The following is a 72089-nucleotide window of genomic DNA, read 5'->3' on the forward strand; positions in this document are numbered from 1 at the left end:
GAGCAAATGTTCTGCATTAAAGTCCCCAAATCCGGGAAAAGCCCCAATTTTTCAGGAGCAAATGTGCACAGATTTGTATTCTGTGCTTGTACGCTCGAACGTTCGGTAGGGAAAGGAAAGGAAAATTTTTTTTTTTAAACGTTGACTGGCGGATGGGTCCGTGACCCGCCTGGTCTAACGGGTGACCTGTCAAACAAGTCACCGCTTGTCCCATCGGATTAGCCCGTCTACTGGTCATCACGTCCTGCCTGTCACGTCCGCACTGAGCCTGGTTGCGTGTCGCCTGGGCTTGGTCACCTGCAGCAAGGTCGCCTGCAACATGTCACCTAGGCCTAGTCGCCTACAGCGTGTCACCTAGGCCTGCTACCCATCGAGCCTGTGTGCAGTTCCTGCAACACCTGCAACACTGCCTGCTAGTCCAACTGCCTCTCCAGCACCTGCCAAATACTGACGACTGGTGCTTGAAGCTCCTCGTCTCTGTCACTCAGCCTAACAGCTGTTGCTGACTTCGAAAAGCGTGCACAACCTATGAGCTCTGATACCAGTTTGATGAAGCCTGACGGAGCTGAGAGTGAACACGACAGATGACACACACATAGAGTAGAGCAGTAGAAAGGAGAGTCAGCACGACACCTTTGATGTTCGGTACAAAAGACTAGTGTACCTCTTTAGGTTTTAGATAGATATATATGAAAATACAAATGTGCTAAGGGTGTGTTCACACCCGTGCACATATGAAAGGCACAATGGCCCTTTATTCCCAACGTTGAACAGAATGAGATGAGCAAAAGCACATAGGAACAAGCATTGGTCTCTGTTTGAGTGTTGCTATGCTGATACTACCTTCAGCTTCTGAGCTTGCAAATCAGACGTAATCAAGTAAAATAACTTGTTGATTGTAATGCAGTGTACAAGAACATAATAAGAAGGGAAAGAAAATGGTCAAAAACTGTTATTATTTCAACATAAAAGGTCAAGAGTAAATTTTCCCACAAAGGAATATAGTCTTACATGTCACTGTCCATGGCACGAAGATGGCTTCTGATTGGATGTGTGGTTGCTTTAGATAGTTCAACTGGGCAGTAAGAACACCATTCCCTTTTAGAGATACAAGGTCAAACCACAAAATGTCCCTCTCTCAAAGGAACACCATAACATGAAGTAAAATCCCATCATGTAGAACCAAAGGGCACAAATATGCAGCTTATGTGCCTTTGCACATGAAAAACAGTGTGCCATTTGCTAGTATCGCAAGGTGCTGCAATTCTCAAAGGATTTGGAATCCATATGTACTCCTGCATGGCTTCAAAGTCCCACATCATGACAGACCAAGCAGAATCCCATGTCCCAAGTGAGCATGTGTCTGTATGTGAAGGAGGCCAAAGATGATATATCAGGGGCTTGAACTCAAGCTCTCTTGCGCATCCTTATGGGGAAATGTAAAGCATCACTGGAAAAGACAGGACAGAGAAACATTGGAGCTTGCATCCAAAGAGTACCCTTATGTTGTGCACCAAGGGAAAAAAATGGGTTAATACCAGTTGATGCTTCATTGTTCCGCCACCCGAGGAGTTGCCAAAAGCAGCAGCATCATCTTGCCGCTGCTGATAGTTTGTCCCTTGTGCACCTGTCCATGATGATGAGGCCCCTTGATTACCAATGAGGCCACCCATAGCAAAAGCTCCAGTTGCTGCCTGAGATACACAATTGTGTGCATACTTCTTGTGTATTAGAAAGGAGCTCTCGCCCAGTGATTTGGAAAAAAAAAACCTAGTGCATACACCAACCTGTTCTTGTAACAAGAGCAGTTGAATGCTAGGATCTAATTGCTGTGACATGTTTGATCCTGGCAATCCACCAAGTGCTACCAACATTGCACTGCAGGACTCACAAAATAATATTCAAGTGACACATTGAGTGAACAATGATACCAAAAAGAAACCCTCACCCACTGATCGACATAGTTATGTGTGTTGACATGGATGCATGGGCATTCATACATGTGTTTTATAGATTGAAAGGCATATACCTCTTTGTGACCCTGAATAAGTCAATGTAGCGGGGGCCCATCATGTGGCCATGCCGCTCCATTGCTCTTTGTGCTTCGTCTGCCGACACAAACTCCGCAAATGCCTCCCCAAGTGGCCTATCACCCGATCCACTTAAGATATGAACCCCATTTGGAACAATCCTATATCCTTCAAAAAACATCACAACATCTTTTGGCTGTGCACTGAATGGAAGCCCTCTCATCTTGATACATGTGGCAGCTGAAAGGTCCCCCACACCTGGCAAAGCTGATATACCAAGTCCAGCACCTTGTATGGCTGCTAGATTCATTCCTGCAAAGGCTTTCTGCCTGCATACCGAGCTAAAGCCGCCTAGACCCGCAAACAAGGCATACATACGTTGCTGTATAGCCGTCAACATTTCACCCTTTGTACTTCGATATATATCTACATAACGCTAGAGATGATACTACACAATCAATGATAAAGTACAGCACTTAATATTCTCAAGCAATTAACAATAGCCAATACTTGCATGATTACATTCATTTAACCCTAAGCCTGTGTGCAAGCACATGCACACTTGTATGTGCTATGCATTGCGCATGTGCAGGTTCATGCATTGAAGAGTGTGTATAAGGTGTGCACACGCAGGTTGCAATCAAGAAATACTAACCATCCCCATTGGTTCTTTGTGCAACCAAAGTGCACGTGCAGTTGTTTCTTCATCAGCAAACTCCACAAAGGCCTGAAGCATACACTAAGCAGCATGTTAGTCCTTAAAAGTGGATCTCACCAAGGGACAAATAAGGAGCTGTATTTCCATCCACAATACCTCCCCATTTGGCCTCCCATCATCATGCGTGCACAAAAATATCCCATCCGGTACAATCTTCAAGCCAGTAAAAAAGGCCATGATATCTGCTGAGGTGGACCTATAAGGAAGCCCTCGCATGCGAATGACACCTTTATATCTCAAATCCGGATTTCCAGCCATCCCTGGTATTCCAGTATTCGTGACACTAGCACAACTGGCTTCATTCACACTTACCCGTCCAACCATCCGCAAGGCACCCTGAGATGGTCTGAATTTAAGAAATAAGAGTTTCAGAGGATTTACGCATAACACACTTAAGCATATACCTGCATGTCAGCTGGATGAGCTTTCGACACCATTATAGGCCGGCCTCCCATGTAATGCCTGGTCAAAGCAAATAGAATTATCAGTGAAACAATCATAGCTCTTTAAGATGTTGATGTTTGAAAGCAAAATAAACCCATAAAAGAAAGAAAACCATTATAAAGTAACAGACTGTTTAAAGATATTCACAGCCTACTCCGAGAAAAATGAACCTTGAGTGACCAAAGAGGTATATCAAGTCTATGTGTTTGACGATGGTGATTGCAATTTCTGTTGATGGAATGTTTTGGGGGTATTGTATGTTATGCAGCCAAAGGATTTTCTGAGGTCTGCTTAAACGAGAGACCAGAAAAAATTGTTCATTAAATGTTGGTCTACAATGCTCATGTCTTGCCTTCCTCTTCAACCAATGATTATCAAGGTCCCATGGGACACACAACACAAAGGTGGAAAGCAGCCAATGAAATCAGATATCAAGATGGTTTTGATAGAATTTTATTTTCTTAGTATCATAAAAACTCAGCCCTTTGTATGCACGATGAGAAAGCCAATCGGATGCGGAAGCAGCCCACTTGGCTTCCCTGGTGAGCTGACACACCCCTATGAAGCATGAACCTATGAGAGTAATAGGGCTGAAACCAGAATCCGAATACTACATGTTGTTCATAGCACAATTATCAAGATCTTGCAACCCTGTTAGCAGCTGTATCATTCCATGTCTCTCTTCATGTCCATCTCTAGGTTGTGAGCCTCACTCTAAAACTGAACAAGGACATTGGGAGCTCTAGCACTACTTAAGTCCATTGCTCTTTTCATCTTCGCCATGTTAGATGGAGGCAGCCCTTTGAGCTCTTTGCTCTGATCCATCCAAGCATGAACCTATGAGAAAGAAAGAAAGAAAGAAAGAAAGTTATATTAACGTCTTCAAAAGGCCAAATTGGCCTATGAGACCAAAATGTTACATCTAAAATTCAGGGAAATTTTCCATGTCCCAAGATAGCTGACATCTAATAGTATGACTATCTAAATGGAAAATAAACAGTGAACAATACATAGTTGATGAGTACAAAATGATGTCTAAGTCAGTTTCAATGTGCCATGTGGAACTACTCAAGAAGCACTCTCATCTCAAGCTATCTCTCATGGGTCTATCTAGCATAGAGAGGCTTAATAGGCAAGGTAGGGTCTCCCTGTGATGGTGGAGTATCCTCTATATCTGCAGATGGTGCCTCCTACGAGCGCATGGACTAGATGGACATGGGCAGCGGGCTCTGCATCTCTTCGTGGCTGTGTTTAAGGTGGTCCCCATGGTGGGGTCATCGGTTAGCAGACCAAGGAGAGATCCGTGGTGAAGGGAGTAGTTGATGCTCTATAGAACTCCATGAGTGCACGTTGGGGTGTGGCTCCGTGTCTCTACTGCTGAACCATAACAGATGTTCTCTATGGCAGCGTAGCTCCAGCAAAAAGAGCCTGAGAGACCTCTGATCTGGGAAATCTGTAACCTTGGATAGTGGCCCAAATCCCTCTCTGAACAAGCAATGGAAGCGCCCTCAAATCTCGCAGTACACCGGACATATGCATAAGTAGTGCCCTTCTCTTTGGCTCAAGCTCACAAAGCTGGCAAATCCTGCCCTCCCGAGGGGGGGAGTCTGTGCCACATCTACCTATCTCAATCGGAAGCTAGTGTGAGGATGTACCAAGCTGCCCAAAGGCACATCGTACACCATGAGATAGGTGCGCATCCATGAAACTCAACCGGACAACAAAGGCATCAAGGGATATGTGTAGAAGATGATTTCGGTAGAAAGCCATCTTCACACCCAGATCCTCAACAGATGTGACACATGTCCTGGCTATGTGTATCTGAATAATGTCCATCCTGATGATGTGGTTCAACTTCTCTTGGCTAAGCTCCAAGTGGAGGCAATCCAAGCTATACTATAGTGGTGGGAGGTGATCCATGTGTAATCCATGTAACTATAGCCATGCCTCTATCCGGGCATACCAACACTCGGTATCCCCCCCTGTAATGCTACTATCTAGATAACTCTAGTATGAACCAGGAGTATCTCTATACCCGCAAGGTCCAAAGCCTATGCAAGAAAGTCACGGTCTAGAGGAGGGCCTCTCTCACTAGAGGTGGTGCTCCCATCTCTGCCTTTGATAATCTCCCACCCCTTATATATCTCCTCCCCCCTAGGTAGTGGCTGATTCTATGTGGTTCTCGTGTGGTAGACGCTCAATCCCCATATCAGGACCCCATACAAAAGTGTTGGAGTGACCAAAGTGTCGAAGAGCCAAAGCTTTGTCCGAGGTTTGGAATAGACTAAGTGTCATCAAAGAAGACGAGCACGAAGTCATCAAGATATGGCCTAAAGATATCCTGCATCAATCTATCCTATACTACTCTCCTCAAAGTGAATCTCAATCCCGAAAATGTAAGCCCCCAAGTAGACTGTTAGATTACGGGAGATAGATTTCTTCAGACTGATGGAAGCACGAGTGTTCTTCACCTCCCAGCCACGCCTAGATAAGTGCTGGCCTTCAAGCTTATCTCTTTGCCAGCCGTCAACTTGCTGGAGTCCTACTATTTTTGGACTCCCTTACTCTCTAGGCTCCCCTTGACCCCGTTCGGGTGCCCAAGATCCCGAACGGTCATTCTCGTGCATGTTCCCCTAAATTTACCTTAATGTAACATTAAATATCCCTTTTAATGTCACATTCCCCACTTATGACCTTAATGTGACATTAAATATCCCTTTTAATGTCACATTAATGTCACATTTCCTTCCCCTTAAGAATCGGTTTTGTCCTCGAAAACGATATTTGGAAGGTCTAACTGTAAATCGGGAAACCTTTTCTTTAAAGTACTTACTCGCTCCCATGTTGAGCTTTCCTCTGAACAATCTTTCCACTTAACCAAACATTCTTGATAAATAGTATTCCTCGTTCGTCTATTACGAACATTTAATATTTTTTCTGGTTCATGTGGATTAGATTGGTCATAGAATAACTCCTCAATATCATCATTTAGGATTAGATTATCTAAATCTCCCAGCTTCTTCCTTAGTTTGCTTACATGAAAAACTGGATGTATTTTACTACCAGCAGGTAGTTGGAGCTTGTAAGCCAATTCTCCCACCCTTTTAAGTATTATGAAAGGACCACAATACCTTGGTGAAAGCTTTGGACAATGTCCTTTTTTCATAGTTTTAGTTTGTTCAGGCACCTTAAGGTAGACCAATTCTCCTTCTTCAAAGGAGATGTCTCTTCGATGAGGATCTGCATATGCTCTAGCTCGACTTTGAGCCTTTTTAATATTTTCTTGAGCAAATTTTAACATACTATTCATATCCTCCAAAAAGTCTTTAGTTGCCTGAACCTTTTCCTTATGCAGTCCTACTGCAAAAGGAGCTCTGGGCTGAAACCCATACATCAACATAAACGGACTATATCCAGTGGAAGAGTGTTTGGCACTGTTATATGCAAACTCTGCTATCGGTAAATACTCTTCCCAATTAGTTTGCCTTTTGCTTACATATGCCCTAAGCATATCTTCAAGAATTTGGTTAACCCTTTCAGTTTGCCCATCTGTTTGCGGATGATCCGCCGTACTCATGCTAAGTTTAGTATCCAATTTCCTAAATACCGCACACCAAAAATGGCTATCAAATTTTCTATCCCGATCAGAAACTATATTTGCCGGAAGGCCATACAATCGGTATATGTTCTCTACGAACAATCTAGCCAATTCTGGTGTTTTAACATCAATTGAAGTTGGAATAAACCTAGCCATTTTGGTTAACCTATCCACAATTACCCACACAGAGTCGTGCCCCCTCTGTATTCTAGGTAAAGCAACAATAAAATCCATGGAGATACTCTCCCATTTTCCTGAAGGAATTTCTAACGGATGGAGAAGTCCTCCCATTTTTAATTTTTCAACTTTATTAACCTGGCATTTATTACATTTGACCACATAGTCAAGGACGTCCTTATTCATTCCAGGGCAATAGAACTGCATTTTAATAAGACTATAAGTCTTATTAACTCCTGGATGTCCCGCACTAGGGGTATCATGACACTCAAAGAGTATCTGGCGCCTCATTTCTATATCTTTCGGGACACATACCCTACCCTTGTAGAGTAAATAACCATTATCAATGGTAAAATTCTTCCACTTGAATCCAGTTTGAGCAACCCCTGATGCTCCATTTCCTAGTTGAACATCTTCAAATATTCCTTCCTCAGTAGAAGCACTTTCATTTGGATCCCCATTTTTTATTGTTTCCCATATGTTGGAATATGCCGGATCAACCTGGCATTTTCCTTTTAAAGATTCAAGCAAGCTGGAAGTGAACTGAGTAAAACTCAATTCATTAATGATGGGCATTCTGCTGAGTGCATCAGCTACTATATTATACTTTCCTTTTCTATATCTTATTTCATAGTCGAACTCTTGGAGGAGTTCGGCCCATCTGGCTTTACGCCCATGTAAATCTGGTTGATCATTAAGCCACTTAATGCTTTCATGATCCGATAAGATCAAAAGTTTGGCACCATACAAATAATGCCTCCATTTCTTCATTGCATGTACTATTGCATACAGCTCCCTCTCATAAACAGAATAATTCTGTTTTGCACGATCTAATTTCTTGCTTTCAAAAGCAACTGGTCGACCTTCTTGTAATAAGACCGCGCCTATTGCCTTGTCACTGGCATCAGCTTCAACCACAAATGGTTTATTGGGATCCACTATTAATAATACTGGAGCTGTAGCAATAGCTACCTTAAGTTTTTGAAAACTTTCATTTTGGTCTGTTCCCCAATTAAAACTTTTCCCTTTCCCTTTAAGTTGGTCTGTCATTGGAACAGCTATTTTGGCATAATCTCGAATGAATCTACGATAAAATCCAGATAAACCTAGGAAGATCTGCAGCTCTTTCAGGTTCCGTGGAGGTGGCCATTCAATAATTGCCCTTACTTTTTCTGGATCCATGTTGATTCCCTCTTTCGAGATTATATGCCCTAAATATTTGACCTCTTGTGCAAAGAATTCACATTTAGTTTTCTTCGCATAAAGGGAATGTGTTCTTAACAGTTGGAATACTAATAATATGTGTTCCAAATGTTCTTCTCTTGATTTACTAAAGATCAAGATATCATCCAAAAAGACTACTACAAAATGTCCTAGATAGGGCCGTAAAACACTATTCATCAGCTTCATAAAGGTAGCTGGCGCATTAGTGAGACCAAAAGGCATCACCAAAAAATCATAATGCCCGTATCTGGTACGAAATGCCGTTTTGGAAATATCTTGTGCCTTAATTCTTATTTGGTGATATCCTGATCTTAAGTCTATCTTTGTGAAGAATTTTGCCCCTTGCAATTGATCAAAAAGATCTTCCATTCTGGGCATAGGAAATTTATTCTTCACCGTTATTTTATTAAGTGCTCTATAGTCAACACAAAGTCGCATAGAACCATCTTTTTTCTTTACCAATAAAATTGGTGAAGCCCAAGGTGAATTACTGGGTTGAATAAACCCTTTATCCAGGTAATCCTTAATTTGTTTCTCAACTTCTTGATGTTGTGTTTCACTTAACCTATATGGTGGTTTTGAAATTGGGTGTGTATCCTTATTTATATCAATTGGGTGATTTATTTCACCCCTGTCTGGTGGAAGGCCACTAGGCAAATCAGAAGAAAACACATCTTTAAAATCATCTAACAAACTGTTCAATTCATTATTTACATTCAATTCGCAGACATAAGAAAATTGTTGCTTTATATTACAGGAAATAAAAGTATTTTGTACAGGAAAAGACCATAGCATATATACCTCACAAACTTCCTTCTTTATCAGCTTCTGAACTTCAGTAGAACACAGCAAAGGATTATCAGATACTTCATGTTCACCTTGAATGACAAAAGTCTTACCATCCCTTTCAAATTCCAGTGTATTATGGTGATAGCTACGTTTCAAGGATGGTTCCAATCCCCATAGCCACTCCCTCCCTAGAGCAATGTCAACTCTTTCCATATTCATTATTTGGAAATCAAGCTTATCTTTATATCCTTGAATCTCGATTTCCAAATTGGATACCATTGTATCCCATATTTTATTGTCTTGGCCTTGCATCATACGCACAACGTATTGATGCTCACTGTTTTGTTGGGGAAGTTTCAATTTTTTGGCAAGTGCATAATTTATAAAATTATGTGTGGCAGAGTCATCAATCATGACTCTAACCCGTTTTCCAGCTATCAATCCATGTACTCTAAGTAAATCATGTGGCCCAAAGGTAGGCTGCCACAACGAAGTTGACATACAACACTTATGTTGTACATCCATGTGCAAGACCTTTAAAGATTTATACTTTTCATGACCCTTTAATTCTAAGGTCTGCACTACATGGATTTGTTTTTCTTTTCCCTTGCCCTTGTCCTTTTCTTTGTCTTCCCCCTTTTTCTTTTGAGGGCAATTCCAAGCAGCATGGTTAGGGGATAGGCAATTAAAACACAATTTTTGTTTTTTGGCCTTATCAAAGTCATCAGGACTTAGCTTTGGCCTCATATATGGTTTCTTTTCAAAGGGTTGTTTTTTACCCTTGAAAAATGGCATTTTTCTTTTAAATTTGCCCACAAATTTTGAGGTTTCTAATTCCTTAGACTTGGGCTCCATATCAGTGAGACTGGTGAGTGTACCTGAACGCATACTATCTTCATAAATTAATGCAAATTTAATTGCCTCTTCAAGCGTCTTAGGTAAACTCCGTTTTACTTCCTTTTTACAGGCTTTATCCAGTCCCCTAATGAATCCTCTTGTTTTTTGGAATTCATCAATTCCTTCTAGTTTGAGGATTATCTCACGATATTCCTCCAAATATGTCAGTAGGGGTCGTCCCTTTTGTCTGACATAATCCCAATCTTCCCAATTTCTTTCCATTTCATTTTCAGGAAGAAATTCTTTTAAAAATACGGATTCAATTTGAGCCCAAGTTTCAGGTATTTTATTCGCCTCCTTTAAAGTTCGCCACCACTTATATGCTTTCGGGCCCAAAGTTAAACTGGCCTCCAGTGCTTGGAGATGTGGTGGTGTATTTTTCAATTTATGTAAATCTTCCCATTTTTGGAGGAAATTAAAGATTGTATCTTTATTCCTATCTTTTTCCTCCCCGTAAAATTGAGGTGGTTTCATATCTTTTAAAACCAGATTATCCCTCAATTTATGATGGGTTTGGGGTTCTCTAGAATCTCGAATAGTCGCATCTAAATTTTTCGATGAAGATGGGACATCCGAGATTTCTATTTTATTTTTATCTTTTTCCAACAATAAAGTTAGCTGAGATTTTATTTCAGTAAGTGTTTGAGTTAAAAACTCCATTTGAACCCCTTGAGTTTGCACACGAGCAGAAAGATCATCAAATTGCTCTCTCGTGGCAAAAAATTCTTCCCATTGTTGTTCTTGTATGTCTGGTTCATGGGGATCTGCCATAGGTTGATCCCCAGAACTAGGACTTTCCATTACCCTTTCTTTCCCTTTTTCTGCCATTAATACACTGGAATTGGAAAGCAAAAATAAGAAATTTGCATACAGGATAAAATACTTCCCTGATTTTTATGGCAGATTGTGGCTTCAGTTATGTATGAAGTTTTTCTGCCTATCTCACAGCAGTCGCAGTCCAATCCGACTCAGCAATCTGATACTAACAGCTCCACTTCTGATCTGTTTCTCGCGGCTGCTGGCAGCTTCATCTGAGCTGATTGGTCCTCGCGAATGCTGGCGACTCTACTCCTGGTCCTCGTGGATGCTGGCGGCTGCACGTCTAGTCTGGTTGGTCTTCGCGCTGGTCTTTACGTTTTTTTTTTTTTTCTCTGCCCGTTTCGTTCCTGCCGCAGGTCCCCGTGACGTTAGACCAGTATTCAATGTCACTTATGTGACGTGGCGCTGCAATCTTTAAAATTTTGACGGCCCGTTTTCTAACGCGACGGAACGGGGCATTTTTGACTGGCGGCCTATTTTCTGACTAACGACCCGTCGAGTATTAACGCGACGTCTTGATGACCAGTGACCCCAACGATTATTTCCGTGACGAATCACGTCACGTCTTCACAGCTCCTGATTCCGGCTGCTCACACGATATGACCAAACTGACGACCTGACAGATTCTTGTTTGACGAATGATCAGAAACATAGGCTCTGATACCAATGTTAGATTACGGGAGATAGATTTCTTCAGACTGATGGAAGCATGAGTGTTCTTCACCTCCCAGCCACGCCTAGATAAGTGCTGGCCTTCAAGCTTATCTCTTTGCCAGCCGTCAACTTGTTGGAGTCCTACTATTTCTGGACTCCCTTACTCTCTAGGCTCCCCTTGACCCCGTTCGGGCGCCCAAGAGCCCGGACGGTCATTCTCGTGCATGTTCCCCTAAATTTACCTTAATGTAACATTAAATATCCCTTTTAATGTCACATTCCCCACTTATGACCTTAATGTGACATTAAATATCCCTTTTAATGTCACATTAATGTCACATAGACATATCTCTAGACCACCTCCACTATCTCCTCTCCATATGTAAAATGGGATTCTAATCGTTGAATCCACTAGGTGGAAGTGTTAAACACCATAACCTTGGTTTTCCCAAGGTTCACTGTGAGATCCCTATCCTGACAAAAGGCCTATAGTGCATCTATGTGGCGCCGCAATCCCTCTAGTGTGCTAGAGATGAGGACTATGTCATCGGCTTGCAATAGTATGGGTATCAATGCCCTCCCTAGGCCAGCTCTCTCCCCAAGTCCATCAATGTAATCTGATATCTCATCAATATAGAGACCAAATTGTGTAGGTGAGAGTGGGCATCCCTATTTCATCCCAATGGTGCTAATGATCTCCTCCAACTACCCTCTTAGTGCTCATACTTGCCTTGTAACAAAGGCGTACAGTGCTAATATCCCCCATCTCATCTCCATCAAAACCTCCAACTCTTGTAGTCTCTACATGAGCCTAGCACGTGGTACTATGTCAAAGGCCTTACAAAAACCCACAAAGCAACAGTATACCCGCCTCCCCTATGCCCTACTCTCCTCAATTATGACTTGTAGTGCCTCCTAAACCCTACCTGTCCACATGCCTGATGTTGGTACTTCTTTGTCCATTTGCTCAACTCATGCTCTAGGGAAGGGGTCAATTGTGAAACGTGGGCCAATATAATACACATTCTTGGTGCTAGCAAGGCCAGATGATGGAACAGTTTGTCAGAGTGCAGCGGTGCGGAAGCGTAAGACTGAAAGAGAGAGAACGCAGAGAGAGGAGAGAGAAAGAGACAGTGGAAGACAAAGATCTGTTGTATAAAGTGTGCTATATACAAAGATATGCAGATATATACACGGGCGCAGTGCGCTGGACTGCATGTCTCCACCTCGACGATGCAACCTGCTGTTCACCTCGAAGTCCGCCGCAGTCTGCACGATCTCCTATCTGAAATCTGCGAACAGAGACAGAATCTGCGCCAGCCTCCAGCCTGTTATTTGCGAGCAGAAGAGTGTGAGCAAACTGCTGAAAACTCGGCTATAAATAGCCAGAATCAGGGCGCAAAATAACTGCAGGTCAACTGCATTAAATGCAGCCGACTGTATTGTACCAGATCAGACTGCCACGTGGCAGTCCGACTGGACTACCTGGCTCTGATCGCTAAAACCCCCTCTCAGAGCCTGGGCGGGGCAGAAGCCTAAGGGATCGGGCATGTCTCCGAAGTAGAGCCTGGGGAAGCGCCTTCGTAAACAAATCTACAAGATGATTCTCCGTCTTGCAGTACTCCACAGTGATGGTCTCATCCAGAAGCTTCTCTTTGATAAAGTGGTACTGGATAACACGGGTCATCAAACAATAGTTAGAGCAAACAAGCTCCGTAACGCGAGTCATCAAACAATAGTTAAAGCAAACAAGCTCCGTAGAATGTGCCTGGTGGCTCCGTGACCGCCGCGGACCATCCTGCGGTCCCCACTCCTCAGGGACCCCTTCGATCCCTGAATCACGGAGTGTGTCACGGGCCCAACGAGGAGGAGGGCGGACCTCTCCTCGTCTCTCTCCATCAGCTTAAGACTCTAGGATATCCACCGGTGTTAACTCCTCGGGGGCGACCGGTGGAACAGTAGACTCTGTATCAGTAACAGAATCAGAATCAAAAGGCACGGGCTCCAAAGGAACTGTCGCGGAAGCCCAACTCTCCCCTAGATCTCCAAGAACGGGATGCTCCTCACCCGCTGCTATGGCCGGAACCTCCACGAACCGCACATCTCGACTGGTGTACACATCCCGCTTGACGGGATCATACAAACGGTAGCCTTGGGACTGAGAGCTGTAGCCAACAAACACATGTCTCCGGGAAGCTGCTTCAAATTTATCACGATGAGCCTTGGGAATGTGAACATAGGCATCACACCCAAAGACCCTAAAATAAGAAACATCGGGCTTAGTCCCAAAGTAAGCCTCAAAAGGTATCATCCCATCAACGGCCGAAGTGGGGAATCGGTTAAGGACGTGGACTGCAGTAGCCACAGCCTCCGCCCACAGAAATTGAGGTGTCTGTTGGTGCTCCATCATGGTGCGCGCCATCTCGATCACACTTCGGTTCTTCCGTTCAAGAATGCCATTTTCTTGAGGAGTGTTGGTGTTAGCAAACTCCTGGTGAAAACCTTTATCTGCACAAAAACGAGCAAACTCATTAGAAACAAATTCACCACCCTTGTCGGATCGCAAGGTCTTCAATCTCCTACCTGATCGGTTCTCCTCAAAGAGAAGCCAATCCTTGAAGTGGGAGAAAGCTTCTGACTTCAATGCCAAGAAATAGGCCCATATCATCCTACTGTAGTCATCTACGATCAACATGAAGTACGAGCTCCCTCTCAGGGACTCGTTCCTCATAGAGCCACAAAGATCTGTAGATACAAGCTCCATCGGTGAAGTAGACCGCCGCGAAGCTGTGTTGGGAATCGCATCCCTATGCTGTTTCCCACGAATGCAGGAGACGCATGGCTGCTGGCTCACCACTATGTCCGGCAACCCTCGAACAAGCTGTCCACGTGACGCCCTCCGAAGATAATCATAGTTGAGGTGACCAAACCGAGCGTGACATAGCTCTGATTGTGTCTGAGAGGTAAGAAGAAGAGTAGAGAGGGCAGTAGGAGACTTCAATTTGTAGACGTTGTTCTCCTCATATCCTGATGAGAGAACCTTCCTTGACCCACGATCAAGGACTCGCACCGAATCACTGTCAAACTCCACCAAAAGTCCAAGGGAACAAATCTTATGAACTGACAGTAGATGATACCCTAAGCCTGGTACATGCAAGACCTCTGAGGTATGGGTACCACCACGTCCATCTGGAATTAGCTGCATCTCACCCCGGCCTACAATAGACACCGAAGAGCTATCTCCAATGAGAATCTGCCCACGCGAAGGTCGCAACTGGGCAACACCATCTGATGAAGGAGTCATGTGCCGGGAGACACCACTGTCAACGATCCACTCTGGAGCCTGGGGAGCTGTCATCGCAGCATCAGAAGCATTCGGTGTAGAGTCCTCAATGATAGCTAGATGAAGAAACGCAGCTGATAAGGGTGCAGCCACCGCTCCAGAATCCTTCGTGTCCTTCTTGTTGGTGTCCTTCTTGTCTTTGTGGGGGCAATCCTTCTTCCAGTGGCCGGTCTTTCCACAAATATGGCATGTGGATTCTTTGTCCTTGTCCTTGTCCTTCTTTGACTTGTTATCCCCCTTCTTCTTCTTTTGGTCCTTCCCCTTCTTCTGAGAGGCTTGACCTGTCAGTGGCTCTGACTTGAAAGCATTCTGTCCCTTCAGTTGTTCCTCTTGGTCCAAGACCATAGGAACCAATTCTTCCCACCAGAATGGACTCTCGCCCCGAAGCAATAAGGGCGGAGTAGAAAGCACCGAATCGTGGCGGCAACTGGGACAAGAGTGTGATCGCCATGTCTTCGGAGGAAATCGGCTTCCCCGCTTTCTGAACCTGCATCTGAAGCTGTCTAAGCTTGTTGATGTGCTCCCGCAACGAAGAAGACTAGTTCACGGACAAGGTCCGCATCTGCACCTCCAAAGAAACGCACTTCATAAGGGTCATCCGGTTATACATCTGATCAAGCTCCAGCCATATCTCCCGAGCCACCGTCAAGTGCTCGATGTGAGCTATCACGACTGTAGTACAAGATAGAAAAAGAAAGGAACGAATCCGGGCATTCAGTTTGTCCCAGTGAGACTGTGCCTTGGCCAACTCCGCACGAGCATCGGAAGAGAGTTTGGACTCATCTCTCACCGAGGGCCGGTCGATCTCCTCCTGTACAAGCTCCGCCAAATCGTAGGACTCAAGGATGGCCAACATCATCACGCGCCAAATGCGGTAATTGTCGCCATCGAGCTTCTGATCTGCGAGAAGAGCCGGTAAGACAGGTACCTTCCGGTCCATGATCGTCTGGAACTCCAAGTCAATCTCTGTAGACATCTTCACCTGTAATGCCTTCACAAACGCAAAAGCAGCCCCCTCTGACTGTGAAAACGCAGCCTGCTAGGGCTCTTCTACGTCCCGAAACTTCTTCACCTGCTGGAGGCGATGAAAAAGCAAAACCTGCACTTGAAAGCTGAAAACTCAAACTTCCTCCTCGTCAAACAGCAATAAACAGCAGCAAATCCACCACCTGGACTCCTTTCCCGCGCGCCCACGCTCGCTTCAGCCTTGTTTCGAGGCGCAGCCCTCCTGCTTGCCCTCAAACGCTGAAAACGCAGCCTTGTGTCGCGATGGAAACTCCTCTTCAAGTTGGTTCTTCACTTAGTCAGCCCTTCTACACTGCTCTGATACCATGTCAGAGTGCAGCCGTGCAGAAGCGTAAGACTGAAAGAGAGAGAGAACGCAGAGAGAGGAGAGAGAAAGAGACAGTGGAAGACGAAGATCTGCTGTATAAAGTGTGCTGTATACAAAGATATACAGATATATACACGGGCGCAGTGCGCTGGACTGCATGTCTCCACCTCGACGATGCAACCTGCTGTTCACCTCGAAGTCCACTGCAGTCTGCGCGATCTTCTGTCTGAAATCTGCGAACAGAGACGGAATCTGCACGAGCCTCCAGCCTGTAATCTGCGAGCAGAAGAGTGTGAGCAGACTGCTGAAAACTCGGCTATAAATAGCCAGAATCAGGGCGCAAAATAACTGCAGGTCGGCTGCATTAAACGCAGCCAACTGTACTGTACCAGGTCGGACTGCCACGTGGCAGTCCGACTGTACAGTCCGACTGGACTGCCTGGCTCTGATCGCTAACACAGTTTGCCCTCAAGTAGATCACAAAAGCGTTTGAGGGAAAAGTGGTGTATGTTATGTGGATAGGCTAAAAGCTCCGGAATGATGGTTCAAATCCTTGTTTATTATTAGTCTTGCCTTGTTATTAGTTTGGCTAACGTGCGTTGACAATTGGAGGTTTTTTTATTCAACACAATTTCACTTTTCGTCTATGGCACAACATCGTTGTTCATCGCCCGACCAGATTCATGTTTCATTGCTTGCCCTTCAAGTTCAAGCAAAAAGGCAACAAAGTTTTAAGTGTTCGATGTGAGCACCATGCCTAAAGTTACATGTTCTACCATTGGCCCCTCTACCCTAGTATCGATCCATAAAGTTTGGCTAGCACGTGGCCAACCATGACCATTCTATAGTCCATAGGAACCATGGGATCTTCAGCATTCAGGATCGGTCCTATAGTATTAGCTAACCAACTAGCAAGGAAGCCTTCAGATAGGACCCTACTGAATAGGTGGGCTGAAAGGGGTGCTAGGATGACTCTGGCATATGATAGGTGCTTTCCTACTAGTCCATCATGGTCTTGGCATGTTGTTCATTGCACAATCATCGATATCTTGCAACCCTGTTAGCAACTATATCATTCCATGTCTCTCTTCATGTTCATCTCTAGGTTGTAAGCCTCATTCTAGAGCTGAACAAGGACATTGGGAGCTCTAGCACTACTTAAGTCCGTGGCTCTTTTCATCTTTGCCATGTCAAATGGAGACAGTCCTTTGAGCTCTTTGCTCTGATCCATCCATGTTGAGCCACTAACTTTAGGGTTTTCATTAAGTCTCTTTAAACCAAACCCAAAAGAACATTAATGCTTTTTTATTATTATTAAATGGCTTATTTTTGGTAGTAGGTCAAGTGCACCTAAATCCTCTATGAATTGGAGCCTATGTGAGTGCATCCAAATCCACATTGCATCATTCCAACCTGTTATCATCAGCCCTGTCCACACCCACCGCTGTCCCAGCAAAATACCTCAGTTTGTGGTGTTTCCCAGACTGCTGCCTCAGCTGTCCACCCAGTCCTGCATTCTAGACTCGTCTCCCAGCCGCCTATAGTTTGCCCCTCGCCAGGACCCTGTTTCCTAGCCTTCCACTGCTGTGTTTTTGGATTAGACAGGCCATTCAGCATCTAGCAACCTATTGCCCATCCAGACAGCTGTATTTGCTGCCGTTTGTTGCTGTCCAGCTGCCACTGACACTCATCCAACTGTCACCTACTGCTCCAGCCCTTGCATTTGCTGCCGGATGTCATATTCAGGCTGTTGCCATCTGTGTTTTCTAGCCCAGCAGACCGCCTACTGCTCCGGCCCTTGCATTTGCTGACAGATGTAATATTCAGACTGCTGCCATCTGTGCTTTCCAGCCCGGCAGGCCACCTCACTGCTACCCAACCTTCCTCTACTGCTCCAGTTGCCTGATGCCATCTTCAACTCAGCGAGACCGCTGTTTTCAACAGTTAGGGCTGACACAGATGCATAGTGAGAGAGGGGGTGAGTGCAGAGTTCAGAGTAGAGAGTGAGAAAGAGAACGAGAGCACGACACTCAATGTGTGGGTACAATGACGAAGTGTACCACTTTAGGTTTTTGATAATATATATTAAGTACAAGTGTAAGGGTGCATACACACCCAAGCACTATAAAAGGCATGGTGAGCCTTTATTCCCAACAAAACGCAGGAATCTGATTTAGGGCTAATAAAGAGGGTGTAACTTGCTGTAAACAGCCTCAATATGCTGCAAACAAATCCTTCATAAAGTGGCTGATGGCTGGAAACTATCACATGGGTGCTGGGGTGGAAACAGGAGCTGAAAACACACAATACTAATGAAGATAATCAATGTACCAGTTCACAAAGGAGGAAACCAGCAAACGCAGTAGCAGAGATGATGAAGAACAAGCTTCTAGGCTGAAAATGCGGCAATCCAGAGTGTCTGATGGTGATGTGAAGAAGACCTCCAAAATGAAGTCACCTGCTGCTGGTATAGCATCACAGTCTGTTCAACACGACCACAAACTGAGATATCCACCAAGATAGGGGTGTGGACAGCAATGGTAGACGACTGAGGTGAAGGTGTGATGAGGGAATGATGAAGAATGAATGAGAGAGTAAGTGTGGAGTGGAGCAGAGTCAAGAGTTGATGAATGCCCGTGCCCTATTTATAGGCACATGAGCCATTGAACCCTCTTGGGTCACGGGTGGCAGGGTGCCCCACTGAAGTCTCTTGGGTGGCGCCCCAGCTCTCTCGTGTGGCGCCCAAACACTATCTAGTGATACAAATAAATCCTTTTTGGGACTGAAAATGGAAACCAAAATAGGAATTAAGATAATTAAATGAACTTAATGAATGGGTTTCTCAACGTCCCCTCTTAGGCCCAAAAAGGTACCCTAAGAGGGGTGAAAGAGAGAATATTTATCCTATAATCCAAGTATTCCACCTAAAAGGAGACCTATAGTGAATCAATAGACACAATGAGTCAGAAACTCAATTGTGGGAGAGAATCCACAAGCTTCCTATAAAGTATCTCCATGCAGGAAGGAATACGAAGGCCTAGCCACCAAGTCACAGCTGATTCCTCGAACTCAGTAGAACCTATAGAGCCTAGATATCAAGAGGTGAGAGGCAACCACCCCATCCAAGGGAAGAGGAAGAAGGTAAAGGGTTTTTGCCCAAAGTGTGTAAAGGACCGCACCATGAGTAGGGACCCCCTTTGAAGTAGGAAGAATGGGAGCCCCCTCTGTCATGAAGACATGTATTTTTGAAACCTCACTTAACATGTGGATTAATATTTAATCACATGGTTAAGTAAATAGAGGTGCAACTGGAGTGAAAGTAAATTTACGAGCCCGAGACCCAAAGAAATCACGGGATGTCAAAGACAAAAGTTGCTATAAGTTATGCCGCACAGGTACTTGGTGGTATCTGGTGCCAGTTGTTGGCCTAAGTCATCCATTTGGTCATAAGTGTCAGCTGGTGACACTAGAGAAGTGGTGTTTAATGGTACCTAACGCCAATCTGATGGTCAAAGATGGCGCAGAGACACTCGGGAATGGAAGTTGCCTAGCCAATTTAATTATTGGCCAGTCGAATTATTTTTCAAGGCACCAAAATAGTTATTAGATTAATTTTCAGTATTTAAAGGCTAAAAATTAATATTTAATTATAAAAATTGTTGAAAAAACCATTTGGAAAGGCTGCCACTTGTCAAAAATGCCATGCAAGACTGAAAAACGTCTTTACAGGCTAGAGAGAGGCATTTTTATAAATTCAGCCTGCAAGAGAGAGAGAGAGGAGGCTACTGGTCTGATTTGCAGCCATTGGAGGACCTCCTGAGGCTACCAAGGGCAGGAGAAGACCAATCAACAGTAGGACACAACATCCATAGGCTGTTGACACAAGGTAGTGTTAGCGATTATCAGAGTCTAGTCTGGTCGGACTGACATGTAGCAGTCCAGTTAGACTGATCAGTCAACTGCATTTAATGCAACCGGCTTGCTTTTTTGGGCGCATTATTTATGGGTATTTATAGCCGATATTCTACGCAGTCTTCCACAGTTCTGTTTGCAGATTATAGGCTGGAGATTCGTGCAGACTGCAGCGTACTTCGAGGTGGACAGCAGGTTGCATCGTCGAGGTGGAGACACGCAGTCCCGTGCACTGCGCCCGTGTACATATCTGCATATCTTTGTATACAGCACACTTTCTACAACAGATCTTTATCTTCCACAGTCTCTCTCTCTCTCTCTCTCTCTCTCTCTCTCTCCTCTCTGCGTTCACTCTCTCTCTCAGTCTTGGTCCCACGCTTCCGCATCGCTGCACTCTAACATGGTATCAGAGCAGTGAAGAAGGGCTGACTGAGTGAAAAACCTACCTGAAGAGGAGATTCCATCGCGACACAAGGCTGTGTTTCCAACGTTCGAGGGCAAGCGGGAGGGCTGCGCATCGGAACAAGGCTGAAGCGAGCATGGGCACGCGGGAAAGGAGTCCAGTTGGTGGATTTACTGCTGTTTACTGCTGTTTGAAGAGGAGAAAGGCTGAGTTTTCAGCTTTCAAGTGCAGGTTTTACTTTTTCATCGCCTCCGACGGGTGAAGAAGGTTCGGGACGCGAAAGAAAGAGCCCTAGCAGGCTGTGTTTTCACAGTCAGAGGGGGCTGCTTTTGCGTTTGTGAAGGCATTACAGGTGAAGATGTCTACAGAGATTGACTTGGAGTTCCTGACGATCATGGATCGGAAGGTGCCTGTCTTACCGGCTCTTCCCGCTGATCAAAAGCTCGATGGCGATAATTACCGCATCTGGCGCGTGATGAAGTTGGCCATCCTTGAGTCTTACGATTTGGCGGAGCTTGTACAGGAGGAGATCGACTGGCCCTCAGTGAGAGATGAGTCCAAACTCTCTTCCGATGCTCGTGCGGAGTTGGCCAAGGCACAGTCTCACTGGGACAAACTGAATGCCCAAATTCGTTCTTTTCTTTTTCTGTCTTGTACTACAGCCGTGATAGCCCACATCGAGCACTTGACGGTGGCTCGAGAGATATGGTTGGAGCTTGATCAAATGTATAACCGAATGACCCTTATGAAGCGGGTTTCTTTGGAGGTGCAGATGCGGACCTTGTCCGTGAACAAGTCTTCTTCGTTGCGGAAGCACATCAACAAGCTTAGACAACTTCAAATTGCAGGTTCAGAATGCGGGGAAGCAGATTTCCTCCAAGGAATCACACTCTTGTCCTAGTTGCCGCCACGATTCGGTGCTTTTTACTCCGCCCTTATTGCTTCGGGGCGTGAGTCTACTCTTCGATGGGAAGAGTTGGTTCCTATGGTCTTGGACCAAGAGGAACAACTGAAGGGACAGCATGCTTCCAAGTCGGAAGCCTTGACAGGTCAAGCCTCTCAGAAGAAGGGGAAGTACCAAAAGAAGAAGGAGGACAACAAGTCAAAGAAGGACAAGGACAAAGAATCCACATGCCATATTTGTGGAAAGACCGGCCATTGAAAGAAGGATTGCCCCCACAAAGACAAGAAGGACACCAACAAGAAGGACACGAAGGATTCTGGAGCGGTGCCTGCACCCTCATCAGCTGCGTTTCTTCATCTAGCAGTCATTGAGGACTCTACACCGAAGGCTTCTGAAGCTGCGATGACAGCTCCCCAGGCTCGAGAGTGGATCGTTGACAGTGGTGCCTCCACGCACATGACTCCATCAATTGGTGCTGCCCAGTTGCGACCTTCGCGTGGGCAGATTCTCATTGGAGATAGCTCTTCGGTGTCTATTGCAGGACGGAGTGAGATGCAGCTTATTCCAAATGGACGTGGTGGTACCCATACCTCAGAGATCTTGCATGTGCCAGGTTTAGGGTATCATCTACTTTCGGTTCATAAGATTTGTTCACTTGGACTTTTGGTGGAGTTTGACAATGATTCGGTGTGAGTCCTTGATCATGCGTCAAGGAAGATTCTCTCATCAGGATATGAGGAGAACGGCATCTACAAATTGACGTCTTCTACCGCTCTCCCTACTCTTCTTCTTACCTCTCAGACACAGTCAGAGCTATGTCATGCTCGGTTTGGTCACCTCAACTATGATTATCTTCGGAGGGCGTCACGTGGACAGCTTGTTCGAGGGTTGCCGAACATAGTGGTGAGCCAACAGCCATGCGTCTCCCGCATTCGTGGGAAGCAGCATAGGGATGCGATTCCCAACAAAGCTTCGCGGCGGTCTACTTTCCCGATGGAGCTTGTATCTACAGATCTTTGTGGCCCTATAAGGAACGAGTCCTTGAGAGGGAGCTCGTACTTCATGTTGATCGTAGATGACTACAGCAGGATGACTTGGGCCTATTTCTTGGCGTTGAAGTCGGAGGCTTTCTCCCACTTCAAGGATTGGCTTCTCTTTGAGGAGAACCGATCGGGCCGGCGCTTGAAGACCTTGCGATCCGGCAAGGGTGGTGAATTTGTTTCTAATGAGTTTGCTCGTTTTTGTGCAGATAAAGGTATTCACCAGGAGTTTGCTAACACCAACACTCCTCAAGAAAATGGCATTCTTGAACGGAAGAACCGAAGTGTGATCGAGATAGACGCACCATGATGGAGCACCGACAAACACCTCAGTTTCTGTGGACCGAGACTGTGGCTACTACAGTCCATATCCTAAACCGATTCCCCACTTCGGCCGTTGATGGAATGACACCTTTTGAGGCTTACTTTGGGACTAAGCCCGATGTTTCTTATTTCAGGGTTTTTGGGTGTGATGCTTATGTTCACATTCCCAAGACTCATCGTGATAAATTTGAAGCGACTTCCCGAAGAGAGGTGTTTGTTGGCTATAGCTCTCAGTCCCAAGGCTATCGTTTGTATGATCCCGTCAAGCGGGAGTGTACACCAGTCGAGATGTGCAGTTCGTGGAGGTTCCGGCCATAGCAGCGGGTGAGGAGCATCCCGTTCTTGGAGATCCAAGGGAGAGTTGGGCTCCCGAGACAGTTCCTTTGGAGCCAGCGCCTTTTGATTCCGATTCTGTTTCCGATACAATGTCTATTGTTCCACCGGTCACCCCCGAGGAGTTACCACCGGTGGATATCCCAGAGTCTTTAGCTGATGGAGAGCGACGAGGAGAGGTTCGGCCTCCTCCTCGTTGGGCCCGTGACACACTCCGTGATTCAGGGATCGAGAGGGTCCCTGAGGAGTGGGGACCGCAGGATGGTCCGCGGCGGTCACGAAGGCACCAGGCACATTCTACGGAGCTTGTTTGCTCTAACTATTGTTTGATGACCCGTGTTATGTAGGATCGAGAGCCCACCTCCGTAAAGGAGGCTTTACAATCCGCACCATGGAAGAAAGCTATGGAAGCCGAGTTGGAGGCTATTGAGCGGAATGGCACTTGGTATCTCATGCCTCGCCCCTCGAATAAAAAGGTGATTGGCATCAAATGGGTCTTCAAGACCAAGTACCTTAGCGATGGTTCTTTGGACAAGCACAAGGCTCGCCTTGTTGCTAAAGATTTTGCACAGCGCCCAGGGATTGATTGTCATGATACTTTTGCCCCCACTGCTCGTATGGCGACTATTCGAGCTGTTCTTGCCTTGGCTGGCCATAGGAGATGGCCTATCTACCAGTTGGATGTGAAGTCGGCCTTCCTCAATGGTGATTTAAAGAAGGAGATCTATGTAGAGCAGCCTCCTGGCTTTGGATCTTCAGATGGGCAAGTCTACAGGTTAAAGAAGGCCTTGTATGGCCTCAAGCAGACTCCCCGTGCATGGAACGAGAAGATTGACTCGTTCCTTCAGTCACAGTTGGGATATCGGCGCTCCAAGGCCGATCCGCAGCTTTATGTACACACTTCCGAGGCTGATTGTGTGCTTTTTGTGTTGTATGTTGACGATTTGATTGTCACCGGTGATCATGCACAGAAGGTCAAAGAGATGAAGGCAGCTTTACATCAGGCGTTCGAGATGACGGACTTGGGTCTACTCCACTTCTTCTTGGGCCATGAGATTTATCAGTCTCAGTGGGGGATTTTCATCTCTCAGCAGAGATATGTACAAGAGCTCTTGGTTTCTTTTGCGATGGAGGATTGTCAGACCATTTCTACTCCTATGGATCCGAACTGGAAGGCCACTTCACATTCAGATTCTCCCTTTGCGGATGCTTCCCGCTACCGTTAGTTAATTGGATCATTGATTTGGCTCCTCAACACTCGTGTTGATCTTTGTTTTGCTGTTGGTCTCTTGGCGGGGTTCATGAGTGAACCTCAGACGGTGCATTGGTAGGCTGCCCAGAGGATACTTCGGTATTTGAGGGGGACATCTGACTTAGGGATTCATTATCCAGCAAGCACAGGTGGTTCAAATCTTGTACTTGCAGGTTGGAGCAACTCGGATTGGGCTGGCGATGTGAACCACAAGCAATCTACTACAGGCTACTGTTTTACCTTGGGTGCAGGTGTTATCTCTTGGAGTAGCAAGAAGCAGCCCACAGTAGCCCTTTCGTCTACTGAGGCGGAGTATCGGTCCGCGTCTTCCACCACATGTGAGGCTGTGTGGCTTCAGAGATTGTTGGAGGAGCTTGGCTGCCCCCAAACTCGTCCTACTTTGCTGCAATGTGACAATGAGAGTTGCATTGCCTTGGCACGGAATCCTGTTTTCCGTGCCCGGACGAAGCACATCAAGATCCAGTACGACTTCATCAGGGAGAAGCTTTTGGATGAGACCATAGGTGTGGAGTACTGCAAGACAGAGGACAATCTTACAGATTTGTTTACGAAGGCGCTTCCCCAGGCTCTACTTCGGAGACATGCCAGATCCCTCAGGCTTCTGCCCCGCCCAGGCTCTGAGAGGGGGTGTTAGCAATTATCAGAGTCTGGTTTGGTCGGACTGACACGTGGCAGTCCAATCAGACTGATCAGTCGGCTGCATTTAATGCAGCCGACCTGCTTTTTTGGGCGCATTATTTGTGGCTATTTATAGCCGATATTCTGCACAGTCTTCCACAGTTCTGTTTGCAGATTACAGGCTGGAGATTCGTGCAAACTATAGCGTACTTCGAGGTGGACAGCAGGTTGCATCGTCGAGGTGGAGACACACAGTCCCGCGCATTGCGCCCGTGTACATATCTGCATATCTTTGTATACAGCACACTTTATACAGCAGATCTTCATCTTCCACTGTCTCTTTCTCTCTCTCTCTCTTCTCTCTGCATTCACTCTTTCTCTCAGTCTTGGTCCCACGCTTCCGCATCGCTGCACTTTGACAGGTAGTAGCAGTAAATGACTGATTTTATTCAGTTCTTTGCATCTACGAGCTGTTATGGTAGGGCAGCAGCTACATTTGACTGATTTTCAATCATTCTTCGCAACAAAACTCTGAATTTTCTCTCTCTACAACTTTCCCTCTCATCTCCCAACCATTTCACAACCTTGCTTCAAAGATCTCAGCATTTGGCCCCCTGGAGGCTGAGAAATTTCAGATTTCTCTATTGTAAACCCTAATCTGCAGTAGAAATTAGGGTTTAGCAACAGCCTCGAAAAGCGTGCTAGAAATTGGAAGCTCCAAGACTTGAATTCAATAGGACTGCAGCTGTTTTTAGCCTATTCAAGTGGAGGGACCAACAGATAATTAAATTTGGGGTATTTTCCATCTCCATCAAGCAAGTGCAGGCCAATTGATTGCCCGAATCAAGGGGCAAATCAGATTAAAGACTTATTGGTGATTTTGAACAGCAAGGGGAGTTGGAATACCGAAAGGGATTGGGAGAATCCCATTGTAAATCAACTTCTTCTTCAATAAAGTTAAAGAAATACCAAAAGGGGCACCAATTTTGGGGCCAATCAAGTATGCATTGTCCAAGATCAATAGGTAAATTTGTATTTTCAGATTTGCATTAACTGTTTGCTGCTGTAATTAAGTTGTAATCAGGGATTTACCACCCGTCCACAGAAGAAAGGCTGGTTTCACCCTTAGAAGGAGAAGAAAGATGGACCCCCTCTAAATCTCCCTCTAAAACAAATAGGGAATCTAAAAACTCATGGATCACAGCCTCCAAAACATTTGAAGACGAAGGAAATGCCACCGGTGGTGCCAAAGAAGGTATCTACGGCTCTAATAAAATAGAAACTAGATAGAACCTGAAGGTAACTTCTCAAACCTGAGTAAAGCAAGGAGTGGAGGGAGGCGTATCACACAGAATCTCCTTGATGCCCACATCGGAGTCGATGTCTATAGAGCAATACAAGGGAGATGAGAAAATAAGTAGCTCCTAGGGAGCCATTGGTTGGCAACAAACTTTGGCTCTCAGTGGAGCATATTGCAGAGCCAAAGGAGTGGAATCATAAAGGAGTTATGTTTTAAGAGGGATTGTAACGACTTCCCACGTGATCTCTCAATTGATCTTGAAAGCTATACCCACGTATTAACCTCTCGTCATGCGGCCAGTGCCTCTAAGCCATGGTGGCTTTTAATCAGCCTCTGAGCCATACACACGCACCTATGAACCATGCCTTATCTTGGGTCCCTGACATTCTCGATTGATTAAGTCATGACCTACTGTGGGAGCTTTCGCTCAACTGCCAAGACCCACGGACCGCTTATTGTTTCAAGCGTTCCAAGCGAGCTCTAATGGCTATCTCTCACTTAGCCGATGCGCTGTCGATCCTACAAGTGTAGTGAGCTTACCTTGATGCCCGATCGAGTACCTTTTTCTCTCTCTTGCACTCCGGTAGCTCCACGATTCTTGATGCTAGCTCAAGCATCCTCAAGCCTCCTCCATCTCCAAGCTCCATCCTCCATAGCCGCGCGCGCAAGAGAAGAGAAGAGAAGAGAAGAGAAGACGAGAAGAGGAGATGGTGAAGAGCTTCACCCTCTTGATCCCTCACTCTCACACACACTCACTCCCTTACACTCTCACACTCCCTCTCTCAAGAGCACACACAAGCAAGAAGGAGAGAAGAAGAGAGGAAGAAGAAGACTCTTTTTGCCACACACCAAAGAATGAGCTTCTCATTCACTTTTTAACTTTATATACAAAACCCTAAATCCCTTTTGGGCGGTCATCCCCTTTTCCCCTTTTTTACATGGCCGGCCGTAGCCTAGGCCCTTTTTCCCATTTCCCACCATTCTAATTTATCCTATTCCCAACTAATGCGTATACTTTGCACAAGAGCGAGCCTGGCACTCTTTTACAAAGATTCGGGGGGCGCTTCCGCATTTTAATTCTTTTGTTGCCTCGGGCCGACACCGAAGCTTCCTGGGGGTCGTGCCCGAACATTTGAATTTTTCAAGGACTGGCTCTCGGCCAAGGCTTCTTTTTCTGCTTTTATCCTGCGCCTTTTTACTATTTCCATTTTTCCATTTTCCACTCCTCTGTGCTGCGGAACCACGGTAACATTACCCCCCTCCTAGCCAAGTGCCAGTCCCATGGCACTGCCGTGGGACGGAGTGGCTAGTTAGATCGGCTGGCTGGCGGAATAGATAGGTGGGTGGTTGGGGGAATGATAGGTAATGGAGATTGGGGACGACGACCAGGAAAGATTCCGGTGTGCTTTAGGCTCCATGAAGATACTCGGTATCTTTCACACTCTTGGGGCGCCCCTTGTGTAGCTGGTCGTCTTTTGAGTATCCGAAACACTTGAAGTAATAAGCAATCTCTTAGGAGGATGGTATTGGAGGGATTTATTCTGGAGAAACCCCCCGAATGCTGTTTGCCTTGAAAACCCGTGGCCTTGATTGAAGATCCTTGTCTTTGAGTAGAAGGTCTTCAGTTTTTAGTTGAAAGTCTTCAGGCTGGTGGAGTCAATAAGCGATCCGTAGATCTTGAGGCGTTGGGCATGGATCTTCGGAAGATGAGGTTCCAAGATCTATGCCAATGGCAGTTCTACCTTGACCTGGTTTGATCGTGGTGGCCATCAACAGGCGGATGGCTGGATGCCGGCACGTTTAGGTCATTAAAGGGTGCCGTGGGTGATCGTCTTCCGCGGGTAGCCATTTCTTGAGAGTCGAACATAACCTGCAAGAAAAGTTATGCACTCCCTAAGGGGTGTGTCTGCTTGCCGTGTAGTGTGTGGTGCTCGTGGTAGTGGAACTGGGAGATGGGTCTAACCTTGGGCAAGCCCTTGGTAACGTCCCACACTTGAGGACCCAGCTTGTGCTTCGTTGGAGGTGCGGTGCGAGCCTTAGGGTGACAGGTCTGAAAGTCCTGCCCTTGATGTGCCCTAAGCGTGAAGTGGGGGAGGGGGCTAGGGAGAACCCTAGGTGCAGTGACTGTGCTTCTTCTTCTTCTTATTTTTCTTCTTCTTGAAATGATACATAGGCCTAATTATCTTGGTCGGAATGAGGAGGAGAAGGGGGGCGGAGAGACTTGCTCAAAAATTGGCGGCTTTGCATGTAATCTTTTCGATTCATGCGGACATGAAGGGAGGTGGTGGAGAGGAAGGGATGGTTGCATCTAGTGAACTGGCTGTCGTTCATGTCCTCTAGGAGGGCTAGGCAAAAAGAGGGAAGGAGACTAGCCCTCATCATGAGACGAGCCATGGCGCAATTATCTATAGCGTTAGGGTCAAAGAATAGGGGAGGCAGGCCGCGCTCTTGTGGAGTTGGGTCCTGCTTAAGAAGTAGCCTAAGTAACCTAAGATAATTACAAGTGGTTATAAAAGCGGAGTCAGGACATGAGGAAAAGTCCGCAAGGAAGCGCATCATAGACTCGTCTAGGCTTTCTGCGGTAAAAAGAAGGGTGTTGTCAAAGGATGCTAAAGTGGAGTTATAAATAACGGGAAAGTCATACCGCCTGTGGAGGGTGGCATCAAAATCTACCCCTACCCTTCGAGGGTACGCCATGTAAGCAGGGTCGTTCCGCTCAAACGGCAGGGTATTACAAAAAGCCATCCAGGCGAGCATGCTTATGTGGCATACTCGCCTCCTCCACAGGGGTTGGCTCTTATAGTTTTGTACAGTGTGGGGGATTTCAAAAATTTTATCTTGCCAGTAGTCGGCCGCTTCAATGCCCCAAGAGGTTGGGGTCTTTTCCCGCTCCTCCAGCCATTTTTTCCCCAACTGGCCACCGACCGCGATCACCTCGTCCATCACTTTGAGAAGCATGACCCTCCGCAGACTATTGGGTAGGAGGAAATTGAAGGAGAATGGATCCTTTCCTAGTTCCTGTACCTCCCACACCACCAGTTCTGCATGGAATCTTGCGAGAAGATCATCTGGGCACAAAGGGAGAGGCGCGGACGGTAGCACGGCTGGTTTGGCTCTCAGTTTCTGTCTGGCCTCCTCCACCAGCTTTTTGCATCTTTCTTTAGAGATGGCTTTTCTTTCTGCAGCTGGGTCTTCTTGTGGCGGGTCTTGGACCTGTAGCGAGGGGGGTTGTGGGACTACGTCTTCCTTGAATCGATTCACATCGATTTCCAGCTCTGCTTCTTCCCCCTGCCGTTTTGCGTGTGCTCCTTCTTCCTCAAACCCGAGGGCGTCTATCTCCTGGGGGGTTAGGCCGGCCCGCATTAGGTATTTTCGCTGTTCCTCCAAACTCAGCCTAACCTCCGCCGGTAATGGTGGCATTTGTAGTCCAGCGTATAGGGCTCTTCTTGCCATGCCGAGCTTCCTTTGCACCGCCTCCAGTGGCTCTCCTTGTGCTGCGTGGGTGGCGTCCAAGATGGTGTCAAGGAAGGCCTTCTGTTGAGCGCTGAAGGCCACTTGGGCTACCTCCGCCTTGCTCTCCGCGATGATTTTCTCTTTTTCAGTTAGAGCAAGGCGGCGCGCCAGTGTCTTCACTCTCTTCTCATTGTGCGCGGCCCACTCCTCTGCCCTTTTGTTCATTACTTCCAAGCCTTCTCCCTGTCTTAAGGTCAGCATCATGATTTTCTGCTCATAATCCTCTAGTTCCCTGACTAGTCTCACTTGTTCTTCTCTTTCAGAGATCAGCTGATCTGTTAGGCGCTTGAGTTCCTCCTGCTGCTCCTCCATGACTCGTTTTCTTTCTTCGTCCCTGGCATTCAGCTCCACCACGAGTGCATCAATGTCAGCAGATTTCGCAGCAAGCTCCTGGTACTGCACTATTAGGAGCTTGTGCTCTCTTTGCATGTTTACTAACTCTTGAGTCTCGTTTTCGAGCAGCTGCCTCCAATGTTCCTCCCTCTCATCCTTAGCCTTCAGTTCTTGTTTCAGATCCGCAATCTTGCGCTGTTGCAAGGCTATCATTCTTGTCTTGTCCAGCTGGAAGGTGGCCACGGTTTCCTTCTCGGCTGCCAACTCAGCCACGGCTATTTTGCGTTCCTCCTTCGCTCTCTCCAATTGGGAGAGCAGCTCGGCGACGTATTCGTCATAATTAGCCGGTGGCGTCATCGTTGCGTGAATGGACGAGGTAGAGGCTTCGACTTTTTGCTTTTTGGGCTCTTGCCTAGACTCTGCATCCGTGGCTGGCCTCTTCTGTCTTGTGGCCGTAGTCTCCGTGCTCTGCCCCTGGCCCATTTCCTTGTTAATAAAATACTGCATCCACGCCACGAAGTTTAACACATCTGCGCTAGTGGGGATGCTGGGGGTGATGGTGGTGAGTTCCGCGGGAGGCACCAAGAGGGTAGGGATCGGATGGAGCGGGGCCTTGCCTTTGCCTTCGGGGACTGAAGGTGGCACGAACTTTGGCACCTGTGTGCTAGACCCTGGCCCCTCTTCTCTGCACGGGCTCAGGTTCCTTAGTTCGTCTGCTCGGCACTGTTGTTCGATGGACCGACGGGTGGCCTCCGCCAGGTCCTCTTCCTCCTTTCTTCGTAGCTCCTCCTCCTCCTCATCCGCTTTTCTCTTCCTTTCCTCCTGTCTTTTCTTCTGCTCCTCCTTCTTTTTCCCTTTCTGTTCTCTTTCCCTTCTTTTGTCCTCTTCAGCTTCTTGTTTTGACGCCTCCTTGGCTTTCTGTAACTCCTCTTTTTCCCTCTCCTTCTGTCTCTTTGTTCTCTCTCTCTCCTTTGCTTCTTTCAAGGATTCCCTCTTCGTCCTTTCCAAGTCTTCCCCTTCCTTCTTCATGCCTTCGTCATTCTTCTTCTTCCCCTGCGGCGCCTTCTTCTTCATTGTCCTGATTGTCTTCTTACTAGTTTGTCCCTCCCCTTCTTCTTCTGTTTCCGTTCTGTCGGTGGACCTGTCTTTGTCCTGACGAGGGGGCGACCTCTCTGGCGTTTCTCCTTCTCCCTCCTCTGGCTCCTGTGCTGCCTTTACTGCCTCCTGAATGAGTGCAGTCAAGACTCCTCCGTATCCGATAAAAGAGGCCTTGGAGGAGGCTTTCTTCCTTTCCGTCACCTTAGAAGTCGGAGATTCTCCTCCTGTTGGTGCACTTCCAGGGCTAGTGCCTTGGCCGCTTGAACAATCATCTTCCGCACGTAGCCATTCCAATCCACCTCGTCTAGGGTGTGGGCCGCTACATTCTCCAGCATTGGCACGCTAATTCGATGCATTAAAGAATTGTATCGTTGGCTGGAGAAGAGCACGTGCACCAACTTGGCCTGCAACCTGGCGTCTATGTCAGGGATGTCCTGGATGCTTATGCCGTCGTTCGTGAGCACCTCTTCCTTCTTCATTTTCAGCAAGGCATAAACATCCCTTTTTTGTCTCCTTTTTGTCCTTGGTACCAATCCCAGAGTCTTTTCCACCAAGGCTGGATCCAACCGGACTTGCACCTGCTTTGCACCCTCTCCTCGGCCCACTGTTATAATGCCACCTTCCTAATCCGGATTGTATGTTCTGAGGAATTCTACACATTTTAAGTGATCCGGCGAGAATTTTTCAATATACTTTGTAAGGTTGCACTGTTCCACTACCCTCCTGGCTGCCTCCTCCTTCGCCACCGCGACTTCGATGTTGTGGATGGTTCAGAACTTGAGCTGGCCGAAGGCGCGGTTCTCTAATTGGATGCGATACTGCTCCCTTTCCTCGTCAGTGAACGGGAGTCGATGGGCGCGATCTTGCTGCGACATTTTCTGCTCCTGCCATAATTCGTAACTTTCGTTAGCATTTTCCACATAGCACTTTGCTGTTTATGCGAGAATAAAAACTCTTGACTGAATTTTTAGGAAGCCATTTTTCTCATACTAATGCTTATGCTTTTCACTACCTTTACTTTACTGTACCCCCTTTTTATTCATTTCCTGTCTGATTCTTTTCACCTTCACCACATACCCACATACATACCCACATACCCCCTCCTCTTCCGGCTAAGAAAAGAATCCTTCCTAGGATTGGGGGTTAAAAGGTGAAGGGCTTTGGGCCTGTTGGGGTCGGAGTTTACGTATGAAGAAGCGACGTGTAGAATTTTGGATTATATTCCAGTTGAGCATGACAATCAAGAGCAGATGGTTGGATGGAGACTTGGGAGATGTAGGTCAAGACATCGTGAAAGAGATCGCCAGTATTAAGGCGGCTGGCAACATGTAACTCCTCTTCCATGAGGAATTGGTCAATGTAGGGGTGAGCGAGCACATGGTCGTCCAAATGCTGATTGCGGGTGATGGCCAAAACCCTAAACGAGATAGGTGCCACATAAGTAGGGTCATATTCGATGGTTTTGACTGCCCTGCACTGCTCAGCATTGGTCATTATCCGGCAACCTTTTTTCTCCCATTGGATTCTCAGAGCAAACCACTGATGCAAGAACGTGGAAGGCGAGCTTGCCATCTGCGTGAGCTCTTGCAACTTGTGTTCAGGAACAGAACGAGCAGGTTTACGATATGAAGTGATTAGTCTTCTGAGGATAGCTCGCTCCTTAGAGATTTCGTCGTTTGCTATCAGTTCGGCAGCAATTTTGGGGAACTTAGTGGTCATAAGTTCATATTCTTCCCAAGTGCATGGTAATGCACGAACATCCGAAGAAAGTGTTTTGTCAAGAAGGCCTAGGTCTAGCCTCTCATAACTTCTAGCGAATGTAGTGAAAGTTTCATCCAACATCTTGATGCAGGTTATTAAGTCATCCCCAGAAGTCGCGGCGAGGTCCTTAGCCAAGGAGAGGAAAGGTCGTATCGCGTAGGAAGGTTTAAGACCTGCTGGTGGGGATGGTGCAACTGGACTGGATAGTGGTGACTCCATCATTGGTGTCACGGGTCGGGCTTTACACTCCGAAGCATTTTGAGGTGCTGTAGGAAGCCCTGGGGCATGGGAGTTGTGCTGGGTTCTGAGTGAGCCGTCATAGGGGTTTTTAAGTTCTCTGGATTGGGCAAGTTTAAGACTTGTGGCATTTGCTTTGGTCGATAGATGAGTTGGGGCTTACTAGCCACAACTGGCGATGGTTTGCTGACTATGTTCTGGGCACCACGTGTGCAAGCCTCCCTCTCTGGGGTGAGATTGCTTGTAGATGAGCTTTTTAGCTGGCCATTTTTAGGCACCCAAATCCAGGGGTTGCCCTCGTAGTATCCTTGTGCTCGCAAGAGATCTTTGGGGATCCATCGCGGAGTGGTTATGCGTCTACGTCGATAGCGTCTAGACTGCCGCTTAGGCCGTGACGGCTGATGATTTTGGCGTTTAGGATCACGTTTGGGTGGTCTACCCGGATGTATTTTTTGCCGTTTTGGCATCCATATAAGCTTGAACTCCTTGGCCTTGTGAGCACTCTTGGTGGGTTTGGGCCTGGGGTCGAGAGCCTGGCACGAGGTCATAGTTTTCTTCTGCTTAGACTTGGGTTGGAGCGTTGTCGTAGGGGTTTCTACCAATGGCTTCGTAATGGTGGAGGAATCATGACAGCCTTTGCTGAAAGTCGTCACTATACGCACATTGCCGATAGCAAGATGAATGCGGTTTAGGTTGTAATCCACATTACAGTTCGTTTGCTTCTTGAAAGTGCGACCCAATAGTGACACATTACCGGCCCCTCAAGTGTCAGGCAACACACGGAAGAAAGCTGGTAAACTTTCAGACTCGATGGAAACGACTACCTTGCACTTCCCCAGGAGTGAATAAGCAGCACCCCCAAACAGGGTGAGTTTGACATTAGTGGGCTGTAGTTTCGGTTGACCAATGCGTGTCCAATGGTCATGCGTCAAGATGTTGTAGTCGGCCCCTTCATCAATCAAGGCATCGAAAGAACACATCACTCCTGTTGCGACTGTGATTCGTATATACACCGGTGCCACTACTTCGTCCTGATCTGTAAGGTCGGTTATAGTAGCCATGCGGACGTTCAGTGGAGGTTCTAACATGGGTGTCTCATGTAATGGATGGGAAGGAGGATAGTACTTTTTTATGCGGCTGCCATTAAAAAAGCCTATTCCTTCGCCTTCAAGTGTCTCCAACTCAACATTCCCTGTTCTACCAATCATGCGTACTCTGAAAGGCCCTAGCCCCCGAAACTTCATCTTCTGTTTATGTCCTTTTATAGAGTATAGCAGAACAAGGTCCCCTTGTTCAAAGTCTCGCTGTTTGACATGCTTGTCAAACCACATCTTTCGTCGAGCCTTCTCACAAATCAGAGAGTGAGTGGCGAGGAGTCGGGTCTCCGTTAGGCGCTCTAGCTCCACTAAACGATTGGTCCAAGCCTCTCTTTCCTCCCAACGCTCCTGGACTGCTAGCCTTAAGCTAGGGATGAAGAATTCCAAGGGCAAAATGGCTTCAGTTCCGTACGTTAGCCTAAAAGGCGTCTGTCCTACAGCTGTTTTATAAGCTGTGCGATAGGCCCACAAGGCCGCCATTAGCTTGTTGTCCCAGTCACTTCTTGAAGTAGACACGACTTTTGTAAGCACGTTGACTAAGATTTTATTTGTGGATTCGGCTTGGCCATTAGCCTGAGGGTAATAGGGAGAGGACTTCCGATGAATTATTAGGAAGGTAGAGAGTAGGTGTGCCTTGGTCGCTTACAAGTTCGATTGGACAGCCAAACCGTAAAATGACCTGCTCCCACAAGAACTTTGCAGTGGTCCTAGCATCATTCTTCCTCGTGGCTCGTGCCTCTGCCCACTTCGTTAGATAGTCGGTTGCTACTATGATGTAGCGAGCTTGGGAATATTGTGCCGCAGGACTGATAGGTCCAATAAAATCGATGCCCCATTTTTCAAAGGGGTGTCGGGCTATGACAGGGGTCAACTCCATCTTGTCTTTCCGCACCGGCACTTTGGTTCTTTGACACTCATCGCAGTGCTTTACGAATTTAGTTACATCGCGGAAGAGGGTGGGCCACCATAGTTGGGATTGTAGCACCTTTTGGGCTGTTGCGTCTCCGCTAAAGTGTCCTCCAGCGATTCCGCCGTGTGCTTCGTTCAATGCATCGTGCATCTCGTGCTCACATGCGCATCTGCGCAATAAACCATCTTGTCCTAACCTGTAGAGCTGGCCGGCTATCAGTTGGTATGGCTGAATTTTCAGGATAAGTCTTCTCAGCCTGGCCTTCTCAATGGGTCGCTCAAGTAGTCCGTTTTCTAATACTTGCACTATGTCATCGGCCCAATACGGCGTCAAATCAGCTTTGAACAATTCTCTCGCTCGACAGGTTAAAGAGATGAGCATCCGGTAAATCGTCCGGTATGCCTTGTTCAGCGGCTTCCCCTGTGGGTATGCGGGACATATGGTCAGCCATGTAATGCTGCTTTCCCTTGCGTACAACCACAAAGAAGTCAAACTCCAATAGAAGGAGTAACCATCTAGCGATGTGTCCTATAGCGCAAGGCTTGTTCACAAGATATAGCAAGGCTTGATGGTTAACAAAGAAGACAAAGAGAGTGGCCAACAGGTAATGCCTGAATTTCTTTACCGCAAATACCATGGTTAACCCCTCCCTTTCCGTCGTGGAATAGTTCATCTCGGTCTCTGTGAGCTGCCTACTGGCAAAGCTCACCGGGTAGTCTAAGTTATGTTCACCAGGCTAGCATAGCACGGCTCCAATAGCGAACTTAGAGGCATCTATGTGTGCATGAAACGTTATGTTCCAGTCTGGGGCTCGTAAGATTGGTGCAGTAGTGAGAGCCTTTTTCAACTCCTCATATGCGCGCTGGCATTCCTCAGTCCACTCGAACACTATCAACAGCTTGTACAATGGTCTAGCAATTAGTGCGTAATTTAGTACAAAACGTCGATAATATCTAATGTGTCCTAAGAAGCACTGAACTCCCTTGTAGTTATCGGGTGGTGGTAAGTCAACAATGACTCTGACTTTAGAAAAGTCAGTGGCAATGCCATTCTTTGACACTACATGCCCTAAGATGCATCCGTGTTTCACCCAAAACTGGCACTTTAAGGGATTCAAGGAGAGACGATATAAGCGGCACCGTTCAAAGACTGCTCGGAGTTTGTCTAAGTGTTCAATCCAGGTCGAATGGACACACAGATCGTCGACAAAGACCTCTAACTCCTTGCGAAGTATGTCTTTAAAGATGGTGCACATGAGGCGTTGGAAAGTGGCAGGGGCATTGGTCAACCCTAAGGGCATGACTATGTACGCAAAGACGCCCCACTCAGTGGCAAAGGCGGTCTTGTGCCTGTCTGCAGGATGCACTTGCACCTGGTTATACCCTGAGAAGCCATCCAGGAAACTGTAGGCTTCCTTGCCTGCCACCCTCTCAAGCATATGCTCGGTGTACAGCAAGGGATAGTTGTCTCTCTTTGTAGCAGCGTTCACCTTCTTGTAATTGACGCACACTCGAATTTTGCCGTTCTTCTTCATCACAATGACTATGGGTGATACCCAATCTGTGTACTCAATTTCGTTGATGAATCCAACTCTCATCAGCTTGTCAATTTCCTCTTTGACAGCATGAGCGAGTTTTGGATTCATGGGGTACGGTCGCTGCTTGACCGGCGTTGCATCCGACGTCATGGGTATGTTGTGAGTCACAACACTCGGATCTACCCCCCGTAGCTCTTCTAAGGACTAGGCAAATACGTCTATATACTCCTGCAAGAGAGCGACAAGACTCAACTCTTCTTCACCAGTCAAGTCATCGGCGATGAACACTGGTCGGGGTATCTCCCCTTCCAGGGCTAGATTTACCTCCTTGACCTTGGCTGGTTCTTCAATTGGTTCGCTCGTCTGCCCTTGACGCTTGGCACCTAGCAGAACCACTACCCTATCCCCTTTTTTGAATTTAGTAAAGCGTTTAGGGAGGTCCTGCGGCTTTCGCCGTTCTTTTGATCATGCATCCCTAGGGTGCTTTGCCCCATCCTGCCTTGACCATCTGCGCCTCAGGTGGATGGGTAAGTCCCCCTTGGTGCGTCTTGCCATAGGCGGCTTAGGGATCTCTGGGTCGCTATCCGAAGTAACTTCCGATTCAGAGTCAAACCCTCCATCTTCGCTAGAAGAGGTGGTCTCCCCTGGTGGCCGCAATTCGGATGGCGATTCGGTTCTAAGTATTGATGTCGTTCCTGATTGGGCTAGGCCTACTTGCTCAAGGTCTATGGCTCCTATACATTCTAACCACGCACAATCACATCTCATGTGCATAACTCCTTGCTCCAGTCTAAGGGCCTGCCTTTTCTGCGGCTTGGCGTTTGCTCGTATCTACTCAATTTCTCGTCCTTCAGTGTCGTACTCTATGGTGTCCACTTCACCCTCACTCTCATCACTGAAGGATTGGCAGTCTTCGTATTCATCGCAGGAATCTTTGTCATTCGACTGCTTATCGTCTCTTAGGGCTTGGTATGCCCCGTGTCGTTGGTCAGGAACCAGGGCCCAGTTATACATGAGGTTCAGCTCGTGCACCCTGGTCCATTGCCACTTGGAATCCTTTAAGAGGTCCTGGAGTGGTTTGAAGTTGGCGGCTGGGTCGCCAGCTAGCTGGTCCATTAGGTATTCCAGTACCCCCTGGAATTCCCTTTTGTTGGATGGCACTTGGAAGGTAACAGGCTTAGGCCTTCCACGGAGGCTTGCTGCCATCATGCAGACTGGTGTAGAGAGTGCTTCGTTTGTCTTGCCGATCGTTTTGATGGCCTGCTTATACACCTCATGGTCTGAGAATGGCAGGTCAATTGTAGCGAGAACGTGCATCCAATCCCGCTCATCCTCTGGGCATGGAATATACTTGGTCAAGGACCCATAGGGCTTCCTAACCTGAATGTTCCCTTTGAGCATAGCAGAGATGGCGTCTAGGTCGACTGGTGAGGCCTTCCAAGTGTCCATCTCTATTCTTACAGCGTCAGTTCTATTGCCAAGGAAGATCAAGCCGTTACCCCAATCTTCGATGACCCTAGCGTTGCGCATCCAGGGTCAGCCTAATAGGACATCGTAGTCCACTCCCTTCATGACTATAAAGTCGACAGAGAACTGGACACCTGCGATCTTCACTGGCCAATTCTTCAGGACCCTGAATGGCTTCACTCTCATACTATTTGCTAGCGTGACATTAAACCAAGCAGCTTCGACAGGCGGGTTTCCCCAAGTCTGCAACACTGCGTGGCTAAGCACACTAACCCCGGCTCCCGTGTCTACGATTCCCTTCCTTGTTGTGTCACCCAGGGCTAGGACCGGCAGGACAACGTGCATCTCAGAGCCTTCCCAAAAGACGTTGACGTGCAAAGATTTAGGCACGGAGTGCAACGTCAAGCTTGGCAGTTGTGTTTCTGCATCCTGGTCTCGAGGGTCGGCCGTGGCCTGCTCTTGCGATCCCTCGACCCACTGCTTAAGGTCTTGCCATAGGGCAGGGTGCTGCTTAAGCAGATCCCCCAGACTAAGTGTTACAGGCGTGGTCACTAGCGTGGTCAAGAGATCGTCAGATCCTCATCCTTCTTTTAGCCTGGACTGTCCGGGCCAATGGCCGCGGCTAATTTGCGGCTCTGTTGCGTCTAGACTTGGTCTCAGCGGCACTGCTTGTGGCACAGTGGCTTCGGCCGACTTAGGTTGAGGCGGTGACATTGGCGTGCTCATGCTGGAGAGATCATCGATCTCGTCCTCTATGATGGATTCAGCATCTTTGAGATGCTGTTAAGCCTCCCTCACCCATTCCCTTACCTTTTCTATGGCCTCTAATTGTCGCTTTGGATGAGGGTATTCCCCTATCTTAGCGCTTCCCTTTTCAGCTGTCTTAGCGGCTGAAGTCTCTGCCTCCGCGTCTGAGACTTTCTTCCCAGTAGGTAAAGACGTAGCACTCTCGGTCTTTTATGCGACCTTAGCTTCCGATCTCTTCTTTTTCCGCCTGCGGCTTTTCTTTCCTATTGAGGTTGCGTCAAGATTGCTAGGTCCTGGCAGAGAGATGCCGGCCTGCTTCGTTTGGGCTCGGGTCATAACTCGCAAGGGGATTGGTGTGGCCTCCCCGTCGAGGTTTTCGACACCAAACAGCCCCAATGGGACGGATGGTAAATTAGCTGAGCTAGAGGACGGCTTCTGCTTTGGGCAGTCAATGAAAAGATGGGTGATTGCGCACTCTGCGCATCTTTGGTCAGCCTTGTCCCTGTTTTGCTGCTCTCTTTCAGGGCAGCGTGATGAGACATGACCGGGGTGTCCGCAAGTCCAACAAGTGACTGGATCTTGTGGCTGCCCTCCTAGGTCTCTACCCCGTCCCCGTCCTAGGCCTCTACCCCGTCCCCGTCCTAACGCCATCACCGGCACGGGTCGATAATCCATGAGGATTGCGTTGCCCTCATCGTCATGCGAAACTAAGGGTATATGTAAATCTCTTCCTCATTCGGCTCCTCCACGTAGTGTACTGGAGCGTCGCTCGGTGGGTGGGTCACATACGGACCAGGTGGTCTAGGGATGCCTATAGGATTTATGTCCATTTTAGGAATAGCTGGTTTCATATCGTTAAGCGCGGGTAGAGCCAATGGGGCTCCCCTTCCGAAGAATGGCTGCGGCCTGTTAGCTAGATAAGGCTGACCGTAGGGTTGAGAGTATGGAAGTCTTCGTGGTAGTCTGCAATGTGCGATATCGTGACCGAACCTACCGCAGTTAGCGCAAGGTCTTGACCTAGGGTCTTGACACTCGACCGGCAAGTGGTTTCCGCCACAGTACACGCACTGGATGTGAGGACGCGTTGGTCGTCTCAACATGTCTTGTATCTTGGGTAATTCCATCTTGACCTCAGCCAAGCCTTGGTCTGTCTCAGTGGCCTTCCCCTTATCTTGGGATGATGGGTTTGACCACTTACTAGAGGCTGACGTTCTCTCTAAGCTTCGCGGGTTGGTCTCTTCTAGAGTTGAGCTCCTAGAGCTTCGCTCTTTCAGCTAGTCATCGACTCTGATGGCCTCCTCAAAAACTCTAGCCACCACGTCCCGCTACAAGCTTGAATTGCCTGCCAATGCCTTATATAACTACTCGTCTCTAATTCCGCTGATGAATACACTTGAAACTGCTCTGTCAGTCGGTTGCTCGCCTAGAGGGATTCTCTTAAAGAGACTTCTCACATGGGTCACGTAGTCGCGGATGTCCTCTTTCTGCTTGACATTCATCAAGCGTACTAGCAGGTTATCGGAGTATCCGGGCTCGGCAAACCTCTTGACGAAGAGATCCTTGAGATTATTGAAGTTGACTCGTTCCACGACATCCAAGCTTGTGTACCACGTCCTACCCTTGTCGCCTAAGCAAAGCCCGAATGCTTATGAACGTTGAGTCTGGTCGTTGAGGCCGTTGGCTTCGCAGACTTGCTCAAACTGCTCAACAAAGCTGTACGGATCGTCATGCGGTTGGTACTTGTCGAGTTGCTTGGCAACAATCGGTATTTTGGCTTAGCTCTTCGAGCCCTGGTTTGCCCCTAATCCTGCAAGCAGAGACGTTGCTAGTGCGGCGGCACTCTGCTCTACTGCGGTGTTATCAAGCAGCTGTTTCATGAGGAGCTCGCTCAGTGTCAGGTCTCTCTCTAGCGCTCTCTCATGGTTTGTTCGGTTTCGGCCAGCCAAGTTCAGCACTCGCTGCACCTCATACAGCTCCATGCTTTGCCTTTGCCTCCTAGCCTGTTGATCCCTATTATAATCAACTATGCCTTGCAATGCCTTGTGGGCTAGCCTTCTCTCCTCCTCTAGGTCTGCAATGATTGCATATGCTGTCTTGCCGCGGTGCTCGTACCGGGCGTGCGTATCGTAACTGCTCACCATCTGCTGTATAGCATCTGGAAATACACTCAAATCGAGCTCCTCATTAGACCGATGGTCTAAGCTTCCATCATGGTCGAATTCTTGCACCCCGCTGGGCTGTCGATTAGGTTGAATAGTCATACAGATCCTCGTCGTTGGCGCTCCTTGCTTGGTTCTACCCTGCGCTTCGCGTGTTTGTCTATGTCTTGGGTCCTCTCCTATTGGTGGATTCCTTGAGCGATTTATCTGAGTGAGTTCCTTTGATTATTGAATACAAACCTCAATTTATGGTCACTCGGTGAGTGTGTTGTTCCTCGTGCACTTGTGCCCAATCAGGCTTTCAGCTTTCTTAAGTGTACTTCAAGTGCGAAAATTCAATGTGAGTGCCGCAACCAATTCCCCGGTGTCTTACTCACTCTCGCTCATTTTGGGCCTGATAGGCTTGTAGGTCCATTTTCTGGCCGTTTAGTCAGGGTTTAGGGTTTTCTTGCACATTGCCTCGTTCGCTTCCGGTCAATCAAGTTTTACGGTTCAGCGGCTCGCATCCGAGTCCTTGGGTCCCTCAACTGTCTACTGCTAACTGCTAGGCGGCTGTGTACTACAATTTCTCTTATCACGTATGTCAAAATCAAGTTCTGAGCGCCCGAAGGGTTTCAACAAGTTGTGCAAATGCGTATTTGCCGGGTCGGGTCAAATTTCTGACAGATTTGACAAAAAGTTGCACTCGGACCAACTGGTCCGAATTGCAAGGTTCGAGTGGGTCACCCGAACGGGCCGAATGGCACAGGGTCAGGGCCGAGTTCCGAATTTGGAACTTGGACAGGTCGTTCGGACGGGCTGAGTGGCACAGGGCCGAGTTCCGAATTTGAGACTCGAACGGGCCGAGTGGCACAGGGCCAAGTTCCGAATTTGAGACTCAGACGGGTCATTCGGACGAGCCGAGTGGCACAGGGCCGAGTTCCGAATTTGAGACTCGGACGGGTCGTTTGGACGGGCCGAGGCCGAATGTGCCACGTGGCAAAAAGTTTTGGCTCGGACGGTCCGAGTGGGTTGACTCGGATGGTTTGACTCGGACGGTCTGAGGGCCGACTAGTGTTCCGAGCTGAGTGGCCAAATGGTAAGGAGCCGAGGGCCGATTCTAGGACTCGGCCCAGAAGCGACCACTCGGACGGGCCGAATGCGGCACAACGAAAACAGCGCGATGTCGATTTCGATCGATTCTTGGGATTTACACAATCATACCAAGCACAACCCTCCAGATCCTATCTAGGGGGATAGAGGAAGGGATTCCGATACCTGAACGAGTGGGTGAGTGCGTCGGTGATGCGATCGAATCACATGGGCTAGGGCTCTCTCTCTCTCTCTCTCTCTCTCTCTCTCTCTCTCTCTCTCTCTCTCTCTCTCTCTCTCACTGAAATGGCACAAATGAGCTCTCTTTTGGCCTCCTAGATCTTATATGCCTTCCCAAATGTGGTATTGATGCCCCCAATCACTCTCTTGTCGATCTTAGGCCTCATTAGCGAGCATTTTGCGCATTTTGCACGATTTTTTCCCTGTTTTGCCATGTTTTGAAACGGTAAACCCTACCCTTTTCCAGTTCGATTTCCTAACTCTAACCTACACTAAATGCAACAAAAATCGAAGACAAAAAACTGAAATAGATCCTCCATGCTTTCCAATCATCAAACAACCAAAATATCCCAAAATACTTACTTATTTTGAAGATTAAAAGCACCCCACTTCCTACCTATCTCAAGCTCCGTTTCAGGGATGAATACCCTACTTCGATGCTCGATGTGAGGTGCGCAAGTGCTCAAGCTTGAATCTGTTGGTCCCGGCAACGGAACCAAAATGTGGGAGCTTTCACTCAACCGCCAAGACCCACGGACCGCTTATTGTTTCAAGCGTTCCAAGAGAGCTCTAATGGCTATCTCTCACCTAGCCGATGCGCTGTCGATCCTACAAGTGTAATGAGCTTACCTTGATGCCCGATCGAGTACCCTTCTCTCTCTCTTGCACTCCGGTAGCTCCACGATTCTTGATGCTAGCTCAAGCATCCTCAAGCCTCCTCCATCTCCAAGCTCCATCCTCCATAGCCGCGCGCGCAAGAGAAGAGAAGAGAAAAGAAGAGAAGATGAGAAGAGGAGATGTGAAGAGCTTCACCCTCCTGATCCCTCACTCTCACACACGCTCACTCCCTCACTCTCACACTCCCTCTCAAGAGCACACACAAGCAAGAAGGAGAGAAGAAGAGAGGAAGAAGAAGACTCTTTTTGCCACACACCAAAGAATGAGCTTCTCATTCACTTTTTAACTTTATATACAAAACCCTAAATCCCTTTTGGGCGGTCATCCCCTTTTCCCCTTTTTTACATGGCCGGCCGTAGCCTAGGCCCTTTTTCCCATTTCCCACCATTCTAATTTATCCTATTCCCAACTAATGCGTATACTTTGCACAAGAGCGAGCCTGGCACTCTTTTACAAAGATTCGGGGGGCGCTTCCGCATTTTAATTCTTTTGTTGCCTCGGGCCGACACCGAAGCTTCCTGGGGGTCGTGCCCGAACATTTGAATTTTTCAGGGACTGGCTCTCCGCCAAGGCTCCTTTTTCTACTTTTATCCTACGCCTTTTTGCTATTTCCATTTTTCCATTTTCTGCTCCTCTGTGCTGCGGAACCACGGTAACACCTACCTCGTGTTATATCTCTTGTACTTATAAATCTCCTTTTTCAAAATAATTGTACAAGACTAGACACTATCTCTTTGAGGTAAGACCTTCCCATTTTCATTTCTGTGTGCTTCATGTCACACATCTCAGCCACCCATGACCCAATGGGGGATTTGTTAGCATTATTTATCCTCGTATGTGAACACACATTATCGTGTATAAATGTGGTCACACTACTTATCATTAAATAAGAGTCAAAGGGTTAGCTACACAACTTAGCCTACATATTCAAGCCCTATCACTTGTACTTGCATCACATCCATCATTATCAATCTATCTTTCAATTTATGTGTACTTACAAGAGCTCTCTCTCTCTCTCTCTCTCTCTCTCTCTCTCTCTCTCTCTCCCTATATATATATATATATATATATATATATATATATATATATATATATATATATATATATATATATATATATATATATATATATATATATATAGACACGCCCATGTGGGACATCTTAGGATGACCACCCTCCATGAGCAGTTCCACACTGCACTTGAAGTGCATCTAGATTGTATCAAGTCTATATACCATTTGGTACCTACTCACCTAGTTTACCATAGCACTAGATAGTAGCTTTATTGGGACTTGGAAAACTTCCCAGACATTTTGTATGTAACCTTTTGGTCTCATAGGCCAACTTAGCCTTTTATAGACGTTAATATAACTTTCTTTCTTTCTTTCTTTCTCTCTCCCCATGGAGTTCCATCTGCCATAGCCTACTGGTGAATGCTGGTCACACATAAGCTCCATACCCAATATAGACACTCGTGAAGGGGAGAGAGTGCGCAATGGAGTGCGAGATTGAGATGCAAGCAGTAGAGCTGAGAGTTAGAGAGAGTGAACGCAAAGATAGATGTACTAGATTCTGATGGTACACAAAGAATGAAAGAACGTATTTATATGTTAGGGTACAATAAGGGTGTGTTCACACCCGTATGACTATATACACAGAGATGAAGGGAGTTTACACCCAACAACCTCCCACTTAAAGGCCCGAAGTGATACCTTTTAGCTAACCAACTCCCACTAAACGAATGCAATGCTCATGCTGAGCCTTTACAAGACACTTAGTGAGAACATCTGTAGGGTTATTTTGGGTTTTGACCTTAGTCAATGTGACAAGACCATCATCCAAGACCTATCGAATAAAGTGGTACCGAACATCTATGTGTTTGGTACGTGCATGGAACATGGTATTCTTAGCCAAACATACTGCACTCTAGCTATCACAACCAAGCATTGGAGTACATGAAGAGAGACCAAAATCCTTGACCAAACGGCCAAGCCAAATAGCTTCCTTAGAAGATTCTATGGCTGAAATATATTTAGCTTCTGTAGTACTCAATGCCACAATTTTCTGCAATTCTAGTGTACTCTTTCCATAGCATAAACACTTTTCTTGTGTACCTTTCAAGTATCTGAAGATACATTTCACCGCTTCCCAATGTGGCTTGCTAGGGTTAGACATGAATCTACTAACTCCTCCCAATGCATGAGCAATGTCAAAGCGAGTTGCAACCATGGCATACATCAAAAATCCACAAGTTGATGCATAAGGTATACCCTTCATGGCACTAGCAGTTGCATCATCCTTAGGGCAATCAGATTTGCTAAGCTTTGTATGTGGCGGCAAAGGCACACCAAGAGGCTTAGCATCAGCCATATTAAACATGTCAAGTACTTTGTTGATGTACTTGTCCTATGAAAGAAATAACAAACACTACCCTCTCTGTCTCTTTTAATGCGCATGCCCAAAATGTGTTCAGCTGCCCTCAAATCTTTCATGGAGAAGGCTGAACTCAGCTGCCTCTTAAGAGCACTTGGGCTTCCCATCAATACATTTCACTTTGTAAACCCATTTATTAGAAATAGCTTTTCTATCCTTGGGCAAAGGTACAAGCTCCCATGTGTTATTTGCATATAGAGACTTCATCTCTTCCTGCATAGCGAACTCCCTCTTTCTCTTGTTTTCACATGACTGTGTCTCTTTAAATGTTTGAGGCTCACCCTCATCAGTCAACAAAATGCAATCCAAAGATGGTTGAAACCTCTGTGGCTACCTTCTAGCACGTGTAGACCTTCTTACCCAATGATCTATATTATCAGGCAGTGGGCCTACATCCTAAGGAATGTGCACACCATCACCAGGTGGCTGATTTTCAGCATTTGCTTACTACTGTAATCTGTTTTCAGCATGTTCTTCTTGCTGTCCTATTTCATCCTGTGCATCAACTTGCTGTCCATGATCTTCTGGCTGTAGCACAATAAGTTGCTGCTCATTTTCAGCATCAAAAGCGACAAAACTTTCAGCTAATGGCTACTGAATGGATGGCTGTTCATGCTGAAATTTGACCTTCTTTTTGTCAAGATCACCATGTGTAGCATTTTTCTGCAACTTTGCCTCATTAAATACTACATCTCGGCTGCGTACTATCTTCCTGTCTTGAGGAAGCCAAACTCTATAACCCATCTCTCCCTCATCTCCGTATCCCAGGAAGATGCCCTTGATGGATTTCATGTCTAGTTTGGTCCTCTCTTCTACAAGTACATGCACAAAGGCATCACAACCAAAGACACACAAATGATCATATGAAGCAAGTTTGCAAGACCAAACCTCTTCAGGAATGCCATTTTCCAATGCACAATTGGAAGAGCGATTACATACATGAATTGCAGTTTTAAGAGCCTCTCACCAAAACTGCTGCGGGAGATTAGCTGTGGACAGCATACATCTGACTCTCTCACAAAGTGTGAGATTATATCTTTCAGCCATGCCATTTGATGCAGGTTTATAAGGGGCTGTCAACTCCCTCTTAATGCCATGCATCTCACAAAACTTGTTAAATTCATTTAAGGCATACTCACCCCCATTATCTGTTCTTATGGCTTTCAACTTAAGCCCTTTTTGTGTGGTAACAAAAGCATGAAACTTTTTAAAAGCATCCAACACTTCCTTTTTGCTCTTAAGTACATACACCCATGACTTTCTACTAAAATCATCAATGAAAGTAACAAAGTAGCACACACCCCCATACAAATTAACAAGCATAGTACACACATCAAAGTGCACTAAGTCAAGAGCATTAGACTTCTTAACGACACCAGAGTAATAAGGAAACTTCACATGTTTTCCATATAAGCAATCATTACAAAATTCAAGACCATGGGGAGATTAGTTGTGGACAGAATGTATCTGACTCTCTCACAAAGTGTGCGATTATATCTTTCAACCACGCCATTTGATGCAGGTTTATAAGGGGCTGTCAACTCCCTCTTAATGCCATGCATCTCACAAAACTTGTTAAATTCATTTGAGGCATACTCACCCCATTATCTGTTCTTATGGCTTTCAACTTAAGCCCTTTTTGTGTGGTAACAAAAGCATGAAACTTTTTAAAAGTATCCAACACTTCCTTTTTGCTCTTAAGTACATACACCCGTGACTCTCTACTAAAATCATCAATGAAAGTAACAAAGTAGCATACATCCCCATACGAATTAATAAGCATAGTGCACACATCAGAGTGTCCTAAGTCAAGAGCATTAGACTTCTTAACAACACCAGAGTAAAAAGGAGACTTCACATGTTTTCCATATAAGCAATCATTACAAAATTCAAGACCACAGCCTTTTACATCAAATCTCCCTAAAGAGGAGAGAACCTGAAGGCCTTTCTTGCTCATATGACCAAGTCTTTTGTGCCAAAGCTCTCCATTTGTGAATGGACTTCAGCCACGGTCAAGAACTTGCCAGGTAATGACATCCTACAAAATCAGCTCATGGACATTTTCAAGGGCCAAGTGAATGGTGCCAACACCCTCTATCTCACATGCATAGTTATTACCCAAGTAAACCTTGCCTAGGCAACCTGTAGTATATTCAAAAAATGACTCCAAAGAGAGGGTAACATGAAAAGAGGCACCGCTGTCCTGTAAAATATTACACGGCGCAGCGAACAGAATCTGAGAAAGAGATAGAGAGTACACAACAGATAAGAGGAGAATCAGTAAAATTCTTTAACTCCAAACAACTGATACAAAGATGGCTCTGTCCACCCGTGCGCTTCCACTAAATGAAGCTTAGATGGCGATCTAGACAGAAGATAGGTGAAGAGCTTAAGGCTAGCTGGAACAACAACTCTGACTGGGTGAAAGATGAGTGTAAGATGGCTGCGAAGGGGTTTAGCTTTTATAGCCCGCGAAGGTCGTTAGGTCGGCCTGCTGACCGACCTACCATATGAGCCTCCACTAGTCGGCCAGGGAATATTCCAGGGAATATTCCCTTTATCATCGGGCCGGGGGCGCTGCCCCCGGACCCCCGCCAGGGGGGCCGCTGGCCCCCCTGGGACCCCCCAGCCAGGGGCCGCTTCCGCGGCCCCCGGACCCCACAATAGGGGCTCCTTTTAACTCCCTTACTACGCAACTCAATGCAATGTGCCTCGAGTTGCTACCAGCTTAACCACTCTGTCTAACCCAAAGATTAGACCCACAATGGTCACCTTTTTGCCATCCGGTCACATAGACCTCATCTGATATACAAGTCAGGACTCCACCAATGTCCGGGCTCACACTTGGCTTCTCCTCATAATGGGGGCCTTACAACTTTGAGCACCATGGATCATTGGTAGTACCTAATGAGGGTGGGGCATTGATCATATCTAACACTGTCCACTATCCATGATTGTGACAACCCATCATGAGCTAAAAGTAAGGCATCAATCACCTCCTTTTTTATGATGTGCATATCGCCTCCTACTATCATAATATCTGCAACATTACATGAGGCTACAACAAGTATCTCTTCAATGTCAAGAAGCTCTTCAATGACCACACTAGATGCAACATTTGCATTTGCAACTTCTTTTAAGGAAGAGCTGTCATCATCTTTCTTATCATTCTTCTTTTTCTTACCCTGTTGTTTCTTTCTTTCTTGCTCTTTCTTGAAGTACTGGCAATTGGGCTTTTTATGCCCTTTACGCCCACACTGATAGCATATGATATCCTACTGTTTGCTCTTGCTTGTACTTCTGCTTTTGCCTTTACTGGCTGCATTACCCCTCTTTTCAGACCTGCCTCTTACATGGTAAGCTAAGCCATTGCTTTCACCAGTAGACTTTCTTCTGATTTCTTCATTAAGGATAGAACCTCTGACACCATCAAAAGTCAAAGCGGGGTTATTGCTTAGTGACACAACCAAAGATTCCCAACTGTCAAGCAAAGTCATCAATAAGAAAGTAGCTTTCAATTTATCATCGAAAGCTACCAAACCAGAGTCCTGCAACTGACTCAAAACCCCTGTGAAGGCACTCAAAAGCCATGTACAGCAGTAGAACGAATGACTTTCAGCAGTATGACTGCAATTTCAGCATACATTAAATGCATACATCACTGCCAGGTAACTCCCACTTCAGCAATATCACCCAAAAAAAATTTACATCTACAACAATCCCAGATCTGCAAATGATCACTAAGACTGCTGCAACATGAATAATCAGCAATACATCAACTCAATGGGAGCTGCCCAACATGTGTACTGCATACATATGTGCTCATATCAACTTCTGATACACAAAACACCAAGAAATCTCTACAATTTCTCCAAAATCACACAAGCGGGAGATAAAAAATGCTCAAATCACTCTGCTTATGACAACAAGATTGCTTCAACAATATTCCCAAAGTGCATTTCATGCATCAACTTTGCCAAAGTCCACAGATTTCAGCAAAAGCCCCAAAATTTCACTATCAAATCTACCCCAATTGCATTAATACATGTTTTCGAGAGCATAAATCGGGCAAATTTAGCAAAATTTCACAAAATTTTGCAAAAGCCTCAAAATTTCCGGGTCCAAGTGTGCACAAATGTCAGCCCCAATCTGACTCGACTAAACAAAATTTCACCAATATAGCAAAAGCCCCAAATTTTATGGGTCCAATGTTGAGAAATTTTACTCAAATGAATAAAGTTTCACTAAATTTGGCGAAATCCCCAATTTAAACATGCACAATGTCTGTAATTTCTAATGCAGATGCCTCAATTATGCATGAACAGAACTAATTCTAGAAAAGTCCCAAAGTTCTGGGCATAAATCTGCACAAATCTGAGCTCTGTGCCTCCAGCGCCTGAACCCTTGTTAAGAGGAAGGGGGTTAAGTGAGAATAAAGGAATTTCTGATTTTTGTTTTAAATGTCGCGGGGGGGGAGTTGACCTGCCGTCACGACCTGTCGCACGCTCGTCCGCCGGCCCGTCACACAAGACACCACGACTCCCTGTAGCCGTCGCTTGCACGTTGGTTCCCCCCGCTGGACCCGTCCCGTCAGCTGCCCGTCACATCGACTGGTTTCCCTGGCGCTTGGTTTCCATGTCGACCTACACGCCTAGTCACTCCTTGGACTGTCACGTGCGCCTGCTACTGACGCCCGCTCAACTGCTCACTACTCGTCTCCCGTTGCCCACTGGATTTGTCACTAGTCATCACCTAGTTACGGCTTCCGCCTGGGCTTGCTCGCTCGACATTAGCCCTATCACCTGTCAATTGGCTGCACCTTGGTCTTACGAAGCGTGCAAAATCTTAGCTCTAACACTAGTTTGAAGGGGAGAGAGTGCGCAATGGAGTGCGAAATTGAGACGCAAGCAGCAAAGCTGAGAGTTAGAGAGGGTGAACGCAAAGATAGGTGTACCAGATTGTGATGGTACACAAAGAATGAAAGAATGTATTTATATGTTAGAGTACAATAAGGCTGTGTTCACACCCATATGACTATATACACGGAGACAAAGGGACTTGACACCCAACAACTCAAAGGTATACCACTTTGCACCCTGGTAAATTGATAGCGGGAATGCAACCCTTTAACACTATGTCTTACACACGCCTGCAAGTGTGTTACTCTGTCTTCTAGTCTTGTTGTGTGGGGAATCCCCCTCCTATACATTATACCAGCTTCAATTGCTCAAACGCATAAACCCTTATCTTGTACTAATGAGTCACCTCCTCTTTGAAGGAAACAAGGAGTGGAAAGGAATAACCACCACATTTGAACCCATTCCAACATTCCCCAATTGACCATAAACACGAACCACGTTCCAATACTAATGGTTCTGAAGGAAAAAGAGAGAGGTTCACTCACACTCTCATAAAGATTCTCCTAGCACTTCTTGTCTAAAAAGAACAAGTTTTGTACATTTTGCCAAAAACCCGATCATGTAGATGCCAATTGTCACTCAAAGGCCAAGGATCTTAGACCTAAGCCCAAAAATCACCTCATCCACAAAGGATCTTCTACCCACACCAAATTTGAATCCAATCCCCATTCCTAAACCAATGTCAGCCCCTTTCGGCAGTGGTAGTGTCACTCCAAAGAGGTTAAGAGGGGGTCTTTCCCAGGAAGGTAGCATAGTTTCTCCATCTCTGGTATCCGTGCTTATCAATGGTTAGCCACTGGTACAGTGGATCTTGGATTTTGCTCTCAATCAATATCTCATAGTATCTCTAATTGTTTCGGTCATTACCTTCCCCTAAGGTAGTCTCTTAGGAGCCCTCGATCATCCTTAGGAACCTTAGTCTAGTTTTCTTTAGACTTAGCCATACTTTGTCAAGCCTTCCTCCATATACTTCCTTATTTCATTTACTTCCGTTGCATCTCTCTCTCACAGCATCTAAAGCATCTCAATATGAAACATCTCGTATGTTGATTTCTTCATTTATCTTTTTATACTGGGTTTCATCCATTAGATCCATTTGCATGGTGGATTGCTATTCTAACATTTTTCGACTAGCATGGAGCCTTCTCTCAAGGTTGATATTCTGGCTCGCCTACCCCAATTAGTCAGCACAAGAACCCTCTCCTAAAATCGAGCACAAGGATGTTCCATATACCCAATGGCTAATTCTCCTTTGGCTATTCCAGCTAAGGGGTCCTGTCCTTCATTAGTATTTTACAAGTTATGGCATTTGTCTTCAACATTGGCCTCCCTTCCCTATTATATCTTCCCTTTGAATTGCATAATCATCATCATTGTAAAAGGACGCTTGGCCAAGTGAACAATTTCCCCACAAGGGACACTATCCAAGTAGCACCTACTACATATGCATCCTCATCATGTAGCATTACTCTTTGCATCTCCTTGTGCATAGCCCACCTAAGCACATCATTCCAACACTTGTTAATTTCTTTGTCTTGTTGTATTCTCTTTGTACTTGGCACTTCTTAGTATCACGAGGGGATCTTAATTATGATAGCTATTGCAATTCCTCTCAGCTCAAAGTAAGTGCTCTTGGCTCTCATACATGTCAACTCTCTTGAGTCTTGCACATTGATAGCATGTAAAAAGGCATCCCATTTGGCACCTCACATATATATTGAATCACTCATAGCCATTTGCTCTTGCTTTGTATATCGTTAGCTACATAGATGGCTCATTTTGGGAACCGTTTGTGAGATCATTATCTTCGTTAAGCTGCTTTCCATTGTCCTCGTAGCTCTTGTTCATGCTTTACTTTGTCTTCTTACCAACTAAGAGTGTGATCTTGTGATCGTCGTAAATACAAATCTCACTCCTTTTCTCTCCCAATCTCTCTTGAACCTGCCACACTTCCAACAATTCCTAGACATAAACAAAAACTTGAAATGGAAATTCTCTCTCCAAGAAGAAGCTTTACCTATTAAGCTCAGCCGCCTGGTTTGCAACATCAGCAGAAGCGAAGTGGACGTAAGCATGACCTGTGGACCTTCCTGCGGGAATTGAACACAGATCCTTCATACATCGGCATTAAAAGAATGTCAAAGGACCCGATTGGCGGTACGTCGCTATTGGTATAATGTTGGTTTTCTACCTTGGAAATTGACGCAGATGACAGCTCCGTCCCCGCCCAATTCCAGGCCTTGGAAGACCTGGGCAACTTCGGCTTCTGTCGCACCGAACGGAACTCCTCGCACGTGAACCACATTGCTGCGTCTCCTGCATTACACACGCACACACACTCACAGTCACTGGTCCATTTAACCCTGTCGGTGGCTTCGCTTTTGTGCTGAATTATAAATACAAATATGATGCCTGATGGCACGACATGAGAGGGGCAGGCTGGATCAAGGGACCCACTCACAATTCCTCGTCCAGCGCACTTCCACCCATGCCCGCCATCTCTACCTACGCTTGCTCGCTTGTACCCTAAACTAACTTAACCAACGCAGGAAAAAGACCCACGAAAGTCATTTTCGAGAGGGTTTCCAACATTCGGGAGTTTCTCGTCCGGAGTCGTCCCCCACGAGTGTTTGTGACAGAAGATAGAACTGTTTTTTTTTTTTTTTAATAATCTTTTCTCTCGTTATTCAACGATTTTTTCATTTCGCTGTTAATTTTTAAAATTATTCGATTTTAAAACACCAAACATTTTAAAGCAAAAAAACGAAGTAAAAAGCAACATGGTGTGTTGCTCATATTGGTGGTGGTCGTTCCTTGTGCTCACGCCTACTTGCGGTACGCTTAGTGGCTTTCATGCTATGCCAATTAATGTGCAAGTATTTATCATGGAATTCCAATTGTCTATCAATTTGTTTGTCCTTAACGAATAGGTGTAAATTAATCATTAGTTCTTTCATGAATTGTTAGTTCGTTTGTCCATTAGTCCTCAATTTTCTATTTTCTCAATTGTTCATTAGTCATTGTCAATTTTGGTTTTCGTCTAAAATGTTAATTTGAAGATGTAGAAGCAAAACATGAGATGGAGGTGGCAAGGAAGATGAGGAGGAGAAAGAGGGGGAGGAAGGATATATACAAATTCAAAACACTAGTACATGTAGCAAGGGAAAAGGAGTTAGAAGGGTAGGAAATACAAAGGAGAAAAGTGAGGAAGAATAGTGGCAAGGTTAGTTCGTATAATCATATTCTTAATAATATTGACTATTATGCATTGTTATAGTGTGGAAATGGAGTTCCACCAAGTCATGGATAAAGGTCATGACAATGAGTTAAAGGGGCCGACTATGGTATTAAAGACCATAAATAAGTGCTACCCTACTTAAACTTCACACAAAGATGTTAGAGAGAGAGAGAGAGAGAGAGAGAGAAGGCTTTGACAACTACACCTACCCAATCATGGATATCCATACAAGCCTCCCACTAAGCTAGACCTACAATGAGAGGACCCTTTGCTCTTGGTTCTAGATCATCACCATGCACATCCTCCTACCATGTGAATGGTCCCACTTTTGGATATCCTACAACTACCTAGTGTTTACCACATGGAGTACGCTAGCATGCCATACTTGCTCGACAAGTGTGTGTAGACTGACATTTTGTGTAGGATTGGATTTTACTAGTGATGCGTTGAAGCCTTGATCAAGACAATCGAAGAGTCATTCGTGGGTATCTACTGCAGTTGGTGATAATATGTGGACCCACTTAGAGATTGCTTGTGATCAATGCAAGGTCCAATGATGTGTTGAATGCATGAGTAGCTATGATACTAGTACGTTGTCATGGATATACATTGATACATGTTAGGTCCTCTAGTAGGTAGGATAGGTGCATAAGGATTTGTGGCAAAGGACAGAGAAGTCAAAGGGTAGGACAAGGATGGCATCAAGGTTGCCATTGTTAATAAGGATTGTCAAGAATCACATGGTGGGGGGACTTGCTTAAGCTATTGCACCAAACACACACCATACACATAAGAGGAAGCTTGTTGGTTTCTTCTTCTTCTTCTACACACAATACAATGTACACAAAGTATAGATAAAGGTATAATATAAAGACAAGTGGCCTACTAAGTCAAAGAGTGCATAATTGACTATATTGATTAATCGACGCTATAGCTATGCCAGCTGTAGGTAGGTGCATCAAACTAAATATAATAAGTGATAAGTCAATGGCCATGTGAGAATCATAATGACCACTGACATGCTATATGTAGACGTGTGGACCCATTTAGCTATGCGGTCCATCATCAATATTCGCACTTGTTGAGCTTGCCATCTCAACACTCCCCCTCAAGCTCAATTGTATCTCTATAACTCCAAATAAGCTTCAAAACTTTCGAAGCTTCTCTACATCCAATGCCTTTGAGAAAATGTCAGTTATATGATCATGTGTGCTGATATATATCAAGTCAATCTCTCTTGCAAGTATCTCCTCTCTCACAAAGTGATAGTGCACCTCAATGTGGTTTGTCCTAGCATAGAACATTGGGTTCCTAGCTAGCTATATGATGCTCATGTTATCACGATGAATAACAACTGGACCATCTCCTTGTACATCCAAATCACCCAATAACTTTTGCAGCCATAGCAGTACCTCTACACTCAACCTCTGTACTCAATAAAGCAACTATAGGTTACTTTTTTATGCTCCATATAACTGTTGCACTACCAAGGGAAAACATGAATCCACTGGTAGATCTTCAGTCTAACATGCTACCAGCCCAATCTACATCTATGCATCCCAACACATATACATCCTTACTTGCCTCATAAAAAAGCCCATAATGTAAAGTAGACTTCACGTACCTCAATATGTGTCTAACTACATCTAAACAAGGCTTTCTAGGCATCTGCATAAACTAACAGCCAAGCCCAACAACATAGTTCAAGTCTAGCCTTGTGATAGTCATGTAAATCAAACTCCCTACTATCCTCCTAAACATAGTAGGGTCTTCTATCTCATTTCCAACATCAACACTAAACTTCACATTTTACTCCAACGGTACCAAAAGAGGCTTACATGCTATCATACCATACTTGGATAACGTATCCAAGCCATATTGCCTTTGGGATAGTCATATACCATCATCACATCCGATCAACTGAATACTAAGAATGTATCTTAACTCACCCAAATCCTTCATCTCAAACTTTCTCTTCAAAAAGTCCTTAACTTTAACCATTCCATTGTCACTATTATGTGTAATAATCAAGTCATCACAAAGATGACTATGATGACCATGAAAGGTGAGAATGATCGAAGCTTGCATGGGAGAGCTATGGCAAGAGAGCAATAGCAAGAGAGAGAGAGACTCACAATGTAGGAACTCCAATAGTCACAATGTGTGACCGGGCCTTCTTTTATTCAAACTATCACTAAAAGAATAAAGAATAAAGTGATAGTGACAGACGCTTGCCATCTGCAGTGTGCAGTGGCAGGTACTATAAGTGTAGTAATACACAGGTGGCTAGGCAAAGGCACCTTCACCCCCAACAACCTTCCACTTAAAGGCAAATCAGCCCCAGTGAGGAGTGAAAAGAAAAAGAAAAGACAGTACAATGTACACATGTACAACATGATGAGGAAAAATATCATCTCATCCAATGCCCATCAATCTCCTGCGAAAGGCAAATCACTCAGTAGTGAGGCTTTTCGTGAGCAGATCTGCAAGATTTTTGTCAATGCAGATCTTGACAAGGTCAACAGACTTGTCCTCCACGACCCCACATGTGAAGTGATACCTCACCTCAATGTGTTTCGTCTTCGCATGGAAGACCATGGCTGAATAGTACTCATAGAATCCAAATGCAGCATAGATATAGAATCAATCCCAATGTCATGAACCAAACATCCCAACCATATGGCCTCCTTGTAAGCCTCAGTGGTGGCTGCAACATACTTGGCCTCAGTGGTAGAGAGAGCCATACACTTCTGAACCCTGGACATCCAAGAGACAACACCTCCAGCATAGGTGAATACATAGCCAGAAGTGGACTCCCTACTATCTGCATGTCCTACATAATCGAAGTCTGTGTATCCCACAACTCTTGTATCATGACTGCCATAGCAAATACACATATCTGCTGTGCCCTTCAGGTATCTCATGATACCCTTTATGACATCCCAATGTTTCTTGCCAGGTGTAGCCATATAGCATACCACAACACCAACTGCAAAGGCAATATCTGAACGAGTGGCTATCATGGCATACATCAAATTGCCCACAGCTAATGCATAAGGGATCTTGGCCATCATCTGTCTGCGGACAATCGACCCATGAAACCTTCACATAAGAAGGTAATGGACAGCCAATAGGCTTCATGTCCTGCATGCGGAAATGCTCAATGACTTTATGAATGTACTCCCTCTGTGAGAGGTAGAGTAATCCTTGATGCATGTCATGCTTAATGCACATACCAAGAATGTGAGAAGCCTGTCCCAAATCCTTTATCTCAAAGCTCTTCTTCAGCTGAGATTTAAGAGCATCTAACTCATCATGAGCTTTTCCTGCTATCAACATATCATCCACATAAAGTACCAAAATAAGCAACAAGCCATCACGGGCTGTCTTAGTGTAAAGACATGGATCCATAGTGCTCCTGCTATAGCCTTGTGACTGTGACTGCATAAAGACATCGAACTTATGATACCACTCCCTAGGTGCCTGCTTTAAGCCATAAAGACTTTTCTTCAACTTGCACACTAGGTGCTCCCTGCCAGGTTCTACAAAGCCCCTAAACTACTCCATGTAAATCTCATCATGCAAATCTCCATGATGCAAGAATGTAGTCTTGACATCCATCTGATACATGTCCAAGTCAAGCTGCGCGATTAAGGCCAAAACCAAGCATAGAGTGGTCATCTTGACCACATGAGAAAAGACTTCATCAAAGTTAACTCCATGCTCCTCTTTAAAACCCTTAGCAACAAGTATTGCCTTATAAGCTCGCTTGGGATGTCCAGGGGTACTTTTCAACTTGTACACTCATTTGTATGGCAGAGCCTTCTTGCCATACAACAAGAAAGGAAACCAAATCCCAAGTCATATTCTTATGTAAGGAGTCTATCTCAAACTGCATAGCCCTCTCCCAAGAGTGACTGTCACCCCTGTGCATAGCCTCATCATAGGTGAGAGACTCTCATGTATCTGTAAACAAGACATAATGCATCAAGGGCTCAAATCGATCAGATGGACGTCTAGCTCTAGTAGACCATCTCACTGTAGGCTCTGTTGCATATCGCATGTCCAATACCTTGGCCATATGTACCAACTGCTACTACAAGTTATCCAACTGGCTGTGTAAGAGCATGTGACTCCTCTTGGAATATAACCCTATGTATCTCTACCACCTTTTCAGGCTGCCTATGCATCTTATCTTCATGAAAGACTACATCATGGCTACGAATGACTTTTCGCGCCTGTGGATCACAAAGGTGGTAATCCATCTCGCCTACATCTCCATAGGCAAGGAAAATGCATTTGACACTCTTAGGGTCCAACTTAGTGTTCTTGTCTTTTGGAAGATGGTAGCCTCACATCCAAAGACATGTAGATACGCATAAGATGGAGGTTTCCCAATCCATACCTCCTCTGCAACCTGGAAATCCAAACCACTAGAAGGTGATCTATTTATGACATGCACGGCTGTACTATGACTACCTCAACCCAAAAGCTCTGTGGTAAGCCTGCATGGCTAAGCATATTGCGTATACACTCCTGGATTGTTCTATTCATCTGCTCAACCAAACTATTCTGGGGTGGGTTATAGGGGGTAGTCAACTGACATTTAATACCCCTCTCGTCACATAACTACTCAAAGGCATGTGACACATATTCTCCTCCATTGTCAGTCCTAAGGCATTTCAGTCTATGCCCAGTCTGGTTCTTCTCAACCAATGCAAGCCATCTCTGAAACACAGCCAAGACATCTGACTTAAGCTTAAAGGGATAAGCCCAAAGTTTACGCGAAAATTTGTCAATAAACGTCACAAAATACTTTGCACCACCCATAGAGTGACAGGGCATGGGTCCACAAACATCCAAATGTACCAATGCCAAGGGCTCACTCATGCGTGTCCTATCAGACTTCTTATGTGTATTCGTAGTCTGTCTGCCATAAAGACAATGCTCACATGAATCAAAACATGCATAGTCAAGGGGCAGTAAGTACTGCAAACTAAAAAGCATTTTCATTCTCTTCAAGGACATATGGCCCAAATGAGCATGCCAAAGAGATACAAGTGGGATGGAACTGATTGACAAAACATGGTTAACAAAGGACCCATCAACTATAAGAGGATAGAGGTTGCCATCCTTGGCACCTCTAGCAAGCACAAGTCTACCATGGGTGATCTTCCAGGCAGAATCTCCAAATGAAACATGAAATCTAGCATTATCAAGTTGCCCTGCAGACATAATATTGCATGTAAGCATAGGTACATAACGTACATCCTGTAATAGAAAAGTAATGCCAGTAGAGAACTACAACCGTACATCCCCAATGCCAACAATAGCAAGTGACCTATCGTCACACCCAAGCAAACTAAACTAGAGACAGTGCGGTAGGAATGGAACTACTCACGACAGGGTGTAACATGAAATGAAGCACTAGAATCCAAAAGCCAGCGCTGCCATAGAGTGAACCTCGATCAATGGCATAGCATCACAAGAACTAGCTGCAAGTATGTACTCCCCATCGGAGCCATACTGGATTTCACAGGCATAATGTTGTGATCAGAGGACTTTTCCTATACTTTGTCTTTCCCCTTCTCTTTGCACTTCTCATTGTGCAACTCATGACACTGTGGACATATATGACCCTTCTTGCCGCAATGATGACATGTCACATTAGCATTTCTTCCACGAGACTTGTTGCACGACTTACCATGCGACTTAGACCTAGACTTTTGTGAGTCTCTGCCACGGCCATTCCCACAGTCATTCTGGCAATTACCATCTCTACCTTTAACAGCCAAATCATACAAGTTCAAAATAGTAGCAGGAGCACATAAGGCAATGCTGAATACATTCCATGACTCACTTAGAGTCCTATGTAAAAACGATGGAGTGACCTCATCATTAAAGGTAATACCCTTGCAAAGTCAAGTTTTTGAGAATGGCATGAAACTAGCTCAAATGAGCAGACATTGTCATATTCTTCTTCATGCGCAGTTCCATAAGTTGCTTCAGCCCCAATACATCTGGCTTGCTGGACTTTTCTTGTCATAGAGGTTCTTATGTTTTTCCCAAAGCTGCCAAGCACTCTGTGCATCCTCAACCACATTGTAGTGCACCTATTTAGTGAGAGACAAGATGAGGGTGGACTTGCATAACTCATCAAGCTCATCCCATTCATCATCAGTCATAGTTTCAGGTTGCTTGCCATGCATCCTTATTGGCTTTATCTGTGATTTCTGCACCAATACCTGCCAAACTTGGCTCTTCTAGTAGGCATAATTTGTACCATCAAGCTTAGTGATGTTGAAGATAGCACTGTCATTGGAAGAAGAACCCATAATGCAGTCCAAAAGAGTGCAAATAGTTCAAAACTACTTTTTGTTTTCTGTTGTAAACAACCAAAATACCACCAAAACCAAGGCAAAATGACCACGAATTGATAGCTAATGAGGCTATCCACCAAGTACCATCAAAAGTAAAATTAGGATGATTCAGCATGAAAATTCCACCTCAGTCCATGCATAACTGCTTGCTGTAATAAATTATAGATAGGTACAATGAGAACAAACTATAGGCAAAATGAATGCACCAAGTCAACCACTAATTGTCAAAGCATAACCAATATCAAGAGGGCATAAATCAACATGTGACAGTCATACAGACATCGAGCAAATATCCAAGCATGTCAAATGAATCTGTTAGTAAGTCGGCACACCCCTTATATAATAGGGAAAAGTGTACACAACACTAGCAAGACCTAACACAAAAAATATGTATGCTCAGGGAGTGGAAAGCCCAAATCAGCCCAAGTACATCTGTGGAGGACCACGGCATATCAATCATGCAACATCCAAGTGAAGATCCCAGTCTCAAGCAGCATAAATCACCTGCTCAATGTTTGTCAAGCGTATCAAGATGCTCCCATTGGCACAAAAGTCGTAAATATCAAGCAAAGAAGCTCAACAACGGCATATAATAGCATCAGTGTTAGAAGATCCAAGATCAAGCATCAATAAGACCTCATGAGCATATAGGCTGTGTAGCATTTGTGCATAGCATCCATAGACATAAAGCACATCCAAACTGTAACTCTAGAAAGCCGAGAAATAGCCAAAGTACGCTGTGAGCAATCAAATGTTGAGCCAAAGCAAGGCTCAGTAGCAGCGAACTCCAAACAATGTAACTGGCATGTAGTAGTGGCATAGGCCAAGCATGTTAAGACCAGTCAAACATAAGCAAAGTACATGCCATAAGTATATCAAAGATGAAGATCCAAATGCTATGCGAAGCGAGCTCAAGCTCAACCAATGATTCGAGAGCAAATCCAAGCTCTATGTCGATCCTTGAGAGTCACTACATCAATGTATACATCCAAGACATAGCCTGAATGCAATAGGCATATCCAAACATAAGCAAAAGATATTTAGCCATGAATATTCCAGCAGCAAATAAACATCCAAAACTGAGTAAACAATGGCTCAATCAAAGCTCAAAACCATAGACAAACCATAGGTATACTTTCCCATATGTATAGACACCAATCGAGCATAATCGGGCATCAAATGACTATGTAGCATGAGCATAAAGTGTAATGACAGATGGCTGCCCTATTTTGGGCTGCCTGTGGTCTATGTAAAATAGTCAATGACTGAGTAAATTCAGCCCCAAAAGCATCTCACATCATAGGCATACATTCCCCTAGCATTCCGGGCACATTCAGAACCAATCGAGCAACCAATGTCAATGCCAACCAAGCATAAACATAAAGTGCTGATGTAACATTGTTTGTGACTACCTGTGGATTGTGAAAAATAGTCTTGGATTGAGGAAAATCATTCCACAAATCAATGCCAATGATAACCACCAATGTCGAGCATCAAGGGGGTGTTTCCAAGTGCCAAATGAAGTGTTTTCAAGCTGCCAATGAGTGCCAAGGGAGGGCTAAAGTAAAACATGAATTTTTGCAAGTCTCCAAGCTGGCCCAAACTGATCTAGGACCTGTGGAAGGGTTGGTCAAGGTCAAGGCAAGGTTGGGGGAGTAGTCAAGGACCCCCAGGAGCTCCCTCTTGAGGGGCAAAGTTACCGATAGAGAGTAGGCATCACAAGAAGCAAGAGGACATGGTTGCCCTGCTTCACAAAACCTGTGGACTGAAGTAAAATAACAAAAGAGAGCTCCAATATCTCTGAAGAAATGGCTTGAGGGTGCCCCAATGGGCCGGATAGGTGCTCGGGAAGCTAGGGAGTGACGAGAGCTCAGGAGAGTCGGCTATGGGGCTATCGGGAAGGAGACCCAATGAGTGTAGGCAATTGATAGGAAGCTAAAGGAGTCATAAACCAAGTCAGAATACTCAAGAAACCATTCTCTAATACTAGTTGAAAGGTGAGAAGGATTAAAGCTTGCATGGGAGAGCTATGGCGGGACAACAAGAGTAAGATTGAGAGAGACTCACAATGTGGGAAATCCAACAATCATAATGTGTGACCGAGCCTTCCTTTATTCAAACTGTCACTAAAAGAATAAAGAATAAAGTGATGGCGACGAGTGTCCGCCACTTGCAATGTGCAGTGGCAGGTACTGTTAGTGTAGTAATACACGGGCGGCTAGGTAGAGACGCCTTTACCCCCAACAGACCAAACCTGCATCTCCTTTTCTCATAGAAAGTGAGTGATCAGCAACAGAAAGTCAATATTGACAAGATACTCTCTGATCTTGTCAAACCATGCTCTAGGTGCTTGCTTCAGTCCATAAAGCACCTTCTTTAACCTACACACACATGTGAAATGCTCTAAGTCCTCATAACCTATTGGTTGCTCCATATACACCTCTTCTTGCAATCCACTATGCAAGCAAGCATTATTAACATCCATATGCTACAAACTTCAGCCTTTGGCTACTGCTAAAGCAATCACACATCTAACAGTTGCCATCTTAGCGACTAGACTAAATGTCTCTTCATAATCTATGCCATATGTTTGAGCATAGCCTTTTGTAACCAACATAGCCTTATACCTACTAACAGAACCATTGGCATTATGCCTGATTTTGTAAACCCACTTATAGCCAATAACTTTCTTGCCCTTAGGCAAGGGTACCAAATCCCAAGTCTTATTGACTTCTAACTCATCCATTGCTTGATCCCAATGAGCATGACCAACAATATCCTAAAAACAAGTGGACTCAATATCCTCAACTACCTTCACTATATAAGCATAATGGTGAGCTGCATAACCTTCAAAACCAATGTGCCAATAGACCACTCAATGGAGCCTTTACATTACTATGTGCTCTTTGTACACCTTGTGTCCAAACTGAAGGAATACCAAGCTCATCATCCAAACTCTTTGAACCACTAGAATCTCCATCGAATCCCAAATAACTAGTAGATGCATCATTACCATCCAATATTTTCTTCTTTCCTTTGTCTTTACCTGTAACACTTATAGATCCACTTGAAGATATGGGGCTACTCAGTCTCCTAGACTAAGGACTAACTATAGGTGTAGTGCCAAATGATGTTTCTAGTCTACTAAGGCTCCATGATTCTTGTTTTTTTTCTTTTTGCATATAGCTATCATGATCATTATCATAATCTAATACATCACTAGTAGATGCATACCAATTGCTTATCTTATAAAAAAAATGTCATTGTTCACTCTAAACTCACTTGTGATAGGGTCATAACAACGATACCCTCTCTACTCTAAAGAGTATCCAATAAAAATACATTTTTCAGCTTTTGGATCAAGCTTCTTTCATAACTCATCAAGCATCATATGTGTAATGTACCCACCTTTATTATGTGACAAGTAACGTTTTAGTAGTCACCCAGAGTTTACCTTCTAGCCGTCGCCATCCGTACTCTAACTAGAACGACTAGATTTTGTAACCCTAGGTCTACCCCACAAGGGAAGTATCCTGCTGTTACCTATGGAGGACCGATGTGAAGGTTTCTAATTGACCTAACAGTCAACTATCAACAACTAGCTCACATTTGAAGGTGTCCTTCAAGAGGCTTCTTATCCAAAAGGAGCCATTGCCATTACCCTTAGTTCATGGAGTACAATGCTTTTTTCTAGTAGCAGACTAAGAATTTATGAAAGCCCTTGCATTGCTCTGGCATAGCCGACGTAGCTTTCCCCTAAGATAATTTACAGTTCGGGTTCTAAGACCAAACCTTAGGTAAGTCAACGAATCAGCCCTTCCTAGAGTTTCTTCCTAACATCTGTTTTTAGGAAACCTCTTGGCTAACCAAGACCACCCTGCCATAGGACTGGATTCGTTGACTTATCTAAGGTTTGGCGCCGCTCTAATACCCTATCAAGAATTGCGTGGTTGGGGGATTTGCTTGAGTTACTACACCAAATACACACCATACACATAAGAGAAAGCTCACTTGATGGCATAAGAAGAGAAATGGAGGCCAAAACATTTTCTTACTGGTTTCTTCTTCTTCTTCCACACACAATACAATGTATACAAAGTATAGATAAGATATAATATAAAGGAATGTGGCCTACTAAGTCAAAGAGTGCATAACTGACTATATTAATCAATTGGTGCTATAGCTATGCTAGTTGTAGGTAGGTGCATCAAACTAAATATAATAAATGATAAGTTAGTGGCCATGTGAGGATCATAATGACTATCAATGTGCTAAGTGTAGACGTGTGGACCCATCTAGCTAGGCGGTCCATCATCAATATCCGCACATGTTGAGAGCTTGCTATCTCAACAAGGACATTCATCATGACATTGATATCCAAATATTGTAAGAGTGGACAAGGTGGTTTTAATCATGTTGTATGCATTCACATCACAATTTTGGATTTAAAAGTACATTATGTGAGAATGTCAACAACTCTATCAAGCTATTTCTAGTTTCTTTTGAATGGGAATATTTTATGGACTTTTAGTCCATCTCCTTAAAGGTTTCTATTGTTGTGGAAAAATAAACTTTATTGCTACTTATGGAGTTAAGTTTGTCCCAAGTCTAATCTCAATCCTAAAGTTTTTCCTAGTTAATTACGTATTACTAACGTGATGGTTAATTAGTTAATGTATAACTAGTACAACACGTTAACTAGTATTAAATAATCAATTAATTAATATACTTAATCAAATTTAGTTAATTATTTAGTCTATTATATTGCAATTACCTTTGTTACGGGATTGTGTTGCAATTACTTAGTATATTAATATAACTAATTCACTATTGTGTTTGTACTTAGAATTAATGTAGTTCACTGATTCACTTTTGTCGCATCATTGCAAGGTTCACTTTAGCAAAGGGAACTACAATTGTGATATGTATACTCTTCCACAAGGTTAGGATCGACCTTCTTCCCCTTTTATCATAACCAACATTAGAGAAAAGTAAAGAAAAGCAAAGAAAAGTGCATATCTTCTTTATAAATGGGGGATTGGCACCTTCCCCTATAATTATAAATTAATGAAGAGACCTATGCAAGCTCTTTCACATGCTACTTGTATAACATGTTTGTGTGTTTTTTTGCATTACTATTGTGCTCTCTTATGAATTAATAAGTGAATTCTTAACCCAAAACAATAGTAAAATGTAAAAGCCACTACATCTAAGACTTTGACCAAGTGACTTTCAGGTTCTTAATTTATGTTTTGTAAGGTATTCTTTATCAACATAACATCTCAAGTTGTGCGATAGATTTCCAACCAAATTTGATTAGGTTTAAAAACTTGTAAGTGGTACTTGTCTAATTTATACTTTAAAAAAGGCATTTCATTTTACTTAGATATGGTTTAAAACAAATTTAATTCAATAAAATTAATGTCATGCATTAAAAAATAAATATTCAATTCTCAAGGAGGGCCACCTCCCCTCTTATGAACATGAGAAAGTAATATTGTCCTTGAGAGAAAATTGTATAACAAATATTGTAGAAGAGGATTCCCTATCAATAATTAAAAAATCATTGACCATTTGGCCAGCTTGTTTGTGAAAAGAGAAGTAGAGATCAATAGACAAGTGTAAGAGCATGAAGCTTTTTTTGCTTCTATCACTCAATTAGTATCCAATACTGAATCCTCCTCCAAACAAGTCAAGTAATGATCATAATCTCTACTACTTTTATTGGGATAAGAATAAAATGAGAGAAAAACCCCTTTTTATCCTATTATCACTTCACCATGAAGTGTAATCGTGGCCCCCTATCATCTAAAATAAGGGAATCCCTTATAAGAAGAATATCCGATAAGCTAAGACAATCCACACAACTTGTACAATCTCATAGATATATTAGCAAAATTTTAAACGTATGCCATGTCAACATTATTGAAAGAAGTATTCCCTTGAATCAACCAAAAAAAGCATTTGCAAATAGGTTCTTTAATATTCTTATAAGACATGGGTAGCTCTTGCTCTGGGCACTATTTCTAAGATATTTAAGACATGGTCGCAAGTCAAGTGAGCCAAATACCTACACTTTCACCTAAGCAAGTGTCTTTGAAGCCATAAGTGTAGGAGCTCTCCCTCAACCACTAAGACCCATGGACCACTTATTGCTTCAAGTGTTTCAAGCCAAGTGCAATGGCTACCCTCTCTCATAGCCATGTGCACTCTCACACTTACAAGTGTAGTGAGCTTACCTCCATGCTCGATCAAGTTGCCTCCTTCCTCAAGCACTTTTGTAGCCCCATGATCCAAGGTGAAAGCCCAAACAAGCCTGTTCCTCAAGCTCCAAGATCCATTTCCGGGCGTGAGACAAGAGAAGAGAAGAAGAAGAAGAAGAGATGAGAAGATGGAGAGCTCTCCACTATGGTCCCTCACCCTCACACACTCACTCCCTCACTCTCCCTCTCTCAAGCACAAGCACAAGCACAAGCACAAACACAAGCAAGAAGAGGAAGAAGAAGAAGAAGAAGAGAGCTAGTTTTGGCCACACATAAGAATGAGCTTTTTCATTCACTTTTTGCATTTTTATACATGCCCTACTTCTCCTTGGGCACCCATCTCTTTTTTACACGACCGACCATTTTAGTCTAGGTCCTCTTTTCGTATTCCCTTCCTATTTACATTGTTTCTTCACCCATGCCGGTCTACATTTACAAATTGCACAAGAGGGAGTCTGGCATTCTTTTACAAAGATTTAGGGTTGGTCTTTGCATTTAAAATGTGCATTTTCTCTTTTTCACTTTCCTTGAACTTTTAAGATTGCCCTTGCACTTTTGGACTTTTTCCCTCCTATTTCTTCAGTCGAGCCACTTTTTTTGCTTTGCCTTGCATCTTTTTAATTTCCTTTTTGCTTTCTTTGAACTAGGATTAACATTATACCCCTCCTAGCCGAGCACCAATCCCATGGCACTTGTTGGTGAGGGTTTGGGTGGTTAAAGGTTTGCTATGTGGATCGATGATGGGGCTTTGGGGAGCTTGGTTGTGGAGAAGAAGCATAGCAAAATGGATGAGAGTTTGGGGGAGGTCAAGGATAGATTGACTGGGTAACAGGGGCCTCCAATATCAGTGATTGATTGTGGGTTACCGACTATACCTGAAAAGGAAAAAGAAGTGCACTACCTGGGGTGCATCTACCTCACTGTGTAGTGCATGGTGTTCATGCCAATGAAAGTAGGATTTGGATCGAACCTCAAGGAAGCCTGTGGTATTGTCCCACACTTGAGGACCTAGTTTGTGTACAAGGGGAGGTGTTGTGGGTGTGACTTAGGGAGATAGGTTTGTTGTAGAGTGCAAATTCCCTAGGTTAGGCCGGCAGACCAAGGCCACCAAATGCACCTAACTTAAGAACCCCTAGGTGAAGTATTCGCAACACTCTGATGTTACATGAGAAAGCTCTTTGTTCCGTTCCTTTTGCTTTGTGTGGGTTTTTTTTTGAGATACATTGGGAAGGAGCGCATTAAACATCTTCCCTATGCTCTTCAAGAGCCACACTACGAGGGGGCCTAAGAGACTTAGTAAGGAAAGGGTCTACTTTGCAAGTAGCCCTTTATACTAACGCGTACCTTTAGAGGTGTCATTGGTAGGAAAGGTGGCTGCACATGGTGAAGCAACTATCATTCATATCTTCGAGGATGGCCATACATCGTACTGTGTTGGGCTTGGCTCTTGTGGCTACTCTTCTTCATCTTGGCCCTATTTGAAGTTAGAACCTTCTTCACTTGGAGGTTCCATTGGAGCTACAGTAGTTGATGGTTGAGCTTGTTGTTTTGGCTCTCCAAACCCTAATTCTTCCAGCTCCTTGGTTGAGAGTCCAACTTGTCTTAGGTATTTTTGTTGTTGCTTCCTGCTTAGGTTGGTGATCTCTTTTGGTACTCTTTCATAGAGGCAGTATCTTAGGGCTAGTCTTGTAAGTTCTAGCTTCCTCCGTAGCCCTTCCATGTTATCTTCACCCTCATCTTAGGTCACATGTAGGACTGTATTTAGAAAGGCTATTGTTGGGCCTCAAGATCTGTCTCCACTACTTCTGCTCTTGTTAGTGCCATGATTCATTCACTCTCTACCAAGGCAAGGAATTCAATGAGGTCTCTTAGTCTTCCAGTGGACTGTTTCTCCCACATCATGGCCTTTTTACTCATCCTCTCTATGCCTTGATTCTGGCATAGAGACAATATCATTACCATCTCTTCTCGCTCTTTTTAGATTCTAAGCATTTCCTTTTTTTGCAGTTTGAGGTAGTTCAACTGCTTTGCCAATCATTCTTGCTCTAAAAGGGCCATTGTAAAGGGAGCTCTCGCTTAATCGCCAAGACCCACAGACCGCTTATTCCTTCAAGCATTTTAAGCAAGCACTAATGGTGGCTACCTCTCACATAGTCGACATGCTATCCCTCTCTACGAGTGTAGTGAGCTTACCTTAATGCCCAATTGAGTTGCTTCCTCTCTCAAGCGCTCCAATAGCTCCATGATTCGTGATGCAAGATCAAGCATCCTCAAGACTCTTCCTTCAGGCTCCGTCCTCAAAATGAGGCTAGGGGATTAGGGACGGAGCTGGCTGATCGAAGCCACTAGATGCACCTAGCTTGAGAACCCCTAGGTGTAGTGACTATGGCCTATGTGTTGGGGTGAACTGCCCGTTGTGATTTCTTCTCTTATCATCTTTGCGTTCTTTTCCTTCTTTCTTTCTTTCTCTTCCTCCTTCATTTTCTTTTTTTTTCTTCTTCTCTCTCTCTCTCTCTCTCTCTCTCTTTTCCTTTTTCCCCTTTTTTTTTTACCTTGACCTTCAAGGGGTCATACAAAATAGAGGATCTATTCCTCAAGCTCTTGAGTGTGAGATGGGGGCTAGGTCAAGCCTCTCATAGCTCCTAGCAAATGTGGTGAAGGTGTCATCCAACTCCTTGATGCATGTCACTACGTCATTTCTTGAGGTCTCAGCGACATCCTTGGCCACTGAAAGGAAATATCCTCTTTCGTACGAAGGCTTAAGAACTACTGGTGGTGATGGTGCAATTGGGCTGGATAGTGGTGACTCCATTGCTGGCGTCCCAGATGGGACTTTGCACTCTGGAGCACTTTGAGATGCTGTAGTGGGCTTCAGTGGCATAGGAGGCGTGCTGCATTCTATTCAAGCTGGCATGGGGGTACGCAACTCCTTTGACTTGGATGATACTGGGGCATCCAGCTTGGGACGATAAATGTGTTGGGATTCATTAATCACCACCGGTGCTGGTTCAGCTTTCTTTGCAGTTTGTGCTTTGTATGTGCTAGCTTGTCTAGCTAGAGTGGGGTTGCTCAGAGTTGAGCCTCTTGAATGTCCACTCTTAGGCACCCATATCTAGGAGTTGCCCTCATAGTATCCTTGTGTTCGCAAGAGATCTTTGGGGATCCATCGTGGCGTGGTAGTGCGCCTATGTCGATAGCATCTGAGCTGTCTCTTAGGCTGCGACTGATAGTTTTTGCGTTTAGAAGCACGTTTCTGTGGTTTACAAGGAGGTGGCCCTCGCCGTTTTGGCACCCATATGAGCGTGGACTCTTTGGCCTTGTGAATGGCCTGGGTGGGCTTGATTCTAGCAGTTTGAGTGTGGGGTGAGATATCCCTGCCCTTTTCCTTAGGCTTGGTCATGGGCGTGGCTGTAGGGGTCTCTATCGGTGGCTTTGCAGTTGTAGGAGGCGCAAGATAACCCTTGCTGAAAGTAGTCACTGTGCGCACATTGCCTACAGCAAGATGGATGCGATCTAGGTTGTAGTCCACATTGCAGTTCGTCTGCTTTTTAAAAGTGCAACCTAGTAGTGACTCATTACCGGCCCCTTTAGTGTTTGATAACACATAAAAGAAGACTGGATACTTTCAGACTTGATGGAGACAACCACTTTGCATTTTCCTAAGAGTGAGTAAGTATTGTCCCCAAATGGGCTGAGTTTAGCATTTGTGGGCTGTAATTTAGGTTGACCAATGCGTGTCCAATGGTCATACATCAAGATATTATAGTCGGCACCTTCGTCGATCAGGGCATCAAAAGAATACGTCCGTTCTGCAATGACCATGATTCGTAGGTAGGCGGGTGCTACTGCTTCTTCATCTCGATCTGTCAGTTGTGGCCACGCAGACATTGACAAGGGCTTCAAGCATAGGTGGCTCATGCAACGGATGGGAAAGAGGATAGTACTTTTTCATGCGACTGCCATTGAAGAAGCCCATTTCTTCACCTTCAAGTGTCTCCAACTCAACATTGCCTGTTCTACTAATTGCACATACTCGGAAAGGTCCTAGTCCTCAAAATTTCATTTTTTGTTTGTGACCTTTCACAGAGTATAGTAGAATGAGGTCCCCTTGATCAAAGTTGCGCTGTTTGACATACTTGTCAAACCACATCTTTCGTTGTGCCTTCTCAAAAATCAGAGCATGGGTGGCTAAGAGTTGAGTCTCCGTGAGACGCTCTAACTCCACTAAGCAGTTGGTTCAAGCTTCTCTTCCCTCCCAACGCTCTTGATCTGCTAACCTTAAGCTAGAGACAAAGAACTCTAAGGGTAGAATGGCCTCCATTCCATAAGTCAGCCTAAAGGGCGTCTATCCTACAACCGTCTTATAAGCTGTATGATAGGTCCACAAGGCCGTCATCAATTTATTATCCCAGTCTCTTCGTGATGTGGATACTATTTTAGTAAGCACGTTGACTAGGATTTTATTCGTGGACTGTGCTTGGCCATTTGCTTGAGGGTAGTAGGGCGAGGACCTTCTATGAATGATTAGGAAGGTTGAGAGCAAGTGGGATATCACTTCATTAATGAAGTGCATGCCCTGATCACTCACAAGTTCGATTGGACAACCAAACCATGAAAAGACCTGCTCCCACAGAAACTTCGCAGTGGTTCTCGCATCGTTTTTTCTAGTGGCTCTTGCCTCCGTCCACTTCGTTAGGTAATCGGTTGCCACAATGATGTAGCATGCCTGGGAGTACTGTGCCGCAGGACTGATGGGTCCAATCAAGTCAATGCCCCATTTTTTGAAGGGCTGTCGAGCTATCATGGGGGTCAACTCCATCTTATCCTTGCACACTCATCGCAGTGTTTGACAAACCTAGCAGTATCACGGAATAGGGTGGGCCACCATAGTTGGGATTGTAGCATCTTACGTGTGGTCATATCCCCACTAAAGTGTCCTCTAGCTATCCCACCATGCACTTTTCTCAATACATTGTGCATCTTGTGCTCGCACACACATCTACGCAACAAACTGTCTTGTCCTAACCTATAGAGTTGGCCGACGATCAGTTGGTATGGCTGGATTTTTAAGATAAGTCTCCTTAGCTTAGCTTTCTCAATAGGTCTCTCAGGCAAACCGTTCTCTAGCACATGATCGGCCCAATATGGCATCAAATCAGCCCTAAACAAGTCTCCTTCGCTAGACACACCAAAGAGATGAGCGTCCAGTAGGTCGTCAGGTATGCCTTGTCCAACAGCTTCTCCTGTGGGTATGCGGGACATGTGATCAGCCATGTAGTGTTGCTTTTCCTTACGTACAACCACAGAAAAATCAAACTCCAACAAGAGAAGTAACCACCTCGCTATGTGACCTGTAGTGCATGGCTTGTTCACAAGATGAAGCAAGGCTTGATGGTCAATGAAAAAGACAAAGGGTGTGGCCAACAGATAATGCCTAAATTTCTTTACAGCAAACACCATGGCTAACCCTTCTCTTTCTGTAGTGGAATCGTTCATCTCTATTTTGGTGAGCTGCCTACTGGCAAAGCTCATGGGGTAATCAATGTTGTGTTCACCAGGCTGGCATAGAACAACTCCAATAGCAAACTTAGAGGCATCTATGTGTACATGGAATGTTATACTCCAGTCTGGGGCTCGTAAGATTTGTGCAGTGGTGAGAGCCTTCTTCAACTGTTCATATGCACGCTGGCATTCCTCAGTCCACTCGAATACAATCAGTAGCTTGTACAATGGTCTAGCAATCAGCACGTAATTCAGTACAAAGCGTCGATAGTATCCCGTATGGCCTAAGAAACACTGAATGCCCTTGTAGTTAATGGGTGGTGGGAGGTCAACAATGACCCTGACTTTTGAGAAGTCGGTGGCAATGCCATTC

The 72089-nt window shown here is 45.2% G+C and overlaps 1 protein-coding gene across 1 annotated transcript; it reads right to left on the reverse strand.

Annotated features, from left to right (window-relative positions):
- Positions 1–903: 903 nt before the first annotated feature.
- Positions 904–52969, reverse strand: LOC148018748 (uncharacterized). Its single transcript, XM_087701575.1, has 10 exons — positions 52795–52969; positions 52525–52649; positions 52351–52423; positions 3153–3210; positions 2845–3084; positions 2686–2757; positions 2030–2466; positions 1788–1878; positions 1539–1694; positions 904–1450 (listed from the first exon to the last, which is right to left on the reverse strand). The coding sequence occupies exons 1-10, from the start codon at positions 52830–52832 to the stop codon at positions 1448–1450; spliced, it is 1293 nt and encodes a 430-aa protein (XP_087557701.1). The 5' UTR covers positions 52833–52969; the 3' UTR covers positions 904–1447.
- Between the last annotated feature and the right edge of the window lie 19120 nt (positions 52970–72089).

Source organism: Lygodium microphyllum, chromosome 20 (assembly GCF_053477565.2).
Source record: "Lygodium microphyllum isolate KBCC chromosome 20, Lygodium_microphyllum_v1.1.10, whole genome shotgun sequence".
Classification (NCBI taxonomy): Eukaryota; Viridiplantae; Streptophyta; class Polypodiopsida; order Schizaeales; family Lygodiaceae; genus Lygodium; species Lygodium microphyllum.

What these genes read in the sequence shown, in the direction of transcription:
- LOC148018748 (XM_087701575.1), bottom strand. Translation starts at nt 52,832, where the DNA reads ATGGCGGGCATGGGTGGAAGTGCGCTGGACGAGGAATT. An exon ending in ACAAAGAACCAATGGGGATG is followed by an intron (nt 2,467 to 2,685) that starts GTTAGTATTTCT and finishes TATCATCTCTAG; the next exon opens with CGTTATGTAGATATATATCG. An exon ending in TGCTCTTGTTACAAGAACAG is followed by an intron (nt 1,695 to 1,787) that starts GTTGGTGTATGC and finishes TGTGTATCTCAG; the next exon opens with GCAGCAACTGGAGCTTTTGC.